Below are 72,089 nucleotides of genomic sequence, written 5' to 3'. Positions count from 1 at the left end.
GAAAGATATAATAAAGAATAGAGCAGTAATAAAATAGAATGGAAAAACAACAGAAAACAAATGAAGTTAGTTGGATTTTTGAAATGACTAACGAAGTTAACAAACCATTATCTCGACTAAGAAAAAGAAAGTTTATTTTTTCTTTTTAATTTTACTTATTTATTCATGAGAGAGAGAGGTAGAGACACAGGCAGAGGGAGAAGCAGGCTCCATGCAGGGAGCCTGACATGGGACTCCATCCCGGATCTCCAGGATCAGGCCCTGGGCTGAAGGTGGCGCTAAACCGCTGAGCCACTGGGGCTGCCCCCAAAAAAGTTTAAATAACAAAAATCAGAAATGAAAGAGGAGGCATTAGAATTGATACCATAGACATAAAAGGATCATAAGAGACTACAAACAACTATATGACGGAAGATTGGATAACATAGAAGAAATGGATAAATTTTTAGAAATCACAATCACCAAGACTGACCCATGAAGAAAGAAAAAAATCTGAACAGACTTATAAATGGTAAGGAAATTGAATTATAAATCAAAAGACTGAACAAAGAAAAGCCCAGGATCAAATGGCTCACTGGTGAATTCTATCAAATATTTAGAGATGAAGTAACACCAGTTCTTCTCAGTCTCTTCCAAAAACTTGAAGAGGACAGATCACTTCCTATCTCATTTTATGATACTGATTTTACCCCAATACCAAAATCAGACAAAACAGAACAAGAAAAGAAATAACACACAACAACCACATTGAAAAATAATATGTAATATTATCTCTGCTTGCATGATCTTGTAGGTAATAAATCCTAAGGACTGTACCACAAAACTGTTAGGATTAATAAATTCAGCAAATTTGGAGCATATAAAATCAGCAAAATACAAAAATCAGTTCTGCTTCTATGCACTACCTAAGAACAATCAAAAAGGAAATTAAGAAAACAACTCTGTTTACAATAGCATCTTAAAATAAAATACTTAGGAATAAACTTAAACAAGAAGGCAAAAGTCTTGTATGTTGAAAGCTACTTGACATTGCTGAAAAAATTAAAGACACAAATAAATGTATATGTGCTGCCAAAGCAAGCACAGACACAAACAAATGTAAAAATATCTCATATTCATAGATTATTAAAATATCTAAACTACCCAAAATGATCTACATAGACCTTGCAATTCCAGGCAAAATCCAATGGTACTTTTTTACAGTAGTAGGGAAAAAAACTGCTCAAATTTACAGAGTCTCAAAGAGCACTAAAGAGCCAAAACAATTTTGAGAATAAAAAAAAAAAAAGGTGTGGGCACTTCTCTTCCTTATTTCAAGACACATTTCAAAGCTACAGAATCAAAACAGTATGGTATTGGCATGAGGACAAACATATAGAACAATGGATCAGAATAGAGAGCTCAAAAATAAACCACGTTAATGGTTAAATGATTTGAAAAGGATGCCAGGGAAAAAGAAGAGTATCTTCAACAAATGAGATTGGAAAACTAGATATTCAAATGCAAAAGAATGAAACTGGACCCTTACTTTACTCCATATACAAAAATTAATTCAAAATTGGGTAGATACCTAAATGTAAGGAAATTAACATAGGGAAAAAGGCTTCATGCTACTGGATTTGGCATCAATTTCTTGGATACAACACCAAAAGTACGGACAACAAAAGAAAATAGACAAACGGTATTATTCAAATTAAAAACTTCACAGCAAAAGAAAAAAAAAATCAACAGGAAAAGACAACATACAGAATAGAAGAAAATACTTTTTAACTGTGTATCTAATGAGGTGTTAATATCCAGAATACCTACAACTCAACAACAAATAATATGGTTCAAAAACGGGCAGGGGAGGATCCCTGGGTGGCTCAGTGGTTTTGAGCCTGCCTTTGGCCCAGGGCATGATCCTGGAGTCCCGGGATCGAGTCACACGTCGAGTTCCCTGCATGGAGCCTGCTTCTCCCTCTGCCTGTCTCTCTGCCTCTCTCTCTCTCTCTCTGTGTCTCTTGTGAATAAATAAAATCTTTAAAAAATAAATAAATAAAATAAATAAATAAATAAAAATGGGCAGGGGACTTAAATAGACATTTCTCCAAAGAAGATATACAAATGACCAAAAAGCATATGCAAAAATAGTTAACATTATTAATCTTTAGGGAAATGCAAATCAAAACCACAATAGGATATTACCCCATACCCTTAGAATGGGATGGCTTCCATCAAAGAAACAGAAAATAAGTGTTGAGAAGAATGTGGTGGAATTGGAACTCTTGTGTACTACCAGTGGGATTTTAAAATGGCGCAACTGTTAAGATAAACAGTATGCTCTCATATGTTAAACAGTATGTTTTCATATGTTAAAACAATCCCATTTCTGGGTCCAGATTCAAAAGAATAAAAACAGTATCTTGAAAAGATATTTGCACACTTATGTTCATTACAGGACTCTTCGCAGTAACTATAATCTGGAAGCAAAATTATTGTCTGTCCATAGATGAATAGATAAAGAACATGTAGTATATGCATGGTATATTATTTAGCCTTAAAAACAAGGAAATCCTGTATATGCTACAACATAGATGAAGTTTGAGTACATTATGCTAAGTGAAATAACGCAATTGCAAAAAAGACAAATAGTACATTATTCCAGTTGTATGAAGTTCTTAGAGAAGTCAAATTCTTAGAAAGGGAAAATAAAATGGTAGTTGCCAGAGGATGGGGGAGGATAAAAGAAAAATTGTTTAATGTGTATAGAATTTCACTTTGGCAGGATGAAAAATTTCTAGGTATCTCTTGCACAACAGTGTGTATGCAGGTAACACTACTGTACTATCCCATTGAAAATTAAGATGGTATATTTTATATTGTATTTACCACAGTATATATTTTTAATAATCTTAACAACCTATAAGTGTTCGAATATGAAACATTGAAATAAAGATTTGATTATTTTGTCTTTAGAAAGATGGGGTATATAAGCAAACAAAGAAAAGATATGGTACACAGAAGCAAGGAAACAAGTGACCAAACATAGGAAGTAATAACAGAGAATGTCCTGCATGACAGTATTTATTATGAGCCAACAGACAAAGCTCAGTGCAAACTCTGGCCAGTGCGGACAAAATCAGTATGATCAGAAGACAGTCAGGTTATACAGCCAGCCTAGTGAACACTTAGTCCAGAAAGGAGAAAAGCCATCTCTAAGAGGAAAGTCTCCAAGAAAAAATAGGAAATGCTGGATTACATAGTAAGATTGACTTTATGGAAAATTGTACTGAAAGGTTTTCAAATATATAGGAGGAGTGCAAACAAAATAAAATAAATAGGAAGGCAAGTATTTGCTTTGGGAAAAATTAAAAAGTAAAAAAGGTAATATAATCAAATACACAACAAAGCTCGGTTTATGAATAATCTTCCACCACCTATATATATAAGGTGGCAAATGCCTTATTGTAAACACCACCTATATATATAAACAAAATATTTAATAATGATAATAGGACAATGGGAGAGGGGAAGCAGAAAGAATGGCAGTTCTAAGAGACACAAATTTACTTATACTTTAATAGGAATTCAAAAGGAAACTTCTAAAGTTCTGAATCAAATAAAGCAATGTAAGTACATTATTTTAAAAGAGCTTGCCTTTAGGGGGGGGATTATCAGGGTAGTAGGGAGAAATGGGTCAGAAAATAACTGCATTTTGTTATAACCCTAATGTTCATATGATTTACTAAATACAGTACATATATTAGTTTTTTTAATTAAAGATAATTTTAATATATAGCTTAATCTGAATTTATGTAACCATTTAAAGCATAAATTTAACATAGGGAAGTTATGTTAAAATTTAGAAGTTATAAAAGTTGCATGAAGTTATAAAATTTATATATAACAAAATTTGTCACGGTGTTTTTTTAAAGATTTTATTTATTTATTTATTCATGAGAGACAGAGACAGGCAGAGACACAGGCAGAGGGAGAGGCAGGCCCCATGCAGGAAGCTTGATGTTGGGACTTGATCCGGGACTCAAGGATCACACCCTGGGCCAAGGCAGGCGCTCAACCACTGAGCCACCCAGGCATCCTTGTCACAGTTTTATTTGTAGTAATGAATTCAAGAAATTCAAATTTTCTTTTCAAAATGTGAAAAATACTGAGGTTTGAAATGTTTGATATTCTACATTTTATTCTGTTCATATTTACATGATATAAATTTATTAATTAAAAAAAAAAATCAGGGCAGCCCCGGTGGCACAGCGGTTTAGCGCCCCCTGCAGCTCAGGGCGTGATTCTGGAGACCCTGGATCAAGTCCCACGTCAGGCTCTCTGCATGGAGCCTGCTTCTCCCTCTGCCTGTGTCTCTGCCTCTCTCTCTCTGTGTGTGTCTCTATGAATAAATAAATAAAAAATCTTAAAAAATAAAAATAAAAAATCAAGCTCCATGTGAATGCTCTCAAACTTTTAGAAGTTTTTTCAAATGTGTTGTACCAATATTATCATTTTTTTTCTATATGACATGATGTGAGCATGTTTGGGAAGCACATTTCTAAATTATCCTTCCTTCTAATTTTTATTATCATAAAATGAAATAAAGGAGTTAAAGTATTTGCTGCAGTTAATAAATGTTATTTTCTTAGTCCTTTCCTCTCCATCTGAAAGATTGCATGAGACTTGAAGGTTATGAAACCTGAGATGTTGAATAATTTTTCCAGACTAGTTTCCAAAGCCTATTTATTCCATTCTATATCTGAAAATTATAGAATGCTTTTGGTCTTAATGACTTCATATTTTTCTGGAGCCAGAGTTGATCTCTTATTTATCTTTATCCAACCTACCATTGTATCAGAAACAGAGTAAATGTTTAATAAATGTTTCCGCTAAAGAACCCATTTCGGCCACACTATAGGGTACATAAGCTTTTGTGAACTGGCCTGGAGGTTTAATTATTTCTTCAATCATTGACTTCTTTCTGTATGACTGGCATATATTTTACTGTTCTTTTTACTTCACTATTAATAGAATCAGATGAAACATATCTATCTTCAAGGGCTTAAGTTAACAGTCAAGTTATTTAACAGCCAGTACATTATGGACATAATCCAATTTGAATGGCTGCCCAGTTGATAAATATTAAATGATTAAAATATTTAAAAGATTAAAATAGTACAAGTAGCGCACATAGCCTAGACCAAGGTATATTATAGGCACTCAATCAATGCTAATTTTATTTCTCTTTCTTGGAGAAAATTGTCTTTTAATCTCTAAGCTATCACCTTATAAAAAATATTAGAGATAAAACTTATTCATAAGTCTGAGTTTTCTTGCATAAGAATATGAATTTCCTGTTCAAAAATGAATTCTTCCAAAGGACTTAGTCCCTCTGAACAAGTCATAGTTTTCTGAGCTACTGAATCAGCAAAATAAAGAGAGCACATTCAGTAGCATTAATGCAGTGTGTGATGTGTCTTATCACTGTTGAGTGAAGAGGCAGGAAATTACAGACCCAGATAAAATGATGGGGTGTTGGGAATTTTATCAAATTCTCTTATTCACTTTAGTGATGGCTGTAATCTTACTTCAGTGTCACTGTGCTCATCAGTTGTATATTCTTAACTGAATGCTGAATCTGTACTTCTATCATGCTATAATTACAGAGAGATAAATGACTCAAACACTTTCTTTGGTTCTGTACCTGGTTCCAGTTCAACTATATCAACACCTCTCCCAATTCTCCCTCACTAAAGTTCCACTCCAGTCTTAAATCAAATCATCCCCAACACAGCCACTTTCTTCATCTTCACTCTGGATTGTCCTACCACTATCACTCCATCATCAACACATTATCACATTTGTCCTCTACCACTCAGCTTTTACCACCACCATATTCTGTGGTAAAATAAGTACATGGCTAATGTGATGCAGGCCTGAGTTAACAGGAAGCACACTTCCAGACTATATTTATGAAAAGCCATAATGAAATGTTGACCTCCTACCCAGAAATGTTCCCTTTTGTCATCCACTAAATGGCATCCACTTTTGGTTCTATGCCACCTTTCTCTTTTCTTAAGATTTTATTTATTTATCTGAGAGAGAATATGGCAGGGGAGGGCAAAGGGGAAGCAGAATCCCTTCTGAGCATTGAGCCTGATGTGGGCTCTATCCCAGAACCCTGAGATCATGACCTGAGCTGAAGGCAGGCACTTAACTGAACCACCCACGCACCCCTCTTTGTTACCTTTCTTATGGGTAACCTTATATCTTAACTTTGTAAGGTCCCTGATTTAATTCTGATCTTTTCTAGTTCCAAACCTGATTTTAGTTTTACCATTTCCTTCCATGATGACAGCCTTTGTTAACTCAGGGTAATCCTCGTCATCATTGTTGCTATGATTATCTTCATTATCCATTGTTTGCATAACAATTTTAGTTTTCAAAGTGCTTTTATCTAAGGCACATTTTCTGGCCCCTAGTTATGCATTCATACACGGACTTTCCTCTCCCTACCCAATTCATTAAATTCTCTACTTTCTTCAATTTGGATACCTTTTCCACGAAACCATCTGTGTCAGGAAGGGTTCCAATAAGAAACAGATGGTCCATTTGAAATTGGATTGGGAAGAGTTTATTTTAAAAGGGGTTATATACAGAAGTTGAGTGTTGAAGAACTACAAAGGTACTATAGGACAAAAGATTTATCAACTCTAGGACTAAAGGAATAAGTGGAATATGTTGATACCAATATCCAGAAAGAGCACCTGTAGAATCATGTGCTTGGATAAATGCAGCTTGAAGGCAAAAAACCCTGGAGTAGATAACAATACGGGAAGAGTGGAGAATGGATCCTTAGAGCCAAATACAAGATGTTTGGTACTCTATTCTTATTTTAATGAGGAGTATCTACACATTCTTTTTTTCTTTTTCTCAGATAATGTGACTATTGATTTAACCATTGTTGACAATTCAGACCTGTTTGTGATAATGAGATGAAATTCAGTTATTTATACTTCCTGGGTTTCCTATCTTCCCTTATATTCCTGATAAATATGTAAGGAGTGCCAAAAATATCCTCTATGTCACTTTCTCCATAAAGATTTCTTTCTCGGAGATCCCTGGGTGGCTCAATGGTTTAGTGCCTGCCCTTGACCCAGGGCGTGATCCTGGAGTCCCGGGATCAAGTCCCACATCCGGTTCTCTGCATGGAGCCTGCTTCTCCTTCTGCCTGGAGTCCCACGTGGGACTCCCTGCGCGGAGCCTGCTTCTCCAACTCCCAGTGTCTCTGCCTCTCTCTCTGTGTCTCTCATGAATAAATAAATAGAATCTTTAAAAAAAAAATCTATTTCTCAAAAGCTTTCACCTAATTTGATCTTTTGTCCCTGAGAACTAACTTAATTCGCATCATTATTTCATGATACATTCATAGTGTCATAAATATAACTTTTGGTTTATTATTTCTCCTCTGACAGTAACATATTCAGCAAATCATTTAAAAAATAAAAATTTTGAAGGCAGAAAGATATGAATTAGATCCCAATCTCTTCCATTCATTATCTACCAGATCTTGAGAAAATTAGCCACTGATCTACTGTTAAATTTAGAGTTTTCTGAGGGTTGAATGGAAAAAAAACCCCATATAATATGGTTAAAACACTCCATGTACAGGGTAGTTATATATTCATTGACCTTTACTCATATATTAATCAAAAACAGTGTCATTGTCTATGACACTACCATAGGCACTATGATAGTAGGCACTATGTAGTGGGCACTACACAAGTGTCTCCCCGCACCCCCCCCCAAAAAAAAACCCAAACCAAAGTTGTGAAGTAAAAATGCTTTGATCTCAGTTCTTTGAAAATCGAGACAGTCCTCTTACTTTCTGCAGTAATCATAATTCCTTATGTTTTTCTTTTCTCAGGGCACTATCATTGACTCACATATCTTCAATTAAAAATATAAAATTAACTTGGGCTTGGCAATCTGATTTGTTGAATACCTACAGAGTTGAAGTTATATTGAAACTTACTTTCATACTATCCCCCAACTCTGTCCTATTTATTCCTAATTTTACCAGAATCATCTCACACAATGGTGTTATTTTCATTTTCTCATGAATAGCAAAAAAAGTAAAAATGAAAAAAAAGGGAAGATGACCACAGAGAAAATTGGAGATGGATTAACAATTATTTTTGTTTAATTTATTAACATTATTCATCATTGGAATGCAAATTATCTCAAATTGTCATATTGAATTTATTTTGCGGCTAAGTTTTTTTTCACTATAAAATAAGTGCTTTCTTAGTTTTTCCTTGTGAATTCCATAGCCCTGAAACTAAACAGTTCTAGAATGAAAGTGAAGATATTTTTTAAATATCGGCAAAATTAACAAGGGTCATTTTGAAGTGGGAAAATAGAAATGCCTTTCCTGGAGTGCCTGGGTGACTCATTCAGTTAAGCATCTACCCTGGGGATGGAGGGGATGCTCCCTGCTTAGTGGGGAGTCTGCTTCTCCCTCTGTCCCGCCCCCCTGCTTGTGCTTCTCTCTCTGCCTCAAATAAATAAATAAAATCTTAAAAATAAAGAAGTGACCCTTCCTAATACTTCCTAATAATGACCTAATAGTGACCCTTCCTAATAATCTCTGATAGTGTGCAGAATTCTTTGTAATTCACAATACATTTCTAGGTTCATGCATTATTTGATATTCCCAACAGTACTGGAAGGTTGGTGATATTATCCATATTTTTTAGGAAATAAAACTAAGTTCGAGAGAATCTTAACAACTTGCTTAATTAGTAAATGAGAGGCAGAATTGAAAACCTGGTATTTTGACAGATATTCATTTCCACTGCAACTTGCTGCCTAACACATATCCAAAGATACTTGCAAAAATTAAAACCTTATTTTCCTTTTGTTCCTTAAAAGTAATTAAATGGATTATATTTTTAAACTGCATTTCCTTGATGGATATAAACAAATAAGTCTTACTCTTCTATATTAAAAGTATTAGAGGGGATCCCTGGGTGGCTCAGTGGTTTAGTGCCTGCCTTCGGCCCAGGGCATGGTCCTGGAGTCCCAGGATCAAGTCCCACATCAGGTTCTCTTCATGGAGCCTGCTTCTCCTTCTGCATGCGTCTCTGCCTCTCACTCTCTCTCTGTGTCTCTCATGAATAAATAAATAAAATCTTTAAAAAAATAAAATAAAGTATTAGAGACTTGGAAGGGTGATAAGCTTGTGCACAAGGTTAAGTAACTATAAGTTTAAATATTTTGTAAGGAAAAATAGCACAATATTTTTAAGCAATCCCTTTGGAAACATTTGGAACTCTATTTCAATGCTAGTCAGTTATCATTGGCTTTGTGACCTGGCAGAGGTATTAATTTTCCTGAGTATCAATTTCATCACTAATAAACATATATGATAATGGCTCAGTGGTAGTTTGGGAGATTAAACAAAATTTTATATGTAAAGCATCTAATCTACTAAATCTACTATCTGATATATAAGTGCTAAGTATAATGTAACTGTTATTAAGTATATCATTTTTCCAAACCAGATTAATATACATGTATTTAGGTATATCCATATTTATTTTTCTGGAATGAAGGCCTTTATTCTCTCATAAACTGCATTGTAACATGTTAATCCTATTTGTCTTATAAAATACAGGTTGAAAAATATTTTTTCGGATGGAAATGTTTTTATTATTTTGTTTTTTAATTTTTCAGTTTTTCAGGTAAATTCGACATTACAAATTATAAACTTAAGATGCACAATGTGTCACTTTGATGCATCTTTGTTTTAATATGATTATACATTTACTGTGTCATTTTTTTTCATTTACTGTGTCATTAAAGCAATATATATCCCATTACATCTTTATAATACAATATTATTGATTATACATATATTATATGTATTAGAACTCTATGGCTTATTTACTACTCATTACAAGTTCATACTCTTAGACATTATCAATATTATCACCCCACCTCCATCCCTGGTAACCCACCATTTTGCTCTCTATTTTTTTTTTTTTGCAAATTTGACTTTTTTTTAGATTCCACATGTAAGTGATATCATGTAATAATACTGATCTGTCTGACTTGCTTAGCATAATGTGTACAAGTTCTGTCCATGTTGTCACAAATGGCAGGATACCTTCCTCTCTCATGGCTGAATAATACTCTGTTGTGTATATATACCACATCTTTTTTATCCATTAATCTGTTGATGGGCATTTGGGTAGCTTCTTGGCTACTGTGAATAATGTTAACAAACATGGGTATGCATATATTTTATTGAAATTCTGTTTTCATTTCCATTACATATATACTTAGAAGTAGAATTGCTGGGTTGTATGGAGACTAGACAAATCTATTTGTAATTTTTAAAGAACCACCAATATTGTTTTCCACAGTGGTTGAACTAATTTACATTTCCATCAGCAATATACAAGGATTCTCTTTTTGTCACATCCTCCCCAGCACCTGCTGTCTCTGTCTTCTTGGTAGTAGCCATTCCAACAGGTATAAGGTGATATTTCATTGTTGTTTTGATTTGCATTTCTGTAATGATTAGTAATGTTAGGCATCTTTTCTTCTGCCTATTGGCCATTTCGATGGCCTCTTTGGGAAATGTCTATTTAGTTCATCAGCACATTCTCTAGTTAGATTGTTTTCTGTCATTAAGATTTGTTATTTCTTTATATATTTTGAATATTGACTTCTTCTCCAGCATATGAATTTCAAACATTTTCTCCCATTCTATATGTTGCCATTTCATTTTGCTAATTGTTTCTTTTGCTGCACAGAAGCCTTTAAGTTTGATGTAGAAAAGTTTTATGTAGGTTTTTTTGTCTGGTTGATTTTTGTTTTTCTTGTTTGCACTTTTGTTGTCTTGTCCAAAAAAGTCACCTCTAAGAGCAGTATGAATAAGTTTCTTCCTGTTTTCTTCCGGGAATTTTTTGGCCTGGGTGTTGTGTTCAAATCTTTGAATCTTTGATCCATTTTGAATTAATTTGTGTGAGTGGTATGAAATATGCATCCACTTTCATTTTTCTGCATGTATTTTTTCCCGGTTTTCCCAGCACCTTTTGTTGAAGAGACTATCTTTATCCCATGGGGTGTCCTTGGCTCCCTTGATAAATATGATTTGACTGTAAATGCTAGGATTTAATTAGGGGATTTCTGTTTTGTTTCAATGCTTTATGTCTATTTTTTTTCCTTCTCCTTACCATACTGCTTTTATAACTGTGGTCTTGTAGTACAGTTTGAAACAAAGTGTGATATCTTCAATTTTGTTCTTTTTCTTCCTTAGTATTTCTTTGACTATTTGGGGTTTTGGTTTTTGGTTTTTGGTTTTTGTGGTTCTACATATATTTTTAGATTGTTCTTTCTATTTCTTTGAAGAATATCTTTGGTATTTTGATGAAGATTGCATGGAATTTGTAGGTGGCTTTGGGAGTATGACCATTTTAACATGTATCCTTCCAACACAGGATATCTTTCCATTTGTTTGTGTCTTCCATTTCTTTTAGCAAAGCCTTATAATTTTCTTTGTATAGATCTTTCACTTCCTTGGTTATATTTACTCCTAAGTATTTTATCATTTTTGATACTATGTGATTGGGATAGTTTTCTTCATTTCTTGTTCCAATGCTTTATCATTAGTGTAAAGGAATGTCACTAATTTCTATAAGTTGATTTTGTAACCCACCACTTTACTGAAATAATTGATCAATTCCAACAATTTTTTATTGACTTTTTGTAATTTTCTATATATATCATCATATCATCAGCAAATAGTGACAATTTCACTTCTTCCTTACTGATTTAGATGCCTTTATTTCTTTGTCTTATCTAATTGCTCTAGCTAGGACTTCCAGTACTATGTTGAATAGGAGTGTTAAGAGTGGGCAACCTTGTCTTGTACCTCATCTCAGAGGAAACCCTTTCAATTTTCACCATTGATCATAATGTTGGTAGTAGGTTTCTTGTGACCATTATTATATTGAAGTAAGTTCCTTCTATACCCAATATGTTAAGGGTTTTTATTATGAAAGGATGTTGTATTTTTTCAAATGTTTTTTTTTTCTGCAACTATTGAGATGATCATGTGATTTTTATTTTTTCATCTTATTGATGTGATGAATTACATTGATTAATTTGCATATGTTGAACCATTCTTGCATCCCACTTGGTCAGAGTATAATCTTTTTAATGCCTTCTTGAATTAGGTTTGCTAAAATATCATTGAGAATTTTTGCATCTCTCTATATAAGGGATATTGATCTACAGTTTTTTTTTTTTGGTGATATCTTTATCTCATTTTGGTATCGAGGTAATGATGACTTTGGAAAATGAGTTTGTTAAGTGTTCATTCTTCCTTGATGTTTTGGAAGAGTTTGGGAAGGACTGGTAGTCTTTAAATGTTTGATAGAATTCACCAGTGAAGCTGTCTAGCATGAGAGAATTCTGTCTTGGAAGTTTTTGTTTGTTCATTTGTTTTTTATTAATGACTCAATCTCTTAAGTCATTGGTTTCTTCAGATTTTCTGTTGCTTCCTGATCCAGTTTGGTAGGTTGTATGATTTTAGATATGTATCCATTTCTTCTGGGTTATTTAATTTCTTGGCATATAATTGTTCATAGTAAACTCATAGTTCTCTGTATTTTGTAGTATCAGATGTAATGTCTCCTCTTTCATTTCTAATTTTGAGTCTTCTCTGTTTCCTAGTCTAGCTAAGATATGTTAATTCTCTATATTTTCTGAAGAATCAGCTTTTAGCTTTGTTGATCCTTTGTGTTGTTTTTGTCTCTGTTTTATTTCCACTTTGCTATTAATTCTTTCCTTCTGCTAATTTTGGACATAATTTGTTTTCTTTTTTTTTTTAGTTCTTTGAGGTGTAAAGTTAGGTTGTTCATTTGATATCTTTCTAATTTCTTAATATATGTGTTTATTGCTGTAAACTTCCTCTCAAAACTGCCTTTGCTAAATCCCACAAAATTTAATATGTGTATTTTCATTTTAATTTATATTTATGATATTTTTTATTTCCATTTTGCTTTCATGTTTCATTAGTTATTTAGAAATGTGTTGTTTAGTTCCTACATATTTGAAGATGTACTCAATTTCCTCTTGTTGATTTCTAATTGCATGATATTATAGTCAAAGATGATAGTTGGTATGATTTCAGTTTTCTTGAATCTACTAAGATCAGTTTTGTGGCCCATCATATAATCTATTCTGGAGAATGTTCTATGTGCACTTAAGAATATGTATTCTACTCCTGTTGGCTGTAATGTTGTAGATATGCCTGTTAGGTCCATTTGTTCTACAGTGTGGTTCACTTCCAACATTTTCTTATTTTCTGTCTGTATGATATATCTAATGCTGATCATGTGATATGGAAGCCCCCCTAATATTATTATATTTTTGTCTATTTCTCCCTAAGGTTTGTTAGTATTTGCTTAAAATATTTTGGTACTTGAATACTGGGAACATATACATTTATGACTTTGTACCTTCTTGATATATTAACCCCCTTATTGTTATATAATGACTTTCGTTATCTCTTGTTATCATTTTTGGTTTCACACCTATTTTGTCTCATATAAAGATACTTGCTTTCTTTTGGTTACCATTTGCTTGGAGTATCATCTTCTGCTCCTTCACTTCAAGCTTTTGTTTGTCTTGAGTCAGCTAAAGGCTGCATATAATTGGATCTTGTTTTTTTAATCCATTCAGCCTTTTGAATGGTGAGATCAATCCATTTCCATTTAGGAATTAAAATAATTTATCTCACTGGAGGCTTGTTGACCTCTGATCTTACAGTGTCTGTCTTTTAACAAAAATTTAGAAGGCATGCAAGTAGGCAAGAAAAGACAATCACAGTCTTCAGGAAAGTGGAAAAAGGAGATTAATTTAAGCCTAAAGTGAACGAAGAAAAATAATAAAAGTTATAGCAGAAATTAATATAATTAAAAACAAAAGAAAATAAAAAAACAGTAAAGAAAATCAAAAGCCAAACTGATTTTAAACAGGTCAATAAAATGGATAAAACTCTAGTCAGGTTAATCAATAAGTAAAAAGAAAAGACATAAAATACTAATATCATAAATGAAGGAAGGGTATTTCTACTAACCCCAAGGACATTCATAAGATAATAAATGAACAACCCTCTACTATCAAGTTTCATTTTTGAATAAAAAGTATCAAACCCTTGAAAGACAAATTGCTAGAAGCTATATGAGGAAATATAGATAACCTGAATAACCCTAAATCTATGAAAGAAAATGAATAAAAACCTGATACTTCATAAAAAAAGAAAGCTATAGTTCCAAATGATTTCACCAATGAATTCTACCAAATATTTAAATAATAAATGATGGAAATTTTCCACTATATCTTCAAGAAAGTAGAAGCAGAGGGATAAATTAACAACTCATACTATGAGCTGAGTAGATCCCTCATACCCAAACCAGATAAAGAGATTACAAGAATTTTACAGACCAATATCTTTTGTGAACACAGAAGAAATACTCCTTGACAAAATATTAGAAAATCAAATAAAGGGATATATGAAAATATTATGTCTTGATGAAATAGTGTTCATTCCATGAATGTAAGACTAGACATTAAGTTCAATATAATTTATCCTATTAATGTATTGAATAAGAAAAACCACTGACTATATCAATAGATGTAAAAAAAAGTTTAAGAGGGATCCCTGGGTGGCGCAGCGGTTTGGCGCCTGCCTTTGGCCCAGGGCGCGATCCTGGAGACCCAGGATCGAATCCCACGTCGGGCTCCCAGTGCATGGAGTCTGTTTCTCCCTCTGCCTGTGTCTCTGCCTCTCTCTCTCTCTCTGTGACTATCATAAATAAATAAAAATTTAAAAAAAAAAAAAGAAAAAAGTTTAAGAAAACTAAAGACATATTCATAATGAAATGTCAAAAAAATAAGACAGGGAACTTTCTTAACCAAATGAAGAGTATATATGGAAAGTGTAAATTTAACATCATACATAAGGGTGAGAGACTAAATACTTTTCCAGTACAACTGGTGAAAGAAAAGAAGAAAGAAGAAAGAAAGAAAGAAAGAAAGAAAGAAAGAAAGAAAGAAAGAAAGAAAGAAAAGAAAGAAAAAGAAAGAAAGAAAGAAAGAAGAAAGAAAGAAAGAAAGAAAGAAAGAAAGAAAGAAAGAAAGAAAGAAAGAAGAAAGAAAGAAAGAACTCTAATCATTTATATTCAACATCTTACTGGAAAGTCTAAGTACTGCAAAAAGAAAACAAAACAGAGACAGCTGGGTGGCTCGTCAGTTTAGCATCTGCCTTTGGTTTAGAGCATGATCCTGGGTCCAGAGATCAAGTCTTGCATTGGGCTCCCTGTGAGGAGCCTCCTTCTCCCTCTGCCTGTGTCTCTGCCTCTCTCTTTGTGTCTCACATGAATAAACAAATAAAATATTTTTTTAAAAAAAGATACTCTGACCAAAAAAAAAAAAAAATCACAAAAGGAAACAGTAAAAGAGGAAAAATGAACAAAGAAATTACAAAAAACAAAACAAAACAAAACTGAAAACAGCTAGCAACATGACAATAGTAAGCCCTTACCCATCAATAACTAACTTTAAATGTAAATGGATTAAATTTACTAAAAAAACCAATAGTGTGACTGAATGTGGGGATGAGCAGTGGGTTGGGGGGAGATCCAATGACATGCTGACTACAAGAGACTCACTTTACTTATTTAATTTTCACGTGCTTTTTTAAAATTGTTTTTTGTTTTAATTCCAGTATATTTAACATACAGTGTTGTATTAGTTTCAGGGTTGCAATATGGTGATTCAATAATTCTATACATTATTCAGTCCTCATTATAAATGTTTCTTTAATCTCCATTACCTATTTCACTCAGCCCCCACCCACAATCCCTTTGGTAACCACCAGTTTGTTTTTTATAGGTAAGAGTCTGTTTCTTTGTGTATCTCTCTTTCTCTCTTTTTTAATCACCTTGCTCATTTGTATTGATTCTTAAATTCCACACAGAGTAAAATCACCTAGTATTCGTCTTTAACTTATTTTGCTTAGCATTATACTAAGTTCCATCCATGTTATTGCAAATGACAGGATTTCATTCTTTTTTTATGACTAATATTCCAATGTGTGTGTGTGTGTGTGTGTGTGTGTGTAGTTAGTTCTTTAGCCATTCCTCTAGCAGTGGACACTAGAGCTGCTTCCATATTTTGACTGTTATAAATAATTCTACAATAAATGTAGGGGTGCATGTATCTCTTTGAATTAATATTTTTGTATTTTGGTAAATACCCAGTAGTAAATTATTGGATCATGGAGTAGTTCTATTTTTAACTTTTTGAGGAACTCCATGTTGCCTATTTTTTTTAAAGATTTTATTTATTTATTCATGAAAGACACACAGAGAGAGAGAGAGGCAGAGACACAGGCAGAGGGAGAAGCAGGCTCCATGCAGGGAGCCCAACATGGGAATTTTTAAATATCCAATCACATATTTTTGCCAAATTTTCTATCATTTATCCTCAATTTATATATCAGTGATATTAGAACTTTACATGTGATGTTAGAAATATTTTCCACCCTCTCTGTCATCTTATGTTTTTTAATTTTATTTTTTAACCACAAAATTTTTTTTTAGCCCTTTCACGAAGATGGTGCTGAAGGCGAAGACGGAAGCTCTTACCCCTCCCAAAGCTGAAGCCAAAGCAAAGGCTTTGAAAGCTAAGAAAGCGGTGCTGAAAAGCGTGCACAGTCACAAAAAAAAAAAAAAAAAAAAAAAAAGAGGATCCATACCTCACCTACATTAGGACGACCCAAGACCCTGCATCTCTGAAAGCAGCCCAAATATCCTCGAAAGAGCACCCCCAGGAGAAACAAGCTTGATCACTATGCCATCATCAAGTTCCCCCTAACTACTGAGTCAGCCACGAAGAAAATAGAAGACAACACACTTGTGTTCACTGTGGATGTCAAGGCCAACAAGCACCAGATCAAACAGGCTGTGAAGAAGCTCTAGGATATTGATGTGACCAAGGTCAACACCTTGATCAGGCCTGATGGACAGAAGAAAGCATATGTTCGACTGGCTCCTGACTTGTGATGCTTTGGATGTTGCCAACAAAATTGGGATCATCTAAACTGAGTCCAGCCGGCTATAAATCTAAATATAAATTTTTTCACCAATAAATTTTTTTTATTTCTTTAATGTCAAATGTATTGATTTTTAATTTTATTTTATCTGGATTCTGAACCTCGTTTAGAAAGTCTTTACCCGCCTTCAGGAAAATGGTAATTTTTTACAATAATTTTAATTTTGAAGTATTGATAATTAGTATAGACACAAAACTGTGTTCTACAGCATTGATAAAAGTGGTTCTAGTCAATCTTTGAAAATATTTTGGTGTTTTCTGTGTAGATGGTTATGTAGTGTACAAATAAAAACAGTTTTGGGTCACCTGGGTGGCTCAGGGGATTGAGTGTTTGATTTTTGATTTTGGCTCTGGTCAGGATCTCAGTCAGGGTCCTGGGATCCATCCCCGTGCTGGGCTCCTTCCTCAGCAGGGAGAGTGCTTGAAGATTCCTTTCCCTCTCCCTATGTCCTTACTCCTGCTTGTGTGCTCACATGTTCTTTCTCTCAAATAAATAAATAAATAAATAAATAAATAAATAAATAAATCTAAAAAAAGAATAAAAATAACAACCAAAAAACAGTTTTACATATTTCTTTCCAGTCTGTATTTACTGCTTTTTTTTTTCTATGAGCCCCTGGGCAATGTTGAATAAACATTTGAGAGTGAATACCCTTACCTTATCCCTAATCTTGGCAGGAGGCAGTCTTTCCCCATGACATATGATGTAAAATGTAGGATTTTTGCAGATATTCCTTATCAGGTTGAGGAAGCTTGTGCTCCATATGAGAAAAGGATCACAGAAATTGGCAGTGTGATGTACTTGTGCACTTTGAGGAACACTTTCTCAATTTTTGAGCTCCACTGTCAGTCTTTTTAAGTCAGCATTTTGTGGACACTTCTATTGAGACATGTTGAGAAGATGCAGACACCATTCTGTCTGGGTCTCCAAGGATTCTAAACTATCACATTAGCCCATGATTGCCTTTTAAGAATTCATTTAATTTCAATTTTCTTCTTAATTCTTTTATGGCTGGCATCTTTTCCTCTCTTGTTCTACCATGTCTGGTTTCTCCTTAAGGAGGATTGTCATATATTAGAATTCAGTTCACCTGGTTGTTTTGTAATCTTAAATCTCTGATGACTTTAAAACAAGGCAATGATTTTTTAGTTGGCTTTTATAATTGCTACTTTGGAAGTAATGTTATTTAACACTTGGCTATATCCTAACTGGAAGAACTGGCATCAATTATCTATGCTACAAACATTTTTGAGTGCTTACCATGTGCCAAGTTCTATGCTGGGGTTTTGTGGGTCCAAATAGAATTAACTCTCCACTTGTAGTAAGAAGACTGAGGACTGATTACAACTCTGTATCTTACTTGTGTACTGCATCTTAGCTAGATATAAAACTATCTGTGTTCCCATTTTCTTTTTTTTTAACTCTTTTTTTTTTTTTTTTATGATAGTCACAGAGAAAGAGAGAGAGAGAAAGAGAGGCAGAGACACAGGCAGAGGGAGAAGCAGGCTCCATGCACCGGGAGCCCGATGTGGGATTCGATCCCGGGTCTCCAGGATTGCGCCCTGGGCCAAAGGCAGGCGCCAAACCACTGCACCACCCAGGGATCCCCATTTTCTTTTCTTTAGATAACTGGTTACTTTGTTTTAAGTATCAAATGTGATGTGAAAATATAAAATACTTTACTAAATAATTCATAATTTGGAAATATAATAAAATTATATTTGTTAATCTATCTTTCAGTGTAACTTTAGACTCCACAAAATTGCCAGTGTCTCATTATCACAACCTTACCTATAACAAACATTAAAAAGGGATTAAAGGTATTGAAGAATTATAAATTATTTTGAAATATGGTCCATTTGGTAACAAGCTTCACATTTTGGATTCCTATAAACGTTTTCAGAAACAGTGAAATTGGGATGAAATTGCCCTGTCATTGTGTATTATTTATACATTGGGTACAAATAGAAAAAGAACCCCACATATGAAACAAAGATAATAGAATTTTTCTCCTGACACAAATCCTCTCAAAAAAAAATCAAAATGAGTGGTATAAAGATTTATTGAGCTGAGTTGTTAGATTAGAAACATAATTTAAAAACAGAAGGAGACACTTTATTACAAAACTCATATTTTTATAGGTAAGAAATCAAAAGCCCAGAGAGGTTAAGTGATATGCTCAAGGTTACACAGAGAAATGACTGCATGATTGAAATGCCTATACAAGTCTCCTAACTCCTACCCCAGTGATCTTACCACTACCTTACATTGTAGTTCTGTAATAAGGCATGCTTCATTGTTTTATTATTTTAAATTAATGTTTATTTTTAAACTGTTTTAGATTTATGGAAAAATTCCAAATATCATAGAGTGAGGACTGTGCTCAGTTTCCTCATTATTAACATCTTACATCAACATGATATTTGTTAAAATTAAGTAACCAATATCAATACATTATTAGCTGAAGTCCATAATTTTTTAAGATTGATTGAGGTTCTACCTCACATCCTTTTGTTTCCCAATCCTAGCCAAGTCATCACATTACATTAAATTTAGTTGCTATGTCTCCTCTTAGCTATGACAATTTGTCAAACTTTCTTGTCTTTGATGACCTTGACAGTTTTGAGGTTGGATAGTTATGCAGATTATCCCTCAACTGAGACTTTTTTAAAAGATTGTATTTATTTAATAGAGATAGTGAGATCACAAGAGAGGGAGGACAACATAGGGAGAGGGAGGAGCAGACTCCCACTGAAGAGTGAGCTCAAGGCAGGACTCAATCCCAGGACCCTGGGATCAGGACCTGAGCCAAAGGCAGAAGCTTAACTAACTGAGCCATCCAGGTGCCCCCTCAGTTGAGACTTGTGTGATGTCTTTCCCATGATTAGAGTGCAGTGATAGGTTTCACAAAGATCACATAACTAAACCTCTATTTTCATCACATCATATCGAGGGTACATGCTATCCACCTGACTATCACCGTTGATGTGATCTTAATGCCTAATAGAAGCAGTGTTTGTCAGATTTCTTCACTGTAAAGTTATTATTTTCTTCTATATTGTTCATAATTTGGAGGGAAATTACTATGTATTGCCCACACGTAAGGAGGAAGTGATATCCTACTTCCTGGAGAATGGAGCATTCTAAATTATTTAGAATTCTTCTTGGAGGATTTGTCTTCTCCAATTTATTCAATCATTTATTTCTTCTGGTATCAACACATGGACACTTAATTTTTACTTTCTGTTATAATCCAACAAGACTTTGCTTTGTTATTCAAAGCATTTCAAATTTGCCTACTCAGTTCTTCAAGTTCTTCAGTTATTTTCCATTGTCTTAACATACCTTATATCATTTGTAAGTAGCACTTCCTAAATTTTTTCTACTACAAAATGATCTATGCCCATTTTGTATATTTCCTGCTAGCGTCCTAGAATCAGTCATTGTTCTAAGAATCCTTTCTATATGCAGATTGATGTTTGAAACCAAGATATCAGCACCGTGTGTGTTCATTGCTCCTGGCTATCATTGTTTCTAGGCCCTCTTAGCTGACAGAGTTCTTTATCCATTTACCCCTGAAGTACCTTTTACTTGCCTCCAATTTTTGGCAAGTATGAATAAAACTACTATAAACATTGTGTGACTATTGTTTTTGCATTTGGGCAAATGCCAAGGAGAATGATTTCCAAATCATATGGTAAAACTATGTTTTGTTTTGTAAAAATATACCAAACTGTCTTCTAACGTAGCTATAAAATTTTGCATTGCCATCAATAATGGATGAGAGCTCCTGTTGTTTGACATCATTACCAGAATTTGATTTTGTCAGGTTTTGGATTTTAGTACAGTCTAATAAATACATAGTGGTTTTCATTGTTCTTTTAGTTTGCGGTGTTGAATTATGTAGAGCTTTGTTTCCATATGTTTACTTGACATTTGTATATCTTCTTTGGTAAGATGACTATTCATATATTTTACCCAGTTTTAAATTAAGTTATAAGTCATCTTATGGTTATTTTTTAAAGATATTATGTATTTATTTGACAGGAGAGAGAGAGAGAACACAAGAAGGGGGGAGCTGCAGAGGTGGGAGAGGGAGAAGCAAGCTCATGGTTAAGCAGGGAGTCTATGTGGGGCTCCATCCCAGGACCCTGGGATCATGACCAAAGGCAGATGCTTAACTGACTGAGCCACCCAGATGCCCCTTATGGTTAAATTTCAAGAGTTCTTTGAATACAAGCCCTTTATCATATATATATTTTACTAAATGTAAGGTTTTGGTTTTTGTTTAATAATGTCAAACTTAATGTTCTCCTTTCAGGCATCATGCATTTGGTGTTGTATCTAAAATCCTGTCATCAGCCAAAGGTTTATCTAGATTTTCTCCTTCACCTTGTTTCCTTCAACAAGTTTAGTTTCTTACTTTATATTTAGATCTATGATGCATTTCACATTAATTTTTTTTCTGGCTATATTAGTTTTGTTTTGTTTTGGTATGTGGATGACCCATTCTTCCAGCACAGTTTATTGAAGAAACTATGCTTTCTCCATTGAATTTCTTTCTTTCTTTCTTTCTTTCTTTCTTTCTTTCTTTCTTTCTTTCTTTCTTTCTTTCTTTCTCTTTCTTTCTTTCTTTCTTTCTTCTTTCTTTCTTTCTTCTTTCTTTCTCTCTCTCTTTCTTTCTCTCTCTTTCTTTTCTTTCTTTCTTTCTTTCTTTCTTTCTTTCTTTCTTTCTTTCTTTCTTTCTTTCTTTCTTTCTCCTTCCTTCCTTCCTTCCTTCCTTCCTTCCTTCCTTCCTTCCTTTCTTTCTTTCTTTCTTTCTTTCTTTCTTTCTTTCTTTCTTTCTTTCTTCTTCTCCTTTTATAAAGTAGTTGCTATATTTGTGTGGGCCTGTTTCAGTACTCTGTATTCTGTCCCATTGATTTATATGTCTGTCCATTCACCAATACCTCATTGTGTTGATTGTTATAATTTTATAGTAAATAAATTCATTTTTATAGTAAATCTTGAAATCTAGTAATATAATTTCTCTATTTTTTTTCATCTCTGTATTGACTATTCTGTTTCCCTCTTTCCATATGAACTTTAGACTTGATTGCTAATGTTATAATAGCTATCTGGGATATTTAAGATTGTATTGAGTCTGTAAATCAAGTGGTGAAGAAATTACACTTAACGATATTGACTCTTTCAATCCATAGACCTGGAATATTTTATTTGGAATACTTTATCTTGCATCTTAGTGTAATTTTCTTCATCTAAAATTCATATATATTTTATTAAATTTAGAGTTGTGCATTTCTGGTGCTATTTAAATGGTATTTATTTTATTTTTATTTATTTATTTTTGAGATTGTAGAGTGAGGGGGCAGAGGGAGAGAGAGAATCTTACAGGCTCCATGCCTACCATGGAGCTTGAAGTAGGGCTTAATCTCACAATCCTCAGGTCATGATCTAAGCCACCCAGGCACTCCAAATGAAATTTATTTTAATTTTAATTTCAAAATATGTATTTTTAATTCTTTAGGATTTTCTACATAAAAAATCCTGACATTTATGAATACAGAGAGATTTATTTCTTCTTTTCCAGTCTGCACACCTTTTATTTTCTTTTATTGTATTATTATACTGAGTAAAATAATCAACATGATGCTGAATGGAAATGATGAGGGAGGACATTATCATTTTCTGGATGCTTGAGGAAAAGCATTTAGTTTTTTCTAGGAAGTGTGAGGTTAGCTATAGGTTTTTATAGATGTTCTTTTTCAAATGGGGTAATCTTACCTCTTTTTAATTTCTGAGAGCTTTTAAAAAATCATTAATGACACTTAATTTTGTCAAATACTTTTTATATTAATTGATATGGTCATATTATTTTTCTTCTTTATCCTGTTGATATGGTGGATTTCCCTAATGACTTTCAAATATTGAACAAACTTTACCTACCTACAATAAATCCCACTTTCTGTTGGTGTATAATTATTTTTTACCTATTTAGATATGCTATAATATTTTCTTGACCATTTTTGCATCATTGTCTATGAAAAATAATGGTCTGTACTTTTCCTTTCTTCAATGTGTCTATCAGATTTTAGTATTGCAGTAATATAGAACTGAGAATAAGATAGAAAGTATCCTCCTGTTTCTATTTTCTAGAAGAGATTGTAAAATTGATATCATTTCTTCCTAAATATGAGTAGAATTCACCAATGATACCATCTGGTTCTGGGCTTTCTTTTTTAGATGATTAATTATTGATTCACTTTATTTAATAGGTATAGGCCTATTTAAATTATATATTTCTCTTCGTGTGAGTTTTGGTAATCTGTGTCTTTCAATGATTTGGTCCATTTCTTTTACATTATCAATTTATGTTTACAGAGTTGTTCATGGGATTATATTGCTATTCTTTTAATGTGCATATAATCAGTAATGATGACCCCCCATTTAATTTCTGATATTGATAATATTTCTCTTTCTCTTTATTCCTGATTAACTTGGCTAGGTGTTTATAAAATTTATTGATTTTTCCCCCAAAGATGCAGCTTTTGATTTATGAATTTTTTCTTATTTTCCATTTTCAAAATAATTGATATTTGCTACAGTTCTTACTGTTTCTTTTCTTCTGCTTACCTTAAGTTTAAATTGTTCTTTCTGTAGTTTATTATGGTGGAATCTTATAATACTGATTTTAGATCTTTCTTCTTTTCTAAGATCTACATTTAAAGTACAAATTTCCCTCCAATTACTGCTTAGGTTGCATCCCTCAAATATTAGTAAGTTGTATTTTGTTTTCATTATTTAAAGTATTTTGTATTCTCTTGAATTTCTTGTCTTGTATTACTTACAAGTGTTTGTTTTTTAATCTCCAAATAGTTGGAGATTGATTTGGTTTCTTTATTGATTTCCAGTTTAATTCTATTGTGGAATAAGAATATAATTTGTATGATTTTTATACTCATGAAGTTGTTAAGAAGTTTTTAAGACAAAAAGTGTGGTCTGTCTTGGTGAATACTTCTTAGCATATTAAAAAATGTATATTATGCTATTTCGGATAGATTATCCTAAAAATGTCAAATTGATTGATACTTAAGTTGATTGAAAAAGGATGTCCTTAGTGATTATCAGTTAACTTGGCCTATTAATTAATGCCAAAGAAATGTTGAAATTTTTTACAATGATAGTGGATTTGTCCATTTCTTCTTTCAATTCTATTATATCTTGCCTCACCTATTTTTATATTCTGTTCTTCAGTACATAAACATTTAAGATGATTCTGCCTTCATGAAAAAATTGACCCTTTTATCAATGTGCAATGCTTTATTTTATTCCCCTGGTGATTTCCCTTGAAGTCAGCCTTATCTGAATTTAAGACAGTGACTTTCTCTTAGCACAGTATATTTTCTCCCTCCTTGGGCTTTAAAACTCTGAGTATTTATATTAAAAGTAGGTTTCAGAATCCTTGGGTGGCTCAGCGGTTTAGCACCTGCCATTGGCCCAGGGCATGATTCTGGAGTCACTGGATCAAGTCCCACATCGGGCTCCCTGCATGGAGCCTGCTTCTTCCTCTCCCTGTGTCTCTGCCTCTCTCTCTCTTTCTGTGTGTCTTTCATGAATAAACAAATAAAATCTTAATAAATAAATAAATGTAAGTTTCTTATATTAAATCTATAATGAGGTCTTTTTATTTCTTATCCCCTTTGACAATCTCTGTCTTTTAACAGTTTTAATTTAATAATATTAAAGTAATTATTAATGTAATTGAATTAATATCTACTATATTGTTAAGTATATTCTATTCATTGTATTTCTTTCTCTTATTTCTTTTATATCTTCTCTGGTCTTAATTGAATATTTTATGTAATTCCATTTTATCTGCTTTGTTAGCATATCAATTATATTTACATAACTTTTCAAATTCAATTTATGGAATTCTAGAATCTATAATATATATTTTAATAAATGTATGTACATTGCCTAATAATATTGCATGTGCAGTGTAATAGAGGTAGTGGAGGTAACTTACAACAGTTGCATTTCCAATTCCTTCTACCTTTACCTATGGAAGTGCTATTACTCATTTCACTGATTCATATGCTATAATCACCACAAATATTGTTACTATTACATTAAACATCAATTATGTCTAAATCTATTAAGAAGAAAAGAAGAAAACATTTTATTTTATCTTTATTTTTCCTCCAAGGCTCTTCCTTTCTTTATGTAGATCTGAATTTCTGAACTGTATCATTAATATTTCTTGCAGGACAGGTCTCTTGGTGATGATTTTGTTTTTCTGTTTGTGTGAGAAAGTTTTCAGTACTCCTTCACTTTGAAAGACAATTTTGCTGGATATAGAATTCAAGGATGATCAATTTTTAGTTTAAGCAATATTTATATGTCATTCTACTCTCTTGACTGCATGCTTTCCAATGAGAAATCCACTATAATTCTTTTACTAATTCCTATATGGTTTATATTTCTCTCCCCAGCTCTCCCTCTTTTTCTTTTTTTTTTTAAATTTATTTTTTATTGGTGTACAATTTACTAACATACAGAATAACCCCCAGTGCCCGTCACCCATTCACTCCCACCCCCCGCCCTCCTCCCCTTCTACCACCCCTAGTTCGTTTCCCAGAGTTAGCAGTCTTTACGTTCTGTCTCCCTTTCTGATATTTCCCACACATTTCTTCTCCCTTCCCTTATATTCCCTTTCACTATTATTTATATTCCCCAAATGAATGAGAACATATAATGTTTGTCCTTCTCCGACTGACTTACTTCACTCAGCATAATACCCTCCAGTTCCATCCACGTTGAAGGAAATGGTGGGTATTTGTCATTTCTAATAGCTGAGTAATATTCCATTGTATACATAAACCACATCTTCTTTATCCATTCATCTTTCGTTGGACACCGAGGCTCCTTCCACAGTTTGGCTATCGTGGCCATTGCTGCTATAAACATCGGGGTGCAGGTGTCCCGGCTTTTCATTGCATTTGTATCTTTGGGGTAAATCCCCAACAGTGCAATTCCTGGGTCGTAGGGCAGGTCTATGTTTAACTCTTTGAGGAACCTCCACACAGTTTTCCAGAGTGGCTGCACCAGTTCACATTCCCACCAACAGTGTAAGAGGGTTCCCTTTACTCCGCATCCTCTCCAACATTTGTGGTTTCCTGCCTTGTTAATTTTCCCCATTCTCACTGGTGTGAGGTTGTATCTCATTGTGGTTTTGATTTGTATTTCCCTGATGGCAAGTGATGCAGAGCATTTTCTCATATGCATGTTGGCCATGTCTATGTCTTCCTCTGTGAGATTTCTCTTCATGTCTATTGCCCATTTCATGATTGGATTGTTTGTTTCTTTGGTGTTGAGTTCAATAAGTTCTTTATAGATCTTGGAAACTAGCCCTTTATCTGATATGTCATTTGCAAATATCTTCTCCCATTCTGTAGGTGGTCTTTTAGTTTTGTTGACTGTATCCTTTGCTGTGCAAAAGCTTCTTATCTTGATGAAGTCCCAAGAGTTCATTTTTGCTCTTGTTTCTTTTGCCTTCGTGGATGTATCTTGCAAGAAGTTACTATGGCCGAGTTCAAAAAGGGTGTTGCCTGTGTTCTCCTCTAGGATTTTGATGGAATCTTGTCTCACATTTAGATCTTTCATCCATTTTGAGTTTATCATTGTGTATGGTGAAAGAGAGTGGTCTAGTTTCATTCTTCTGCATGTGGATGTCCAATTTTCCCAGCACCATTTATTGAAGAGACTGTCTTTCTTACAAGGATAGTCTTTCCTCCTTTATCGAATATTAGTTGGCCATAAAGTTCAGGGTCCACTTCTGGATTCTCTATTCTGTTCCACTGATCTATGTGTCTGTTTTTGTGCCAGTACCACACTGTCTTGATGACCACAGCTTTGTAGTACAGCCTGAAATCTGGCATTGTGATGCCCCCAGATATGGTTTTCTTTTTTAAATTCCCCTGGCTATTCGGGGTCTTTTCTGATTCCACACAAATCTTAAAATAATTTGTTCTAACTCTCTGAAGAAAGTCCATGGTATTTTGATAGGGATTGCATTAAACGTGTATATTGCCCTGGGTAACATTGACATTTTCACAATATTAATTCTGCCAATCCATGAGCATGGAATATTTTTCCATCTCTTTGTGTCTTCCTCAATTTCTTTCAGAAGTGTTCTATAGTTTTGAGGGTATAGATCCTTTACATCTTTGGTTAGGTTTATTCCTAGGTATCTTATGCTTTTGGGTGCAATTGTAAATGGGATTGACTCCTTAATTTCTCTTTCTTCAGTCTCATTGTTAGTGTATAGAAATGCCACTGATTTCTGGGCATTGATTTTGTATCCTGCCACGCTACCGAATTGCTGTATGAGTTCTAGCAATCTTGGGGTGGAGACTTTTGGGTTTTCTATGTAGAGTATCATGTCATCAGCGAAGAGGGAGAGTTTGACTTCTTCTTTGCCAATTTGAATGCCTTTAATGTCTTTTTGTTGTCTGATTGCTGAGGCTAGGACTTCCAGTACTATGTTGAACAGCAGTGGTGAGAGTGGACATCCCTGTCTTGTTCCTGATCTTAGGGGAAAGGCTCCCAGTGCTTCCCCATTGAGAATGATATTTGCTGTGGGCTTTTCATAGATGGCTTTTAAGATGTCGAGGAATGTTCCCTCTATCCCTACACTCTGAAGAGTTTTGATCAGGAATGGATGCTGTATTTTGTCAAATGCTTTCTCTGCATCTAATGAGAGGATCCTATGGTTCTTGGTTTTTCTCTTGCTGATATGATGAATCACATTGATTGTTTTACGGGTGTTGAACCAGCCTTGTGTCCCAGGGATAAATCCTACTTGGTCACGGTGAATGATTTTCTTAATGTACTGTTGGATCCTATTGGCCAGTATCTTGTTGAGAATTTTTGCATCCATGTTCATCAGGGATATTGGTATGTAATTCTCCTTTTTGGTGGGGTCTTTGTCTGGTTTTGGAATTAAGGTGATGCTGGCCTCATAGAACGAATTTGGAAGTACTCCATCTCTTTCTATCTTTCCAAACAGCTTTAGGAGAATAGGTATGGTTTCTTCTTTAAACATTTGATAGAATTCCCCTGGGAAGCCATCTGGTGCTGGACTCTTGTGTCTTGGGAGGTTTTTGATGACTGCTTCAATTTTCTTCCTGGTTATTGGCCTGTTCAGGTTTTCTATTTCTTCCTGTTCCAGTTTTGGTAGTTCGTGGCTTTCCAGGAATGCGTCCATTTCTTCTAGATTGCCTAATTTATTGGCGTATAGCTGTTCATAATATGTTTTTAAAATCGTTTGTATTTCCTTGGTGTTGGTAGTGATCTCTCCTTTCTCATTCATGATTTTATTAATTTGAGTCTCCTCTCTCTTCTTTTTAATAAGGCTGGCTAATGGTTTATCTATCTTATTAATTCTTTCAAAGAACCAACTCCTGGTTCTGTTGATCTATTCCACAGTTCTTCTGGTCTCGATTTCGTTGAGTTCTGCTCGAATCTTTATTAACTCCCTTCTTCTCTTGGGTGTAGGTTCTATTTGCTGTTTTTTCTCTAGCTCCTTTATGTGTAAGGTTAGCTTTTGTATTTGAGTTCTTTCCAGTTTTTGAATGGATGCTTGTATTGCGATGTATTTCCCCCTTAGGACTGCGTTTGCTGTATCCCAAAGATTTTGAACGGTTGTATCTTCATTCTCATTAGTTTCCATGAATCTTTTTAATTCTTCCTTAATTTCCTGGTTGACCCTTTCATCTTTTAGCAGGATGGTCCTTAACCTCCACGTGTTTGAGGTCCTTCCAAACTTCTTGTTGTGATTTAGTTCTAATTTCAAGGCATTATGGTCTGAGAATATGCAGGGGATGATCCCAATCTTTTGGTATCGGTTCAGACCCGATTTGTGACCCAATATGTGGTCTATTCTGGAGAAAGTTCCATGTGCACTTGAGAAGAATGTGTATTCAGTTGAGTTTGGATGTAAAGTTCTGTAGATATCTGTGAAATCCATCTGGTCCAGTGTATCATTTAAAGCTCTCGTTTCTTTGGAGATGTTGTGCTTAGAAGACCTATCGAGTATAGAAAGAGCTAGATTGAAGTCACCAAGTATAAGTGTATTATTATCTAGGTATTTCTTCACTTTGGTTAATAATTGATTTATATATTTGGCAGCTCCCACATTCGGGGCATATATATTGAGGATTGTTAAGTCCTCTTGTTGAATAGATCCTTTAAGTATGATATAGTGTCCCTCTTCATCTCTCACTACAATCTTTGGGGTAAATTTTAGTTTATCTGATATAGGGATGGCTACCCCTGCTTTCTTTTGAGAGCCATTTGAATGGTAAATGGTTCTCCAACCTTCTATTTTCAGGCTGTAGGTGTCCTTCTGTCTAAAATGAGTCTCTTGTAGACAGCAAATAGATGGGTCCTGCTTTTTTATCCAGTCTGAAACCTTGCGCCTTTTGATGGGGTCATTAAGCCCATTCACATTCAGAGTTACTATTGAGAGATATGAATTTAGTGTCATCATGATAACTATTCAGTCCTTGTTTTTGTGGAATATTCCACTGAACTTCTTCTTAAAGGGGAATTTTAAGAGTCCCCTTTAAAATTTCTTGCAGAGTTGGTTTGGAGGTCACATATTCTTTCAGTTCCTGCCTGTCTTGGAAGGTCTTTATCTCTCCTTCCATTCTGAATGAGAGCCTTGCTGGATAAAGTATTCTTGGTTGCATGTTCTTCTCATTGAGGACCCTGAATATATCCTGCCAGCCCTTTCTGGCCTGCCAGGTCTCTGTGGAGAGGTCTGCTGTTCCCCTAATACTCCTCCCCATAAAAGTCAGGGATTTCTTGTCTCTTGCTGCTTTAAGGATCTTCCCTTTATCTTTGGAATTTGCAAGCTTCACTATTAAATGTCGAGGTGTTGAACGGTTTTTATTGATTTTAGGGGGGGGATCTCTCTATTTCCTGGATCTGAATGCCTGTTTCCCTTCCCAGATTAGGAAAGTTTTCAGCTATGATTTGTTCAAATACATATTCTGGCCCTCTGTCCCTTTTGGCGCCCTCGGAACCCCAATTAAACATAGGTGTTTCTTCCTCAGGCTGTCGTTTATTTCCCTTAATCTATCCTCATGGTCTTTTAATTGTTTGTTTGTTTTTTCTGTTTCCCTCTTTGCCATCAACTTGTCTTTTATGTCACTCACTCGTTCTTCCACCTCGTTAACCCTCATCGTTAGGACTTCTAGCTTGGATTGCATCTCATTCAATTGATTTTTAATTTCTGCCTGATTAGCTCTAAATTCTGCAGTCATAAAGTCTCTTGAGTCCTTTATGCTTTTATTAGAGCCACCAGTAGCTTTATAATAGTGCTTCTGAATTGGCTTTCTGACATTGAATTGTAATCCAAATTTTGTAACTCTGTGGGAGAGAGGACTGTTTCTAATTCTTTCTTTTGAGGTGAGGTTTTCCTTCTAGTCATTTTGCTCAGTGCAGAGTGGCCAAAAGCAAGTTGTATTGGGAATAGGAGAAAAAGAGAGGAGAGAAAGAAGGAAAGAAAAGAGAAAAAGAAAAAGAAAAAGGGAAGAAAAAAAGAAAAAAGAGAAGAAAAAGACAAAGAAAAAGAAAGGAAGGGAAAAAAGGGTGGGGGAAGCAAACAGAAATCAAGAAGAAAAAAGAAAGAAAAGAAAAAGGAAAGAAAAGAAAAGAAAAAAGAAAGAAAAGAAAAGAAAAGAAAAGAAAAGAGAAAAGAAAAGAAAGAAAAGAAAAGAAAAGAAAGAAAAGAAAAAAGAAAAGAAAAGAAAGAAAAGAAAAGAAAAAAGAAAAGAAAAGAAAAGAAAAGAAAAGAAAAGAAAAGAAAAGAAAAGAAAAGAAAAGAAAAGAAAAGAAAAGAAGAAAAGAAAAGAAAAGGAAAGGAAAGAAAAGAAAAACCACGGGGGAGTATCTTCTGATTCTGTGTACTGTAAGTCCCTTGGCTTCCCCTGGAACTTGTCCGTCCAGCTGGTCTGGGGGCGGGGCCTGTTGTGCTGATTCTCAGGTGTTAGCAGTTGGGGGAGCTGCTGTGCCCCTGCCTGGTGCAGGGCTCAGTGGGGGTTGTTTACCCCGTGAGGCCGCAGGAGGAACAGCCCCAGTGGCGGGGCCAGCTCTGGAAACCTGGATTCAGCTCCGGCAGGAACTCCGTCTGCAGGGCCTGGAGGCTCCGGGGCGGGGCCGCTGATCTGCTCAGCTGGGGCAGGAGCGTCCTCGCTGTCCTGGGCCCTCCCGGCCTCTGCCTGTCCCGGGGGGAGGCCGGATCCTGGGCTGTGTCCCGGCGCCCTGTGCTCCGGGTCTGCGCTGTTGGATTCGCCTCCCGCCCCGCAGCCCCCTCCGTGTGGAGCCTCTTCCTCCGCCCGAGCCCCCCGAGCTGCTCCCCCCCGCAGCCCCCTCCGCGGAGCCGCCCCCGAGCCCCTCCGAGCTGCTCCGGGTCCTGCCGTGCGCGCTGCAGCCCTTAGGGAGCTCGGGGCACTCTCCCGGGGCGCAGGTGCTGTCAGTGTCCCCGGGAGCCCGAGGGCATCCCCGCCCTCCTGGGTCCCGCTCCACCTCCCTGCGAGCCCCTTTCCGCCCGGGAAGGTCGGTGCAGCTCCTGCTCCTCCGGGACGGGGCTCTCCTGTCCTGGGGACACTCGCCCCGACCTCAGCCCGGCTCCTCGCAGGGCCCCTCCCCCTTGGATGCCTTTTGTTTCTTTATTTCTTTTTCCCCGTCTTCCTACCTTGATAGAAGCGCGAACTCTTCTCACTGTAGCATTCCAGGTGTTCTCTCTTTAATTCTCAGGCCGAATTCTAGATTTTCAGGATGATTTGAAGGACATCTAGGTAATTTGGTGGGGACAGGTGATTTGGGGACCCTGCTCTTCCGCCGTCTTGCCCCTCCTCCTCTCCCTCTTTTTCTTTCAAGATTGCTTGTTTTCTTCTTTTTTTCAGTTGAAATATGATGTGTCAATTTTTTGTTATTTATTCTGCTTGATGTTTTCTGAAATATCTTAGTCTATGGCTTGGTGTCTATCATTAGTTTGGTAAAAATGTCAGCTATTTTTACCTCAAATATGTCTTCCTCTCTGTTTTTTTCTTTTTTTATCCTCTGGTTTTACATTTACCCATGCCATACCTTTGAAATTATCCCGTAGCTTTTGTATATTTTGTTTTGCTCTTGTTTTTATTTTTCTTCCATTCTTTTTTTATCTTCCCATTTCAGTTTGGGAGGTTTCTGCTAAATGTCTTCATGCTCACTGATTGTTAATTTGACTATGCAGAGTCTGTTAATGGTCCCATCAAACGGTAGTCTTCATTTATGTTAGTATACTAACATGCTTTTGATTTCTGTTTTCTTTTGATACTTTTTTTATAATTTTCATGTCTCTGATCATACTACTTATCTAGCTGGTATGCTGTTTCTAATTTTCCATCATAGCCCTTAACATGCAAGTTATAGTTGTTTTAAACTCTCTAATATCTTAAAGTCTATATCAATTCTGAGTCGTGTTGTGATATTTACTTTATCTTTTTAGAATATGTGGGTTTTTAAAATTTTTGCCTTTTCGAAGGCTTTGTAACTTTTTGTTGAAAGCCAGACATGATATATTGAATAATAGGTTTGAAGTAAATAAGCCTCTTGTGTGAGGTCATCTGTTAATCTGGCTATAAGTGGAGCTTTATTTAATATTCACCATAGCTCTAGGTGCCAAAGGCCTCAAATTCATCTAATGGTTTTGTTTTGTTTTGTTTTGGTCTTTTCTTTTGTCGTTGAGTTTCCCTTAGAACTGGGTGTTATTATGTTGACAAATCAAACTTAAATAAAAACAAATGTAAAAAAAACAAGAAAAAGAACTACTCCAAGTGGATTCTGCACCTTGCAATTATTTCAGCTGAAATCCAGTGTTTTTATACAGTAATCTTAAAATATGAGAGAGGGGAAGTGTTTTGTTGTTTTATGGTCTTTTTAGTTGTCAGGCTTTTAGTTGCCCTGTATAGCAGGACTGTGATCTTCACAAGTATTTCTCAATTATGCCTCCCTCCTTAGGTAAGCCAGAATCACTAGAGAGGGCTGGAATAAAAGGAATGCACTTTCTCTAATGGCTTGGGAAGAGTCTCTTGTAAAGTACTTCTCCTGGAATATACACCTTTTCTTACAGAGAATACTCTGGAGGTATTTTACAAGGATTGCTCTCCCTTTCTCCCTGACAAGTGGGATACTTTTATTGTAAGTATCTGGAGGGAATAGAAGGGAAGGGAGAAGAAATGGGTGGAAATATCAGAAAGGGAGACAGAACATAAAGACTCCTAACTCTGGGAAACGAACTAAGGGTGGTGGAAGGGGAGGAGAGCGGGTAATGGGGGTGAATGGGTGACGGGCACTGATGGGGGCACTTGACAGGATGAGCACTGGGTGTTATTCTGTATGCTGGCAAATTGAACACCAATAAAAAACAAATTTATTATAAAAAAAAGTAAGTATCTGGTGGGATTCAGAGAAATAAAAGCCATGAACGTATACGGTATCTTTAAGACTGAAGCCCTCCAAAAGTCTCTCATGTTAGTTCATACTCAGACTCCATCAATTTGTCAAATTTACCATTTATGTGTTTCTCTCAGTTTGTGACTCCAGTGATTTTCTCCAGGTTTTGGGGTGGTAGTTTTTACTGCAATCTGTTTTTTGAAGGATTCACAAAAAGTCATTTATCTTAAGTTTTTTTTTTTTTTTTTTTTGCTTTTACTGTTGTTTAATATTTGAGTGTTGGCTTCCAAGCTCTTTACATTGTAGAGATGGGACTGAATATCTATTTTTCACACTAAAAAAAATATTTTAGAAATATTTTCCATCAATAATAACATTTGTGCTTTTTATATATGTTTTATCATTTGATGGCATCAACTCATCGTACATTCTGCTTGGTGATTTCCATCATGACATTTTAAGGGCAGGATATTTGGTTAATGGCCTGCATGACTCCAAGTTAAATAGCCATATCTGTATTTTTTAAAATACTCTTCCTATTTTTGGCCCTTTATTTTATGCATTTCTTCTTCTTTTTTACTTTCACTCTCTACCAGGTAGATATTTTATTTCAGGTAAATCTAAGGAATCCTTCTCCACTGTTCCAGAGGCACAACAATTTTGCTTACCTACTAAAGCAAACTTGAAAAAAGGAAAGACAAGGACAATTTGAAAGACTAATATTTAATTAAGAGATTAAATTGTATAAAATATTTAAGCCTGATTTACAGGCAGATGAACTTTCAAGTAACAGATTTGGTAAGTCTAAGTCTATCCAGTGGCTGCAAACCTACAAGGAAGACTATACAAGAATAAGAGAATAAAAAATAATTATCTATTAAACTATAGAGTAAATAAATGTTAGTCTATCTTACAAGTTAAGTATTCCACACACACACACACACACACACATATCAAAAAAATGCCTTTTCAAGGATATTTATATCTCTTTTACATATTATATATTCATATTTCTAATTTTAAGGCAATGTTCATTAAAAGGAAATCTGAAATAGCTTTCTAGGGAAGTAAATAAATAGCTCTGACAGCTTTTAAACTGGTTTAACTATATTTAGTACCAGAAAGGTCCACAATATCACTGACAGAACATGATCATATGAGTAATGTATTATCAGATGCTTTGTGTTTAAAGCAATATTCCTTGATAAATGCAAATAGTTCCTTTATATATGGAAGAATCATGACCTTTAAAAGCAGCCACTCCCGGGATACTTGTTATTTGAAACTTTTTCCTATGTGGGCAGTGTCTTGGTGGGCAGTGAGAAGTTAAATCCTTGGTTTCTTTTTTGTTTTTGTTTTTTTTTTTTATGATTTATATTCTTTTTTTTAATTATTTTTATTTTTTTTTTATTTATTTATGATAGTCATACAGAGAGAGAGAGAGAGGCAGAGACATAGGCAGAGGGAGAAGCAGGCTCCATGCACCGGGAGCCTGACGTGGGACTCGATCCCGGGGCCTCCAGGATCGTGCCCTGGGCCAAAGGCAGGCGCCAAACCACTGCGCCACCCAGGGATCCCAAATCCTTGGTTTCTGTACCATAATCTTTTTTGTAACTATGAGCACGCAGTACATAAAATGGATTTTGCATATAAAGGCTAAGGCTTGAATTTTTAAAAAGACAATATCATTAGGCAAGTTTTACTTAAGGAAAAGAATACTGAGTTGGAATTTGGAGATCTATATTATAAAATAAGCTCTTATGGAACATGTGATGTGACCAGGAGCAGGCCATATTTTCCCTTGGCTTCATGTCCTCCACTCTATAGATTTGAACTATATAAAAGTTTATAATCATCAAGAGATTTCAGGTTAAAATATTAAGAATCTCAGGAATACATTACTCCTTTCTAACAAGAAAATGGCAAGTGGTCATATTTTTTAGAGTCTAATAAAAACATGAGATTCCAAGGTAATTTAGTGAGATACATCCAAAGAGTTGTAAATTCTGCAATATAAAGTAATGCACATGAACTGATTCCTCTTTGATGTAACAGTGACAGAATGTGGTAGCCAACATAGAAATGGTTAAGCAATTGGGCAATGAAAAGAAATAAAAGGCATCCGAATTGGCAAGGAAAAAGTAAAATTTACACTATTTGCAGATGATATGCTATTTTACATTAAAAAAAAAACAGGAAATTCCACCAAAAAGCAGGTAAAACAAATTCAGTAAAGTTATAGGATACAAATGAATATACAGAAATCTATTGCACTTCTATACACTAAATATGAAGCATCAGAAAGAGAAATTAAGGAATCAATCTCATTTACTATTACAGCAAAAATAAAATACCTAGGAATACCTAACCAAAGAGGTGAAAGACCTGTAATCTGAAAACTCTAAAGCAATGATAAAAGAAATTGAAGAAAGCACAAAGAAATGGAAGAACATTCCATGTTCATGGGTTGGAAGGACAAATGTTGTTAAAATATCTATATACACAAAGCAATCTATAGACTTAATGCAATCCCTATCAAAATATTAGTAGCATTTTTCACAGAACTGGAACAAATAATCCTGATATTATTTGGAGCCACAAACAACACTGAATAGCCAAAACAATCTTGAAAAAAATAAAAGAAACAAAGCTGGAGGTATCATAATTCCCAACTGCAAGTTATACTGCAAAGGTATAGTAATCAAATCAGTATGGTACTGGCAGAAAAAAAGGCACATAGATTAATAGAACAGTATGGCCCAGACACAAACTCATGATTATATCGTCAATTAATATTTGACAAAAGGAGCGAAAATATACAATTTTCAACAAATACTTTTGGGAAAAGTGAACAGCTACATGCAAAAGAGAGAAACTAGACCACTTTCTTTTTTTTTTAATTTTTATTTATTTATGATAGTCACACACACAGAGAGAGAGAGAGGCAGAGACATAGGCAGAGGGAGAAACAGGCTCCATGCACCGGGAGCCCGACATGGGATTTGATCCCGGGTCTCCAGGATCGCGCCCTGGGCCAAAGGCAGGCGCTAAACCGCTGCGCCACCCAGGGATCCCCTAGACCACTTTCTTAAACCATTCACAAAAATAAACTCAGAATGAATTAAAGACCTAAATATGAGACCTGAAACTATAAAAATCTTTGAAGAGAACACAGGTAGTAATTTCTCTGGCATCAGACAAAGCAACATTTTTCTAAGTATGTCTCTAGAGGCAAGGAAAATAAAAGCAAAAATAAACTACATCAAAATAAAATTTTTCTGCACAGCAATGGAAATAATCAACAAAATTAAGTGACAATCTACTGAATGGGAGAAGATATTTGTAAATAATATCCCATAAAGGGTTAGTGTGCAAAATATATAAAAATGTTGCATAGCTCAACACACACACACACACACACACACACACACACACACACACAAATAATCCAACTAAAAATGGGCAGAAGACATGAACAGACTTTTTTTTCCGAAGAAGACATCTGGAAGGTGAATAAACACATCAAAAGATGTTCAACATCTCTCATCATCAGGGAACTGCACATCAAAACTAGAAGATAATGGAATATTACTCAGCCATAAAAATGAATTAAATCTTGCCATTTGCAACAACATGGATGTATTAGAGAATATAATGCTAAGTGAAATTACTGAGTCAGAGGAAGATAAATATCAAATGATTTCACTCATATGTGGAACTTAAGAAATAATACAAATGAACAAATAAAAAATAGAAGAGAGAGAGAGACCAAGAAACAGACTCTTATATAGAGAACAAAGAGATGGTTACCATAGTGGAGGTGGGGGATGGATGAAACAGGGGATGGGAATTAAAGAGTTTACAATTATCATCATTACCATTTTATTCACAAGTTCCAAGGAGTAGGTTTTAGATATTTTTAGGCTGGCTTTATTCTGCCTACCACAGAAGGTATAAGCACTTTGCAAAACTCATTGTCATTTTCTTAAAAATTTAAGTCTACATCTGCCTCTTTACCTAGAAATTCTGCTTCTGAGTATATACCCAAAGAAAGAAAAGCATGTCTACAAGAAAAGTTATACAAAATGTGTACAAATTTTATTCATATTAGTTCTAACATTGAAAGATCTCGAATGTCCATCAACATGAGAATGGAGAAAAAATGGTGGATGGTGGATATTCATTCATAAAAAGGTACAGACATTTGATACATAACAAAACGTGGATGTATCTTTAAACTATTTTACTTGGTGAAATAGGACACAGCATACACATGCTGTATTTTCCATTAATATGAAACTGAAGAATAGGCAAAATTAGCCTATGCTGAAGGTGATCACATCTTTGGTTTTCTAGAAGCAGGATTGTCTAGGAAGAGGCATGAGAAATGTTACATGTCCTCATATCATTCATCAAACCTGATTAAATGTTGCACTTAAGATCTGAGCTTTCAGTATATCTAAAATATGCTTCAAAAAATAAGATCTGTCAAGGTCTAAGATGCTCTGGTTCTACAAAAGATAAATTTTTATTTTACTTGTATTTTTAAAAAATGATATTTAGATTCTAAAAATGAAATATATTATTTCTAAATTATTTTAGGTATTTAGAAAGTATTTATCTTTTCAAGCAAGATTACCTGAAAAATTTTAATTTCCTGTCCAGACACAATAAACAATATTTTTGAGCTTTATTTCTTTAGTTCTATCCTTTTAAGAGCCAAGATAATAACTAGTGAATGTCTGAGGGACAAAAATACTCATTTAAAAATGGGAGATTTAGTATTAAAAAGAGTTCAGATCAAGAAGTTAGATTTCATTTTGCAGAAGACAATTCATCAATAACTTTCAGTATTGCTAGCCAATCTCAACATTGATATGATTCAGAAGGATGTTTTTGATTTTAATATTATTTCTTGTTCTATAATCTTGTTCCAAAGCTGTTAAAAACAACACAGCAGATGGTGGTGACCAATTGGAGGACAGAGGAAAGTAAGGAGTAAGAATACAGTTTTCTTTCTGCAAACATTTTTCATTGTGGAATATGACTTACAGAAAGACAGTTCATAGTTTAGAAACCTTCTCCACATGGATAACACATTTGGAGATGGCTAAAAGAATAAGTCTTCTCTGAGGCATAATGAGTTTGGGCAGCAATTTCCTCAAACAAAACTAATTAATTACATGGAGGACCTCTTATTCACTGCAGTCAAATAGAGTACAAACTGAATAGATGAAGAATTATACAATACATAACACAGATGTTTTAAATTAAAATGTATAAATGCACATTTATTCACACATTGAATATGGGTCATACAATTGGAGTTTGGTCTATTTTCTTCTATAGATCTTGTTTAGTTTCATTTTAACTATTTAAAAAGATGCTACAATATAAAATAAATCTAAATGCAGAAACTTCAACATTTTTAATATCGTCACAACTTATTCCCTAGCATTTGTAGTTGTTTAATTTTATTTACTCTCTCCAAATCATTTATTTATATTGAACAAATTTTCTATTTCTCCACCAATATTTTAATGTATTACTTAATAGTGAATAAATAGTGATAGAAGTAAGGGTGGCTAGGTGGCTCAGTTGGTTGGGAAACTGACTGTTGATTTCAGCTCAGGTCATGATCTCAGGGTTCTGGGACTGAGCTCCACACTCAGCAGGGAGTCTGAGGATTTATCTCCTTCTCCCTCTCCCACTCTCCCTGCTCATGCTCTCTCTCTCTCTCTCTCTCTCACACACACACACACACACACACACACACACACACACACACAAATAAATCTTAAAAAATAAGTGGCAAGAGTGGGGCTGGGAACAAATACAACTTCTTACTCTCACCTGAAGTTGCTTATTTGGCTCACCTAGTAGGAGACACATGGGGGTGTCCTGGAGAGTAATCTGTTAGTTACATATAGCCAGTGTATGCAACTAACAGATGAGTATTTTTAAGTGTTTTGTAGAGAAAGTGGTTATTTTTGATGAACTTGTTAAAGGAGGCTGATTAAGAAAACCTCTTTTGAAGTAATAATTGACATAGTGCTGCAAGTCTGGACTGTCATTATCTGTAAACTCTACTTCCTTTCCTGACTCTTTATATGATATTTAATGATGGCTCTGTCTTTTCAGGAGCCCAATCATACACATAGAAACCATACATGATTTTTGTATTTTCTCATTTCTGATAATCAATCATATTTATCAACTAGAATTATAGCCTCTATATGCCTACCTAAGCTAGTTTCTGACTAGTATTCTTCCTGCAAAATAACAAATGCACACATACACATACACATAAACATGCACACAATGCATGTTTCATGGATTATTGCTATTTGCTATTATTGCTAAAATAGAGAATAACTCACAAGTCAAAACTACATTAGAGGGTAAACTAAATTGCCCCAAACATCTTGGAATTCATGGCCATTTAAGAAAATTCACACATATCCACAAACATTCTCACTTTTAGTACCTCCTGTAGGTTAGCATATTATATTTGGGGTCATGGGAATAAACTGCTTATGCTGTAGATTCTATCCCCATTACCATCTGTACGGCTAATACTAAAAACTGAATAGTCATCAAGAGACGATCTCAGACATTTAAATAGCAAAGCTGCTTTTCTTAAGCCCTTCAGCTTATACCTCAACCCTAGCGTTATGCCTCTCACATCTTCTCATTTATTCTTTCACATTCACATCTGAATAAAAATTGGCCCCTGCTATTCATACTTGCCCTTTGAAGAAAGATCTAACCTCCTACTTCAAACACTTGCTTTGAAATAGAGCACCATTTCAGTAGTGGGATATTCTGTACATTTGTCCTGATAGGTATGAACAGATGTGCACCCTTCCCCAGAAAAAATACTCAGAAAAGGAATATCCTCCAGCCCTAATGTGACAGGAAACTATTGCTTTTTGTGAAGCAGTTATATCCGATTTAGGATTAGATTTGGTAATATAGTAGTAGGAAAGTGGTAACTAGAGAAAGTTGCCGATAATGGGAAATTCTTGGGGAAGGAATAGAGACAAAGAATTAGTAGCAGCTGGTAATAGAAGAAAATAATGACATTATAATTCATGTCCAGCATTTAAAGTTACAATAACTCTTAACATCCCTTGCATCTCTCTCCCATTAAAATGATAGTGAATACTTCCAGTAGTGGAGGTAGGAGAAGAAAAATTTTTAACAACACTGGAGTCTATTAACTCCTTATCAGACAGATGGTTTGCAAACATGTTTTCTGCATTCTGAAGAATGCCCTTTAATTTGTTGATTGAACTACAGCTCACCAGCAATTTATATATTTGAAAATGGATAAAGGAAGGTGATGAGCATAAAGACCATGATGAGCACTGAGTAATGTACAGAATTATTGAATCACTATAGCATACATGTGAAAATAATATAATACTGTATATTAACTACTGGAATTAAAATTTAAACATAAAATGTAAATTTTAAAAATTAGCAAAGTACTTGAATAGATAATTCTCTAAAGAATATCTACACTTACAATATATAAATGGCCAACAGGTATATGTTAAAAGTTGCTCAATATCATTCATCATCAAGGAAATACAAATCAAAACAACCATGAGATATAGTTTCAAACCTGCTATGATAGCTATTATCAAAAAACAAAAATGAAAACAAAACAAAACAACAAAAGGTAAAACTTTCAGAGAGGATGTTAAAAAGTTTATGCCCTTGTATACTGTTGGTAGAAATGTAAAATAATACAGAAACTATGGAAAATGTCATGGAATTTCCCCCAAAAAAGTTAAAAATAGAATTAGCATATCATTCAAGAGTCCCACTTCTGGATACATATCCAAAATAATTGAAATCAGAATCTCAAAGAAAGATTTACATTTTCATTTCTTTGCAGTGTTATTCACAATAGACAAAATATGGAAACTATCCAAGTGTTTATCAATAGATGAATGAATAAAGATGTGTGGTATATACATACATTTGAATATTATTCAGTCTTTAAAAAGAAGAAAATTCTGTCATTTCTGATAACTTGGATGAGCTTAAATGACTTTATGTGAAATGAAATAAACCTGTCATAGGGAACAAATGCTGAATGAGTACCCCTAAATGAGGAATCAAATTCATAAAATCAGAGAGTAGAATGGTGGTTGCCAGGGACTGGTGGGTGGGGGTAAATGAATTGTTCAATGGGTATAATGTTCCTGTAATGCCAAAATGAGCAGTGTATATACCTGTTCAGTATAGTTGTATATACTATACAATATAGTAAATGAATTGTTCAATGGGTGTAAAGTTCCTGTAATGCAAATGAATAAGTGTATATACTTGTTCAATATACTATACAATATAGTCCTTTTAATAATGCAGTATTGTGTACTTCAAAATTTAAGAGTGTAAACATCATGCTGTATTCTTAACATTAATTAATTAATTAAAATAAATACCATATATAAAAATGGTAAGATAGCACTTTCTAGTGGATTTGGGAAGAAAAATGCTGTTTCTCAAAAATTCTACATAACTAAAATTCTTTCAAATGTGACAACTAAAATTCTTTCAAATATGTAAAATTATAAAAAAATGTGTCACTGATTTACAATTGTGGGAAAAAAACATTGAATACATATTTAAGCTTGACAAAATATAGATTGAAATTAATAAAAATCATGGCTATATCTCTATGAAAGAATATCAGATTGTGAACATGTTAAACATAAAGCACTAAATTAAAACCAGTACTGTAAGTAATTCTCATAAAATTGAGTATAAATATAATAACATAAAATACAATATGAATGCTAATAAGAAAGAACATTCCATGAATAAGAATTGATTTTGCAAGGGCACATTGGTTGGACTTGGATCAAGAAAATAACAAAAGGATTATTGGTTTTTATTTTATCTTAGAAAATAAGTCAAATATTATTTTGAAAAGTATAAAAACCCACTAGTAGAATTAAAAAAGGGTAACTACTTTTCATATCAACTTTCAAAGTAAGCATATAGACTCTACATGCAAATGACAAGACATAAAGGCAACAAAAAAGAAATATAAAAAACAAAATTGAGAACATAAAACAAAGTGACAGAATTAAGGCAACACATAACAGTAATAACAGTATAGGAAATTGCTTTAAACTCTTCTGCTATTAGGAAGGAAACATTCTCAGGAAGAATGACAAAACTAAATCGAATTTTAAAACATCTAATGAAAATGGCATGGAAATACTTCAAGTAAAAGAATGGGTAAAAGTTCATCATGCATGGACAAACAGAAAGGAATTTGACATGGAAATGAAAAATAGCAAACCAAGAAGAATTTAAGGCAAAGAGTATTAGCTTAAATGAATGGGATTGCTTTATAATTCTAACATTAGCACTCAATGGTGCAAACTAAATGGTATTAAATCCTCGCGCATCGGGATCCCTGGGTAGCGCAGCAGTTTGGTTCCTGCCTTTGGCCCGGGGGGTGATCCTGGAGACCTGGGATCGGATCCCACGGCGGGCTCCCTGCATGGAGCCTGCTCCTTCCTCTGCCTGTGTCTCTGCCTCTCTCTCTCTCTCTCTCTCTGTGACTATCATAAATAAATCAATAAAATCTTAAAAAAAAAAATCCTTGCGCATCAAGTTAATGTAATATCAAAATATATAAAGTGAAAGCTAGGAAATAATTCAAATTCATAATAGGAAATTACATGGATAAAATATACATATAACATTGCATAAGTCACTTAAATATCTAAACTAACATGTACCAATCAAAGCTTTTACTCTTTATTGTAAATACCTACATGATATGTGAGGGAAAAATTATCCCCACTTGTCCAAAAAGACTCAGAAATTTTAAAATATGAAAATAATTTTGACCTTATTCTTTGACTACAGAAAATAGGAATTATTAACAATGTTTATACTGAAATACACCAATATTAAAATTTAAAAACAAAATGGAAAATAAATATAAAGACGATAGTGTTAAAAAAGTGAATATAGGAGCAGATTATGCTGATAATCTAATAAGTAAAAGGTTTTATTTTTAGGGAGAAATTATTTTATTATTTCATATATATATATATATATATATACATATTTTTTATTGGAGTTTGATTTGCCAACGTATAGTGGGCCAAAGGCAGGCGCCAAACCATTGAGCCACCCAGGGATCCCCTAGGGAGAAATAATTTAAAGAAATAAATTAAGTATAAGGCTTCAAATGATTTTCTTTAACCAACAGAGAAGTCCTAGGAAAAGTACAAAGAATTAGGTGATTCACATGAAGACAAGATAAATATATATAAATATATATACATATATATATACATCAAAAGGAAGACAGTATGAAATGTTATAAAACTCTGAAAACTTATTCTAAAAATAATAAATAAATCAAAACAGTACAAACAAAAATAGAAGAACACAGTGTTTTTGTTCCCTTTTACCCCAACATCAAATTATTTTGCAGAGGGGCCCCTGGTAACCACAAGCCAATGCATACTGTATGTGTATATAAAATAAGACTTTGTTGGGCCCTAGGTAAAAAGGAGCAGTTCAGGGTTTTTAGTACTGAAGGCCAAGCAAGTGATAGAAAATTAGCATCATAACAGCAAATCATGAAATGAAACTATACTTAAAAAACAAAACAGTGAAGTCCTAAAGGATTAAAATCTATCATCAGACTTGCATTATTGCCAGAAATTGTGATTCTCCAAAGAAAAGAAAGAATTGAACTGAGCACATTAAATATCACTGGCTTTGTGGGGAAAAAAAAACAAAACATGAAAAGCCTTGAGAGTAGAGATCATGGGAACTGCAGCAGGACCCTGGCAACTTTGCTGCTCCTGTACCATAAATGCATGACCCAGGTGCACCTGGGTGGCTGGTCAGTTGAGTGTCTGCCTTTGGTTCAGGTGTGATCCCAGGGTCCTGGGGTGGAACCATGCATCTGACTGCCTGCTCAGCAGGGAGTCCTTTTTTTCCTCTGCCTGTACCCCTCCCCCTGTTCATGCTCTCTCTCTAGCTCTCTCAAATAAATAAATAAAATATTTAATAAATAAGTAAATAAATGCATGACCCCTGACCCCAAGCCAGCCTTCACTTTCTGAAAGATCCCAGCCCTAATGGCACACCCATCACGTCACCCCACCAACAAAGGAGCCAACAAAGAAAACCTGCACCCATTGAAAGGTAAACACCATGCAGAAGGAGGAAGAATGACTTGATTAGAATATATGTTCAGTGTAATAAACCTGTTGAGATAGAGATATAAAGTTAATTTTATCTTTTTTAAAAGTTATATTTTAAAAAAGATAAACAGTTGTTAATATACATGTAAAATAGTCACTGTATCTCTAGGCACTAATTTTAGGGTGCTCTAATTATTTGAAGAGAAGTTAGAGTATAAAATGTTAAACAATATGGAGAACTGACGATTGCCATCCAATTTATATGAAATTATGTTGTGACATAAAAGTCCAAGAAAGCACCAAAAAATTCTCAAATAAATTTAGAATATATTTCAGCTCTAAAAAGAAGAATGAATGGTAAATATGAGGCTCTCTATTAACATAATAGCTCATATTAATACATCAAAAATAAACTATAGGGATGCCACTACTATTATTGCTTTAATCCCTGGCAGAAGAAATCCTTTTAGGAATAAGGTTACTTTTATTAAAAGGTATTGAAAGTTGGAAGGTGATTCTTCTGGTGCATAGAAGGACATTGATGTTAAGCAAGTCTTCTAAGGATGGGAGAAACCAATTTTGATTATAGGCTTTTATTTGTGTAGTCTCCAGGACCAATTAGAGAAGGAGAGAATAAGAAATAAATGAGAAAGAAATGTAAGGAACAAAAAGAAATGGTGGAAAAGCTGTTTTCTCTGTGAACTTAACATCCTTTAATTACAATGTGTGAGTAAGATTTCTCATGGAAATAAGCAACGGGTAGTGAGTTTTGCACATGGGTAATCACAGATCTAAATTAAGACACTATGAGGAAAAACTGGAGCAAGGAGGGAGCTAGAAGCATAGAGGAGTAAACTGAAAGCACAGATTTGGATCAATGGCCAAGTTTAATCACATGTCCTCAAGTCAGGGGAACCTACCTGATATCTGGGTGTCATATAGAAAACTATTTTATCATTTCTACAACAGCAAAGAAAGTCACCAAATTGAGTTCAATAAAAGTTTTGATACTGCTTAAATCAAGGTTCTACAGACAAATAGAACCATATTTCCACTAGGGTGAAGAGGCTGCTCCCCCGGCAAAGAAGACTCATCAGAAATCAGAGGATGAGTTACTCCAGATACATTTAGATCTTTCCACATGTCCTCATTCAAACTTGCAGGTCCTATTCCCTCCCAAACAATGTTCTCACTTTAACATAGACACTTGGCAAGGCGGGGAGTTCAACTTGCATTGTAATTCAGCTAGTCACAGGATGAGAACCTCAGTTTGATTTTTAGTGGTCTTACTTGTTTGACTATAGGACACAGAGTTTCCTTCAAGACAAACATAGAAGCTTTCAGGTAATTTATGCATTGCTTGAGGGAATTCAAATGCCTGAGCTTACCCTTTATTTGTCCCACTTTATCCAGCAACTTTGGGAACAACTCACCAATATCATTCTATTCAGCATTTCAACTAGATGTCCAAAAGTATCACACAGTCACTGGGTTCCTTGCTTTATATAAAACGCTGTTTGTAGGGATCCCTGGGTGGTGCAGCGGTTTAGCGCCTGCCTTTGGCCCAGGGCGCGATCCTAGAGACCCGGGATCGAATCCCACATCGGGCTCCCGGTGCATGGAGCCTGCTTCTCCCTCTGCCTATGTCTCTGCCTCTCTCTCTCTCTCTCTCTCTCTCTCTCTCTGTGACTATCATAAATAAAATTAAAAAAAAAAAAGCTGTTTGTAATATTTACATATTCGTATGGGCAGATTGCTCCATGGACAATCAGGGCTCTCTTTACTACTGGAAAAAAGAATGATTAATGTCTTTAAATCTAAACAGATTTGAGAGTCAGTTCCAGACACCTCAGAACCAATTCAGAAAACTCATCTTAAAATTCTGGATAACAGAAAAATCAGCAGAATCTATAAAACAACTCTTGGTACTAAATCTGTATTAGGGTTCTCCAGATAAACAGAGCCAATAGACTCATAATAGTGCATAGTAATTATTGCCCTTTATTATTAAGGTCACTGCTGAGTTATTTAATTCCAAGTTCCTCCACTCTACAGTACTCCTCCTTCTCCTAAAGATAAAAGCCTATTTAATATTATTTATCAGAAAAATTTACTTTAGGGATCCCTGGATGGCGCACCGGTTTGGCGCCTGCCTTTGGCCCAGGGCACGATCCTGGAGACCCGGGATCAAATCCCACGTCGGGCTCCCGGTGCATGGAGCCTGCTTCTCCCTCTGCCTATGTCTCTGCCTCTCTCTCTCTCTCACTGTGTGCCTATCATAAATAAATAAAAATTAAAAAAAAAATAGAAAAGAAAAATTTACTTTAAAAAAAACATAATCACTCCTTTTTGATTAGGAAAGCTCATTTCCACAAACTTTTCACATTGCATTTACCCTCACTTTTTACTAGATATAGAGAAAACTAAGTGAAAATTTTTAAAATGTCTCAGTTTACTATTTTATTCAACTTTTATTTGACAGATTTTTCACAGCTAGAATATTTTAAAAGAAGTTAAATTTTCTACCTTTACTTGATTTTACCAATTAATATAATTCCATACTTGCCACATGTTTTCTCTTCCTTTCTCCTCCCTCTTTTCCTCATTCCTTCCTCCCTTCTTTCCGCCTTCCCTCCTCCACTTTCTCCTATGAATCATTGGGATTTCTAACTTCATAATACTTCATCCCTATTTCATAAATATTTAAGGATGTATTTTCTAACAATAAAGACATTTTCCTACATTGCTACAATAAGACCTAAGAAAATTAAAGAGTTTATATTTTGTAAATACAATCCATTTTCAAAACTTTCTACCAGTTTTCCCAAAGATATCTTCTTATGGACTTTTTTTCCCCATTCTATAATCTAATCGATGTTTGCTAGTTGCATTTGATTATTATGTCTCTAAATTCTATTTATCTTAACTTTTAAAGAGTTCATATTAGTTATCTTGGAGTATGTTCCACAATCTAGATTTGTCAGATGTTTATTCCTGAATCAATTCAAGGATAAATATTTTGGCAGGAATCCTGCATAGGTGATTATACTTCTACTACTTTATGCCAGGAGACATTATTGAATGATATTGTAACTGTGGTGTGAGACAAACTCTGTAATATGGATTAAAACTTTTCTTTCTAAACACTACACTTTACAGTGTCACATTTTGTATCATATTATTCCATGATTCTTCCATAAAGGCTTACCTCATACTTCATTTTTACACCTGAGAAAGCATATCATTTAGAGTAGGAGTCTGTAGCCTTCTATTAATATAACCTGGAAAGAACCTCTGCTTTCCTAATCATATTTTTTTACTAAAATCTAACTTTTAAATGTCACTTTGAACAGGGAAGCCAAATTCATGCACTTTTTAAAGTAATAAGCAGGTTCTCTTGCAATCTCTTTTCTTTTTTAATCAGGATGACCAATGTCATAAATTTTCCTCTAAAATATCCCTCCAACCTCATCTGCAATATCCATGACCTCAGGAATACTTTTTTTATTCAAATACTTAGTTATGTGTTTGTTCTCTGTGTTGTTAACAATATTGAAAAATGCAGAACAGTTACAACCCAGCAGGACAGAAAAACCTTGTTAATTGGATTAGAGCAAAATTATTAAATTATAAGTTTACAATAATGAACAGGTCTAATATTTTCTTACCTAATATCTCATATAAAATTATACCAATTCTCCCATGTCAAATTATTATCAAACTTAACATCTATTTTCCGTTACAAAATTAAAAACTGTACATAGTATAAGCACACAAAAGATGATGTTATAGATAACTGTGAAGTGTAATAACTATAGCAAGTGTGGTAAATAATAATAGGTCATAATCTGTTCCTGTTTTATGACCTAACAGGTAATTGAACTTAAATCAACTCCTTTCTTTTCTTTTTCCATCTTTGCCTTGAGTTAAATTATTTGATTCACATAAACTGAAGAATTCTGTTCGACTTCTGATAAAAACCACTGCAATCTCGCTTTTCTACATATTTTTTACAAATTACACAAATACAAATCCTGGATATTGAGTCTTTTAAAACCTAAAATTTATTTATCTTAGTATCATTTTATCTGCTTCCCATAATGGGTTTTTCCTAAGGGTTTTTGTTTTGTTTTTAGAAAAAGTTTTCTACTTAAGAAAAATTTTACAAACCACTGATACAACCAATAGAAAGCCATTAAGTGAATTATTTCTAACTGGGGAAGCATTGGATTTGCATTATAAAAGATACTTTAATGATTGGGTATGTATATATCAGATGCATCGTTAATTTCTTTCCTTTTAATGTGGGCCTCATTTTAGAAGTTATAACAATAACCAAAGAGGAGACATTGAAGTTCTCAATTATGGCAAAAGTAGTGGAGTTATAGAAGAAGGTGTAGTTGAGATAGATGTTAAAGAGACATACTTATGTTTTTTTGGTCACTAACCATATATATGGAACATAAGAGATATAAAGGAATCTAGAGTGACTCTCTCTATATACATATGCTGTCTTTACATAAGACTAAGAATTAAATAGAAGTTCATATATTTAGGGAAAAACAGTGAGCTACATTTTGAGAATTGTGAGTTTGTGATGTTAAGATAACATTCAATGGGATGTTTCTAGTATGTTATCTAGTATGTAAGTCTGGATCTAAGGGGAGATATCTGGTCTGAAGATATAAATTTTAAATCAACATAATTGTATCAGCTTGCTAAGGAGAGCATCAAGTGAGAAAACTAAAAAAAAGATGTGCTGGGAAAATACCAACATTTATAAGAATGGTAAGGGAACATGATCTCATTAAATGTTCTTCCCTGGTTCTTCTGTTCATTTGGTACAACTTTGTAAGACTCATGTGTTTAGTTATACCAACTGTGGCTCCTTCTCTAGGCTAGTCATTCTTGGTCAAGCCTTCCCATATTCTTGCAGAATATTTAACCTATTTGTTTTCTAAAAACACTTCTTGCCAATTAGATGATCCTTATATAAAGAAATACTTAAAATTCAAAGTGCCTGAGTCAGATAGTGCTGAGATAGAAAGATAGAGGAAGAGAAGCACGTAGATAACTATCAAAGATAAAATTTATTCAAGGAAAAAGTTAAAATGGAAAATGAGTGTATAGTATGGATTAGAGAGAGAGTAATGCAGTGAGGACCCACAGCTGAGTCAAGATCTCCCGTAGTCTCTTGATAGAATTCAGTTGTGTACCCATACCTAACCATAAGAGATGTGTGGTCTGACATTGAACTCGGATAAAAGAGTTGTTTTTACAGTCTTTAACATCTTTGCATCTTTAACATCTTTGCAAGACTCAACAAAACTAGAAAACAGAGAAACGACAAGACACGGTGTACTATACACACAATTTATATACAAATAAGGTAAAAATCATATTTTTCCCAAAGATCTTGAAATTTTATTTATTTTTTATTTTTTGTTCTGCTTTTTTTTTTTTTTTATTGGAGTTCAATTTGCCAACATATAGCAAATCACCCAGTGCTCATCCCGTCAAGGGCCTCCCTCAGTGCCCATCACCCAGTCATCCCAACCCCCGCCCACCAACCTTTCCACTACCTCTTGTTCATTTCCCAGAGTTAGGAGTCTCTCATGTTCTGTAATCCTCACTGATATTTTCACTCATTTTCTCTCCTTTCCCCTTTATTCCCTTTCACTATTTTTTATATTCCCCAAGTGAATAAAACCATATAATGTTCATCCTTCTCCACTTGACTTATTTCATTCAGCATAATACCATCCAGTTGCATCCATGTCGAAGCAAATGGGGGGTATTTGCCATTTCTAATGGCTGAGTAATATTCCATTGTATACATAGACCACAGCTTCTTTACCCATCCATCTTTCGATGGACACTGACGCTCCTTCCACAGTTTGACTATTGTGGCCACTGCTGCTATAAACATTGGAGTGCAGGTGTCCTGGCATTTCACTGCATCTGTATCTTTGGGGTAAATCAGTGCAGTGCAATTGCTGGGTCTTAGGGCAGTTCTATTTTTAACTCTTTGAGGAACCTCCACACAGTTTTCCAGAGTGGCTGCACCAGTTCACATTCCCACCAACAGTGCAAGAGGGTTCCCCTTTCTCCACATCCTCTCCAACATTTGTGGTTTCCTGCCTTGTTAATTTTCCCCATTCTCACTGGTGTGAGGTGGTATCTCATTGTGGTTTTGATTTGTATTTCCCTGATGGCAAGTGATGCAGAGCATTTTCTCATGTGCATGTTGGCCATGTCTATGTCTTCCTCTGTGAGATTTCATGTCTTTTGCCCATTTCATGATTGGATTGTTTGTTTCTTTGGTGTTGAGTTTAAGAAGTTCTTTATAGATCTTGGAAACTAGCCCTTTATCTGATACGTCATTTGTAAATATCTTCTCCCATTCTGTAGGTTGTCTTTTAGTTTTGTTGACTGTATCCTTTGCTGTGCAGAAGCTTTTTATCTTGATGAAGTCCCAGTTATTCATTTTTGCTTTTGTTTCCTTTGCCTTCATGGATGTATCTTAAAAGAAGTTGCTGTGGCCACATTCAAAAAGGGTGTTGCCTGTGTTCTCCTCTAGGATTTTGATGGACTCTTGTCCCACATTGAGATCTTTCATCCATTTTGAGTTTATCTTTGTGTATGGTGTAAGAGAATGGTCTAGATTCATTCTTCTGCATGTTGCTGTCCAAATTTCCCAGCACCATTTATTGAAGAAACTGTCTTTTTTCCAGTGGAGAGTCTTTCCTGCTTTGTCGAATATTAGTTGACCATAAACTTCAGGGACCATTTCTGGGTTCTCTATTCTGTTCCATTGATCTATGTGTCTGTCTTTGTGCAATTACCACACTGTCTTGATGACCACAGCTTTGTAGTACAACCTGAAATCTGGCATTGTGATGCCCCTGGATCTAGTTTTCATTTTCAATATTTCCCTGGCTATACAGGGTCTTTTCTGATTCCACACAAATCTTAAGATGATTTGTTCCAACTCTCTGAAGAAAGTCCATGGTATTTTGATAGGGATTGCATTAAACGTGTAAATTGCCCTGGGTAACATTGACATTTTCACAATATTAATTCTTCCAATCCATGAGCATGGAATAGTTTTCCATCTCTTTGTGTCTTCCTCAATTTCTTTCAGAAATGTCCTGTAGTTTTTAGGGTATAGATCCTTTACCTCTTTGGTTAGGTTTATTCCTAGGTATCTTATGCTTTTGGGTGCAATTATACATGGGATTGATTCCTTAATTTCTCTTTCTTTAGTCTCATTGTTAGTGTATAGAAATGCCACTGATTTCTGGGCATTGACTTTGTATCCTGCCATACTGCCGAAGTCCTGTATGAGTTCTAGCAATCTAGGGGTGGAGGCTTTTGGGTTTTCTATGTACAGCATCATGTCATCTGCAAAGAGGGAGAGTTTGACTTCTTCTTTGCCAATTTGAATGCCTTTTATTTATTTTTGTTGCCTGATTGCGGAGGCTAGGACTTCTAGTACTATGTTGAATAGCAGTGATGAGAGTGGACATCCCTGTCATGTTCCTGATCTTAGGGGAAAGACTCCCAGTGTTTCCCATTTGAGAATGATATTTACCGTGGGCTTTTCATAGATGGCTTTTAAGATGCTGAGGAATGTTCCCTCTATCACTACATTCTGAAGAGTTTTGATCAGGAATGGATGCTGTATTTTGTCAAATGCTTTCTCTGCATCTATTGAGAGGATCTATGGTTCTTGTTTTTTCTGTTGTTGATATAATCTATCACATTGATTGCTTTACGAGTGTTGAACCAGCCTTGCATCCCAGGGATAAATCCCACTTGGTCATGGTGAATAATCTTCTTAATTTACTGTTGGATCCTATTGGCTAGTATCTTGTTGAGAATTTTTCCATCTGTGTTCATCAGGGATATTGGTCTATAATTCTCCTTTTTTGTGGAGTCATTGTCTGGTTTTTGAATTAAGGTGATGCTGGCCTCATAAAATGAGTTTGGAAGTATTCCATCCCTTTCTATGTTTCAGAACAGGTATGGTTTCTTCTTTAAACATTTGATAGAATTCTCCTGGGAAGCCTGGACTTGTGTCTTGGGAGGTTTTTGATGACTGCTTCAATTTTCTTCCTGGTATTGGCCTGTTCAGGTTTTGTATTTCTTCCTGTTCCAGTTTTGGTAGTTTGTGGTTTTCCAGAAATGCGTCCATTTCTTCTAGATTGCCTAATTTATTGGCATTTAGCTGCTCATAATAAATTTTTATAATTGTTTGTATTTCCTTGGTATTGGTGGTGATCTCTCCTTTTTCATTCGTGATTTTATTAATTTGAGTCTTTTCTCTTTTGTTTTTAATAAAGCTGGCTAATGGCTTATCTATCTTATTAATTCTTTCCAAGAAGCAACTCTTGGTTTTGTTAGTCTGTTCCACAGTTCTTCTGGTCTCTATTTCATTGAGTTCTGCTCGAATCTTTATTTACTCTCTTCTTCTGCTGGGTGTAGGTTTTATTTGCTGTTCTTTCTCCAGTTCCTTCAGGTGCAATTTTAGCTTGTGTATTTGAGTTCTTTCCAGTTTTTTCAGGGATGCTTGTATTGCAATGTATTTCCCTCTCAGGACTGCATCTACTGTATCCCAAAGATTTTGAACAGTTGTATCTTCATTCTCATTAGTTTACATGAATCTTTTTAATTCTTCTCTAATTTCCTGGTTGACCCTTTCACCTTTTAGCAGGATGGTCTTTAACCTCCACGTGTCTGAATTCCTTCCAAATTTCTTCTTGTGATTTAGTTCTATTTTCAAAGCATTATGGTCTGAAAATATGCAGGGGACAATCCCAATCTTTTAGTATCTGCTGAGATTTGATTTGTGACCCAGTATGGAGAAAGCTCCATGTGCACTGGAGAAGAATGTGTATTCAGTTGTGTTTGGATGTAAAGTTCTGTAAATATCTGTGAAATCCATCTGGTCCAGTGTATTATTTAATGCTCTTGTTTCTTTGGAGATGTTGTGCTTAGAATATCTGTCCTTTACAGAAAGCACCATGTTCAAGTCTCCCAGTATTGGTGTATTATTATCTAAGTATATCTTTACTTTGGTTATTAATTGATTGATACACTTGGTGGCTCCCACTGTAGGGGCATAAATATTCATGATTGTTAGTTCCTCTTGTTGGATAGACCCTTTAAGTATGATATAGTGTCCCTCTTCATCTCTTAGGACAGTCTTTGGGATAAACTTTAATTTATCTGATATAAGGATGGCTACTCCTGCTTTCTTTTGAGGACCATTTGAATGGTAAATGGTTCTCCAGCCTTTCATTTGCAGGTTGTAGGTGTCGTTAGATCTAAAACAAGTCTCTTGTAGGCAGAAAATTGATAGGTCTTGCTTTTTTATCCTGTCTGAAACTCTGCATCTTTTGATGAGATCAGTATCCCCATTCACATTCAGGGTTACTATTGAAAGATGTTAATTTAATGTCATCGTAATACCTATTCAGTCCCTGTTTTTGTAGATTATTTCTTTGGGCTTCCTCTTTGTTTTACAGGGTCCCCCTTAATATTTCTTGCAGAGCTGGTTTGGTGGTCACACATTCTTTCAATTTCTGCCTATCTTGGAAGCTCTTGATCTCTCCTTCTATTCCAAATGAGAGCCTTGGTGGGTAAAGTATTCTTGGCTGCAGGTTCTTCTCATTTAGGACCCTGAATATATTGTGCCAGCCCTTTCTGGCCTGCCAGGTCTCTGTGGAGAGGTCTGTTGTTAATCTAATATTTCTCCCCATATAAGTTAGGGATCTCTTGTCTCTTGCTGCTTTAAGGATCTTCTCTTTATCTTTGGAATTTGCAAGTTTCACTATTAAATGTCGGGTTTTGAATGATTTTTATTGATTTTTTTGGGGTGGATCTCTCTATCTCCTGGACCTGAATGCCTGTTTCCCTTCCCAAGTTGAGGAAGTTCTCAGCTATGATTTGTTCAAATACACTTTCTGGTCCTCTGTCCCTTTTGGCGCCCTTTGGAACCCCAATTAAGTGTGGATTTTTCCTTCTGAGGCTGTCATTCATTTCCCTTAACCTTTCCTCATTGTCTTTTAATTGTTTTTCTCTTTTCTCCTCAGCTTCCTTCCTTGCCATCAACTTGTCTTCTATGTCATCACTCATTCTTCTACATCATTAACCCTCATCGTTAGGACCTCCAGTTTGGATTGTATGTCATTTAATTGATTTTTAATTTCTTCTTGATTAGATCTAAATTCTTTTTTTTTTTTTTTTTTTTATTTTTTATTTATTTTTATTGGTGTTCAATTTACTAACATACAGAATAACACCCAGTGCCCGTCACCCATTCACTCCCACCCCCCGCCCTCCTCCCCTTCTACCACCCCTAGTTCATTTCCCAGAGTTAGCAGTCTTTACGTTCTGTCTCCCTTTCTGATATTTCCCACACATTTCTTCTCCCTTCCCTTATTTTCCCTTTCACTATTATTTATATTCCCCAAATGAATGAGAACATATAATGTTTGTCCTTCTCCGACTGACTTACTTCACTCAGCATAATACCCTCCAGTTCCATCCACGTTGAAGCAAATGGTGGGTATTTGTCATTTCTAATAGCTGAGTAATATTCCATTGTATACATAAACCACATCTTCTTTATCCATTCATCTTTCGTTGGACACCGAGGCTCCTTCCACAGTTTGGCTATAGTGGCCATTGCTGCTAGAAACATCGGGGTGCAGGTGTCCCGGCGTTTCATTGCATTTGTATCTTTGGGGTAAATCCCCAACAGTGCAATTGCTGGGTCGTAGGGCAGGTATATTTTTAACTGTTTGAGGAACCTCCACACAGTTTTCCAGAGTGGCTGCACCAGTTCACATTCCCACCAACAGTGTAAGAGGGTTCCCTTTTCTCCGCATCCTCTCCAACATTTGTTGTTTCCTGCCTTGTTAATTTTCCCCATTCTCACTGGTGTGAGGTGGTATCTCATTGTAGTTTTGATTTGTATTTCCCTGATGGCAAGTGATGCTGAGCATTTTCTCATATGCATGTTGGCCATGTCTATGTCTTCCTCTGTGAGATTTCTGTTCATGTCTTTTGCCCATTTCATGATTGGATTGTTTGTTTCTTTGGTGTTGAGTTTAAGGAGTTCTTTATAGATCTTGGAAACTAGCCCTTTATCTGATATGTCATTTGCAAATATCTTCTCCCATTCTGTAGGTTGTCTTTGAGTTTTGTTGACTGTATCCTTTGCTGTGCAAAAGCTTCTTATCTTGATGAAGTCCCAATAGTTCATTTTTGCTTTTGTTTCTTTTGCCTTTGTGGATGTATCTTGCAAGAAGTTACTATGGCCGAGTTCAAAAAGGGTGTTGCCTGTGTTGTCCTCTAGGATTTTGATGGAATCTTGTCTCACATTTAGATCTTTCATCCATTTTGAGTTTAGCTTTGTGTATGGTGAAAGAGAGTGGTCTAGTTTCATTCTTCTGCATGTGGATGTCCAATTTTCCCAGCACCATTTATTGAAGAGACTGTCTTTCTTCCAATGGATAGTCTTTCCTCCTTTATCGAATATTAGTTGCCCATAAAGTTCAGGGTCCACTTCTGGATTCTCTATTCTGTTCCACTGATCTATGTGTCTGTTTTTGTGCCAGTACCACACTGTCTTGATGACCACAGCTTTGTAGTACAACCTGAAATCTGACATTGTGATGCCCCCAGATATGGTTTTCTTTTTTAAAATTCCCCTGGCTATTCGGGGTCTTTTCTGATTCCACACAAATCTTAAAATAATTTGTTCTAACTCTCTGAAGAAAGTCCATGGTATTTTGATAGGGATTGCATTAAACGTGTATATTGCCCTGGGTAACATTGACATTTTCACAATATTAATTCTGCCAATCCATGAGCATGGAATATTTTTCCATCTCTTTGTGTCTTCCTCAATTTCTTTCAGAAGTGTTCTATAGTTTTGAGGGTATAGATCCTTTACATCTTTGGTGAGGTTTATTCCTAGGTATCTTATGCTTTTGGGTGCAATTGTAAATGGGATTGACTCCTTAATTTCTCTTTCTTCAGTCTCATTGTTAGTGTATAGAAATGCCACTGACTTCTGGGCATTGATTTTGTATCCTGCCACGCTACCGAATTGCTGTATGAGTTCTAGCAATCTTGGGGTGGAGACTTTTGGGTTTTCTATGTAGAGTATCATGTCATCGGCGAAGAGGGAGAGTTTGACTTCTTCTTTGCCAATTTGAATGCCTTTAATGTCTTTTTGTTGTCTGATTGCTGAGGCTAGGACTTCCAGTACTATGTTGAATAGCAGTGGTGAGAGTGGACATCCCTGTCTTGTTCCTGATCTTAGGGGAAAGGCTCCCAGTGCTTCCCCATTGAGAATGATATTTGCTGTAGGCTTTTCATAGATGGCTTTTAAGATGTCGAGGAATGTTCCCTCTATCCCTACACTCTGAAGAGTTTTGATCAGGAATGGATGCTGTATTTTGTCAAATGCTTTCTCTGCATCCAATGAGAGGATCATATGGTTCTTGGTTTTTCTCTTACTGATATGATGAATCACATTGATTGTTTTACGGGTGTTGAACCAGCCTTGTGTCCCAGGGATAAATCCTACTTGGTCATGGTGAATAATTTTCTTAATGTATTGTTGGATCCTATTGGCCAGTATCTTGTTGAGAATTTTTGCATCCATGTTCATCAGGGATATTGGTCTGTAATTCTCCTTTTTGGCGGGGTCTTTGTCTGGCTTTGGAATTAAGGTGATGCTGGCTTCATAGAACGAATTTGGAAGTACTCCATCTCTTTCTATCTTTCCAAACAGCTTTAGGAGAATAGGTATGATTTCTTCTTTAAACGTTTGATAAAATTCTCCTGGGAAGCCATCTGGCCCTGGACTCTTGTGTCTTGGGAGGTTTTTGATGACTGTTTCAATTTCCTCCCTGGTTATTGGCCTGTTCAGGTTTTCTATTTCTTCCTGTTCCAGTTTTGGTAGTTTGTGGCTTTCCAGGAATGCGTCCATTTCTTCTAGATTGCCTAATTTATTGGCGTATAGCTGTTCATAATATGTTTTTAAAATCGTTTGTATTTCCTTGGTGTTGGTAGTGATCTCTCCTTTCTCATTCATGATTTTATTAATTTGAGTCTTCTCTCTCTTCTTTTTAATAAGGCTGGCTAATGGTTTATCTATCTTATTAATTCTTTCAAAGAACCAACTCCTGGTTCTGTTGATCTGTTCCACAGTTCTTCTGGTCTCGATTTCGTTGAGTTCTGCTCGAATCTTTATTAACTCCCTTCTTCTCTTGGGTGTAGGATCTATTTGCTGTTTTTTCTCTAGCTCCTTTATGTGTAAGGTTAGCTTTTGTATTTGAGTTCTTTCCAGTTTTTGAATGGATGCTTGTATTGCAATGTATTTCCCCCTTAGGACTGCTTTTGCTGCATCCCAAAGATTTTGAACGGTTGTATCTTCATTCTCATTAGTTTCCATGAATCTTTTTAATTCTTCCTTAATTTCCTGGTTGACCCTTTTATCTTTTAGCAGGATGGTCCTTAACCTCCATGTGTTTGAGGTCCTTCCAAACTTCTTGTTGTGATTTAGCTCTAATTTCAAGGCATTATGGTCCGAGAATATGCAGGGGACAATCCCAATCTTTTGGTATCGGTTCAGACCCGATTTGTGACCCAATATGTGGTCTATTCTGGAGAAAGTTCCATGTGCGCTTGAGAAGAATGTGTATTCAGTTGAGTTTGGATGTAAAGTTCTGTAGATATCTGTGAAATCCATCTGGTCCAGTGTATCATTTAAAGCTCTCGTTTCTTTGGAGATGTTTTGCTTGGAAGACCTATCGAGTATAGAAAGAGCTAGATTGAAGTCACCAAGTATAAGTGTATTATTATCTAAGTATTTCTTCACTTTGGTTAATAATTGATTTATATATTTGGCAGCTCCCACATTCGGAGCATATATATTGAGGATTGTTAAGTCTTCTTGTTGAATCGATCCTTTAAGTATGATATAGTGTCCCTCTTCATCTCTCACTACAGTCTTTGGGGTAAATTTTAGTTTATCTGATATAAGGATGGCTACCCCTGCTTTCTTTTGAGGACCATTCGAATGGTAAATGGTTCTCCAACCTTTTATTTTCAGGCTGTAGGTGTCCTTCTGTCTAAAATGAGTCTCTTGTAGACAGCAAATAGATGGGTCCTGCTTTTTTATCCAGTCTGAAACCCTGCGCCTTTTGATGGGGTCATTAAGCCCGTTCACGTTCAGAGTTACTATTGAGAGATATGAGTTTAGTGTCATCATGATATCTATTCAGTCTTTGTTTTTGTGGACTGTTCCACTGAACTTCTTCTTAAAGGGGAATTTTAAGAGGCCCCCTTAAAATTTCTTGCAGAGCTGGTTTGGAGGTCACATATTCTTTTAGTTGCTGCCTGTCTTGGAAGCTCTTTATCTCTCCTTCCATTTTGAATGAGAGCCTTGCTGGATAAAGTATTCTTGGTTGCATGTTCTTCTCATTTAGGACCCTGAATATATCCTGCCAGCCCTTTCTGGCCTGCCAGGTCTCTGTGGAGAGGTCTGCTGTTACCCTAATACTCCTCCCCATAAAAGTCAGGGATTTCTTGTCTCTTGCTGCTTTAAGGATCTTCTCTTTATCTTTGGAATTTGCAAGCTTCACAATTAAATGTCGAGGTGTTGAACGGTTTTTATTGATTTTAGGGGGGGATCTCTCTATTTCCTGGATCTGAATGCCTGTTTCCCTTCCCAGATTAGGAAAGTTTTCAGCTAGAATTTGTTCAAATACATATTCTGGCCCTCTGTCCCTTTCGGCGCCCTCGGGAACCCCAATTAAACGTAGGTTTTTCTTCCTCAGGCTGTCGTTTATTTCCCTTAATCTATCTTCATGGTCTTTTAATTGTTTGTCTCTTTTTTCCTCAGTTTCCCTCTTTGCTATCAACTTGTCTTCTAGGTCACTCACTCGTTCTTCCACCTCGTTAACCCTCGTCGTTAGGACTTCTAGTTTGGATTGCATCTCATTCAATTGATTTTTAATTTCTGCCTGATTAGCTCTAAATTCTGCAGTCATGAAGTCTCTTGAGTCCTTTATACTTTTTTCTAGAGCCACCAGTAGCTGTATAATAGTGCTTCTGAATTGGCTTTCTGACATTGAATTGTAATCCAGATTTTGTAACTCTGTGGGAGAGAGGACTGTTTCTGATTCTTTCTTTTGAGGTGAGGTTTTCCTTCTAGTCATTTTGCTCAGTGCAGAGTGGCCAAAAGCAAGTTGTATTGGGAAAAAGAGAAAAAGAGAGGAGAGAAAGAAGGAAAGAAAAGAGAAAGAGAAAAAAAAAGGGAAGAAAAAGAAAAAAAAAACAAAAAAAAAAAAAAAAGAAGAAAAAGAGAAAGAAAAAGAAAGGAGAAAAAAAAGGGGGTAGGGGAAGGAAACAAATCAAAAAGCAAAACAAAACAAAAACAAAACAAAAACAAAAACAAACAAACAAAAAAAGAACCACCGGGGAGTATCTTCTGATTCTGTGTACTTTAAGTCCCTTGGCTTCTCCTGGAAGTCGTCCGTCTAGCTGGTGTTCTGGGGGAGGGGCCTGTTGTGCTGATTTTCAGGTGTTAGCAGTTGGGGGAGCTGCTGTGCCCCTGCCTGGTGCAGGGCTCGGTGGGGGTTGTTTGCCCCGTGAGGCCGCAGGAGGAACAGCCCCAGTGGCGGGGCAGCTCTGGAAACCTGGATTCAGCTCCGGCAGGAACTCCGTCTGCAGGGCCTGGAGGCTCCGGGGCGGGGCCGCTGATCTGCTCAGCTGGGGCAGGAGCGTCCTCGCTGTCCTGGGCCCTCCCGGCCTCTGCCTGTCCCGGGGGAGGCGGGATCCTGGGCTGTGTCCCGGCGCCCTGTGCTCCGGAGCCTGCGCTGGTGGATTCGCGCTCCCGGGCCGCGCAGCCCCCTCCGCGGAGCCGCCGCCCAAGTCCCTCCGAGCTGCTCCTGGAACCGCGCAGCCCCCTCCGCACGGAGCCTCTTCCTCTGCCCGAGCCCCTCCGAGCTGCTCCCGGGGCCGCGCAGCCCCCTCCGCGGAGCCGCCGCCCGAGCCCCTTCAGCTGCTCCGGGTCCCGCCGGGTCCCGCCGTGCGCGCTGCAGCCCTTAGGGAGCTCGGCGCACTCTCCTGGGCGCGCAGTTGCTGTTAGTGTCCCCGGGAGCCCGAGGGCATCCCCGCCCTCCTGGGTCCTGCTCCACCTCCCCGCGAGCCCCTTTCCGCCCGGGAAGGTCGGTGCAGCTCCTGCTCCTCCGGGACGGGGCTCTCCTGTCCTGGGGACACTCGCCCCGGCCTCAGCCCGGCTCCTCGCGGGGCCCCTCCCCCTTGGAGGCCTTTGTTTCTTTATTTCTTTTTCCCCGTCTTCCTACCTTGATAGAAGCGCGAACTCTCCTCACTGTTGCATTCCAGCTGGTCTCTCTTTAAATCTCAGGCCGAATTCATAGATTTTCAGGATAATTTGAAGGTTTTCTAGGTAGTTTGGTGGAGACAGGTGATTTGGAGACCCTACTCTTCCGCCATCTTGCTCCTCCCCTAGATCTAAATTCTGCAGTCATGAAGTCTCTTGACTACTTTATGCTTTTTTCCAGAGCCACCAGTAGCTTCATAATTGTGCTTATGAATTGGCTTTCTGACATCGAATTATAATCCAAATTCTGTAACTCTGTTGGAGAGAGTACTATTTCTGATTCTTTTGTGGTGAGTTCTTCTTTCTAGTCATTTTGCTCAGTGAAGAGTGGCTAAAAACAGGTTGTACTGGAAAAAGGAAGGAAAAAAAGAGGAAAAAAGGGGGAAAACAAACAACGAAGAAAAAACAAAAACAAAAAACCAAAACAATAAAAAAACCAAAAAACAAAACAAACAAACAAAACAAGGCAAGGAGGGGTATCCTCTGATTCTATATACTGTAAGTCCTTCAACTTTCCCTGGAGCTTTCCAGCTCTGCTTGGTCAAGAACTTGCTCTTCCCCTGTCCTTCCAGCTGGTCTTCTGGGGGAGGGGCCTGCTGTGCTGATTCTCAGGTGTGTGCACCTGGGGGAGCTGCCCAGCCCCCTGCCAGGTGTACAGCTCAGTGGCAGCTGTTTATCCTGTGAGGTCCCTGTTCCCCGGTGGCTCCACTCTGTCCCAGGCACAAGGTGACACAGGGAGGAAGAACAAGACTGGCAGCGCCCAGCTCTCGAGCTCTGGAGTCAGCTCTAGCAGTCATTCTCGCGGCTCCCAGTCTACTGCCCTGGATGCTCCAGGGGTGGGGGGCACTGATCTGCACAGCTCGGGGCTTCCAGGGGGGCAGGACCATCCTCGCTGCCCTGTGCCTTCCCCGCCTCCACCTGTCCCGAGGGGAGCGCAGGATCCCAGGTTGTGTCCCCGGCGCCCTGGGCTCCGGGGGCTGCGCAGCCCCCTCCTTGCGGACCCGCTGCTTGAGCCGCCACTGGAGCTGCTCCTGGGGCCCCACCAGGCCTGCACTCCATCCTTTTACCCCGCTCTGCCCACGGTGTGTGGCGCCTCTCCCCCGGGGCGCACCTCCTCTGTTAGTGACCCCGGGGACCTGGGGGCTCCACTGCCCCTCCTGGGATCCTGCCCCAGCTCCCTGCAAGCGCCTTTCCCCGGGAAGATTGGTAAAGTTCCTGCTTCTCCCGGCCTGGGCTTTCCTGTCCGGGGGCTTTTAGCCCGGCTCCTCGCGGGGCCCCTCCCCTACCGGATGCTTTTTTATTTTTCTTTTTTCCATCTTCCTACCTTGATAGAAATTTGAATTCTTCTCACTGTAGTGTCCCAGCTCTTCTCTCTTTAAATCTCAGGCTGAATTCGTAGGTTTTCAGGATGATTTGAAAGTTATCTAGGTAAGTTGGTGGGGATGGTGACTTGGAGTCCCTGCTCTTCTGCGATCTTGCCCCACCCTCCCTCCTTGAAATTTTATTTAAAGGATCAAAGAACACATGACTTGACTGCAATAGCAGTTTTGTATAGATGAATGTGGTAAAAGGCATAATAATACTAGAGATTAGAAGAGTAGGGAGTTAGTATGAATTTTTATTGACTGGGTAAAATTTTGGAAAAGCAAATGTCTTCAGTTAGGCTTCTTACATAGCTGGTATTTTTTTTCTTTTTTTATTTTTAATTTTTTATTTATTTATGATAAATAGATAAATAAATAGTCACAGAGAGAGAAAGAGAGGCAGAGACACAGGCAGAGAGAGAAGCAGGCTCCATGCACCGGGAGCCCGATGTGGGATTCGATCCCGGGTCTCCGGAATCGCGCCCTGGGCCAAAGGCAGGCGCCAAACCGCTGCGCCACCCAGGGATCCCACATAGCTGGTATTTCAACATGTAGAATAGAGAAGGGTCAATATACACTAACTTCTCACGTACCCTCCTATTCCCAGTTTTGTCCTCCAGGTAGCTAATCCCATCTGTTTATATAAGTATTGTCTATGGACACCAAGTTAATTGGATAGCTTTCCTTTCCCTTTATCTTCTTGAAGTTGGGTGAGAGGAGCTGTCTGAGGATCATAAATCTCCATCAGTTCTGGTGCTGTGCTGGCTCTTCAGCTCCAAGTAGTCAGTTTATGAGTTGTGATGATTTATAGTTTTAATCTTTTCTACAAATGAGTATGGAGGCTATGCAACAGGCCCCTATTTACAAAGAAAACAGATAAGTAAATAGATTAATAGATAGATGGATAGATAAATAGATAATCATAATAACCTTAATATTAAGATATAATGTTATAAAATCAAAGAAGATTAAATAAATATATTTTTAATACTTTCTTCTGGAATGGTTAGCAAACTGTTATTTTCTCTACCTACAAATGTTTATGGATGAGTAATTGAAAATATTTGGAGCTATTTTATTGTATCCACAGTAGTAATGCATTAGGGTATACCTATTATCTCATTGTTCATGACATTAATACCTAATTTATCTGACATGCTTTGAATAAAGGCTTCTATATCAGTACATTTTCTAAAATGTACAACATGAGTATAGAAAATTAGAAATGGAAAACATTATTTTTTCTTTTTATTGAATGTATTTGACATATAACATTGTGTAACTTTAAGGTGAATAAATGTGAATTTGATGCATTTATAAATTGTAATATGATTGCCATTGTAGCAAAACTAGCACTTCTGTCACATTACATCATTTTTTTTTTAGTGGTCAGAACAATTAAGTCATAGATGTTGCTTAGGAGTACAAACTGCGAACAAGTTGTCAATAATCCATAGAGATTTAATGTACACTTTAATGAATATAGACAATAATGTTGTTCACTAGTCATCAGATTTGCCAGGAAGGCACTCTCAAGCAAGTCTAAACCAAAACTGTCAAAATATTCTTGGCAAAAGTTCTAGTAATAGTTGTTGGCAGAGATGAGAGTATAACCCAATACTTAATTTTTCACTCTTTCACCAATATAACATACTCTCTGTGTTAACACAAACTGTGTTAAGATTCAATGTTAAAATAATTAGCTAATTTAAAGATAGATCTTTGTTCTTCTCGAATCATATCTTTAAAAACTAAGTGTCCAAAATATATTTTAGAATATTCTTGAAAGACTCACAGTGAACAGTATGCATATTCATTAGTTTATTGTGATAACCTCATCCCTGAAGTAATTGAAGATCTTTACTTTATATATTGTGGTGCTTTATAAATTTTGCAACTACATTTTCTTTCTTTCTATGAGGTTGCTGTCTTTATTTTCTGCTGCTATTAGAATAATTACTCCAGTCCAAAACTCTTACTAATGAGCATTCATTTAATCCATCAGGTCCATAGGTAAGTGTTATAATCCAGTTTGTTATGTCAACCTTAAGAATAAAACAGTTATTTTACTAGCAAAATGACTTTTTGAAGAAAAGCAGAAAAATTGAAATTTGAGATAAGTAAACCATGCTAACCCATAGACAAGTCTGAAGAGAAAAAGGGAAGGTCAGCTTTTCTTTAGTTTTAGGAGGAAATTTGTTCATTTGAACAAAAGTTTACTGAAGAACAAAAATTTGAGTTTGTGGAGGTTTCTCTTGGCTAGTGTGTTGTTGCTGAGGCAGGAAGAGATCTTTCTTCTTTGACTCAAAAGCAAGAGAAAAATTCCTACATAAAAAGTGTCTTTCCTTGTTAAGAGGGGAATTATCTTCTCTCTGTTGGTATGCATTCTGTGTGAGAGATCCCCTTTTTGGGCTTCCTGACTCCACTGTACATACATACGTATGTGTGTATGTATGTATGTATATATTCATTCATTCATTCATTCACTCACCCATTCTTTCAGTTTTTTCCTGTTGACTTTGTTTTTTAATAATTTTCTTTGAGTGTAGTTGACACATGATGAAATGAGGCCTTTATTCATTTTCATAGCAAATAAGCATTGAAAGCTGTTTGAAAAGAGTATTTAAAGGTTATGGCATGGACTTCATGGTATACTTTTTAATTTAATGTGTCTGTTATTAATTTTGTACTACATAGGTAAAATTGTAAGGTTCCTAGGCTTAAGGTCAGTAAATGATGTAGGAAAATTTTGCATCAATATAGAACTGTCAGAATTTCCATCATCAAGTCCCTAGATGAATTACATCTTGAGTCTAAACCTGATTCTACCTCTTATCTGCATAACCTTGATGAATTACAAAGACCAATCCTCATTTTTTAAAAATGGGAATAACAATAGAACTTGCAGAGTTTTTTTTTTTTTTTTTAATAAAGCTTACATTTTTGAAATTGTAACTAAAGTATGTGTCATGATGCCTAGCACATAGTAAGATAGTGGTTGTAGCAGTTGTCATAGTGGTGGCAAAAATAGTTGCAGAGGAGTATTAGTAAAAGAATAGGATAGTAGTATAATAGTGGTGCATTGGTAGTAACACCTCATGTTTCCCTAATAACAACCTTGTTGTATAAATGATGGACGAGAGGCCTTCAATTTAACAGAATTAGTTTGTTTTTTTTTTTTTTTTAAGATTTATTTATTTATTTATGATAGACATAGAGAGAGAGAGAGGCAGAGACACAGGAGGAGGGAGAAGCAGGCTCCATGCCGGGAACCCGACGCGGGACTCGGTCCCGGGACTCCAGGATCGCGCCCTGGGCCAAAGGCAGGCGCCAAACCGCTGCGTCACCCAGGGATCCCCCAGAATTAGTTTTAAATTGTCTCTGTTTCTCAGCAACAAAACAGGAATAACGAGAATGCTCTGAAAACAAAATAAAATCTCATTGTTTTTTTCAGAACTAAATATACATGTAAACACTTAGAACAGTGCCTAACTCAATAAATAGCCAATTACTATTTTATATAATACTATGATGTTCTTGTGTATTACATCATTGAACTGGAAAATATTGTTAAGACTTAAAAATCTATGTCTATAGCCAAAAATTATACTTAACCCAACACTAAGTTGTCTCCAAAATCAGCATGTGCTTATTATAGATAGCAATTAACATACTGACTAATGAAGTTGAATTTATTTCTCCATCTCAGAAGGAAGAATGTCATATAATTTGTTTTAAAAGTGAATTCTTGGGGCACCTGGGTGCCTCAGTCTGTTAAATGTCTGCCTCAGCTCAGGTCGTGATCTCGGAGTCCTGGGATTGGGCTCCCTGCTCAGCAGGGAGTTTGCTTTTCTCTCTGCCTCTCTACCCCACTCATGATCTCTTTCTTTTACTCTCCCTGTCTCTCAAATAAATAAAATCTTTAAAAAATCCACTTCCTAACCTAGGAAATAGTTGACTATCTTTTGTTAGGCATATTTAATATTTAATATATAACCTGGGTTCCTTTTCAGGGATGACCCCAAAAGACTGTTCTCAGTCTATGTTACATTTTCCAGTGTTTTTCAGCATCCACTGGGTTTTTCTCGTGTCTGTTTCTCCAAACCTTTGAGTAATTCTTTCTCCTTAAAATAGTGGCTTCTGATATATTTTCCTGTCTCTTCCCTCATTTTGATATTGTTATTTCCAGATTGCAGCACTGAATTTTTTATGGCATTGTATGGGGCCAATAATAGATTTGTAAGTACCATTTGATTGTCTTAAACTTTGATAATGACCTCACTCAAATATCAGATTGCAGTAGCCCATTTACATCACTATTTGAATGTGATGTGCTTGAGTATGTGTCTTCTTTGTTTCTTTATTTATCCTTTTTAAATTTTATCAAGCTTTTTTGCATCTGGATGTTGATGCCCTTCTTGAAATTCAGGAAATTTGGGTCCTTTTTTCTAATTTTTTTTTCCTATTGTTTTTCAGGGCTTTCCTTCTGGGACTGTAATTATATTTATGTTAATTAACCTGATTTCCTCCTCAGGGTTTCTAAGATGCTGTTAGTTATTTCTTTAGATTTTTTCTCTCTGTGTTCCACAGATTTATTAATTTCTATGGGTTTATCTAACTATATCAACTCTCTTCTGTCTTCTACGTTCTATCAACCTTCATCTAATGATTTGTTTTTCAGTGGTTGTACCTTCCAGTTCTAGATTTTCTATTTGTCTCTTCATAGTTTGTGTTTTTGTGCTGATATTTTCTATCACTTAGTCCACTATGATCAGTTTTTCTTTAAAATTATGAACATATTTATCATATCTTTTTTAAAGATTTTATTTATTTATTCATGAGAGACACCGAGAGAGAGGCAGAGACATAGACAGGGAGAATCAAGCTCCTCACAGGGAGCCCAATACAGGACTCAGTCCTGGACCAAGATCATACTCTGAGCCTAAGGCAGATGCTTAACTGCTGAGCCACCCATGTATCCCTTATCATATCTATTTGAAATACCTATATATTATTGTAATATTTGGGTTATCTTGGGTTTGGTTACTCTTGATTACTATTGCTATTAGTATTTTTTTTTTGTTTTTCACATATCTAGTGATTTTCATGGGAATATAGATGCTATGGATGATATGTTGCAGAAGATCTGGATTCTCTGATAGTTTCTACAAAGACTCTTCTATTTGAATGAGCAATTAATGTGGCTACAGTCAAATCTGAACTCTGTCTTCCTTGCAGAAGGAAGCATCTGAAATATCCTTCTCTCCAGTTCCAGATGGTGCCTTCTTGCTGAGACATTTGAGATCGGGTTTGATTGTATGTGGTATAGTGACCAGCAAGCAGTTGGGTAAATTTACACACAAATGTTGGAGCTTTCCTCTTTCTAGAAGCACTCTTCCCCTTATGCCATTAATTATGTGGCCATTCTACCACCTCTGAAGTCTGCTACCTGACATCTCAAGACAGGAAAATGATGACTTTTCTGTCAGGCAAATTTTGAGGAAAAATGGTGGTTTTCTGCCACCAAATTTTGAGGAATATAAAATACCATTGGTCAATAGAATGCAAAATCAACAATCATGCATGCTATACTTTGTCTTTTAAGGCAAATTTTACAAATTACAGAGCTTTTTCAAATCTAAGATGATTTTGATAATTGCACTATTCTTTTTAAATCTTTTCTCCAACAGTAAAAATATAAGATTGTAAGATTGAAAAGTTGTCTTCAATTTGAATAAACAAATATACTTTCACACCCAAACTTAGTAAAGAACAAAGTTTAACACAATATTAATTAAGAAGTTAAAGTATTTTTTTATTTAAAATTATAAAGACTTTTAGTAGCATCATATAATTAATGTGATTAGGAAAGACATGTTTTATTTTTTATTGGTATTAAGTAGAGTTATATAATACTTAGAGACTGTAACTCTTCTATCATAAAATATTATTTCCCTCACATAAGTATATTTTTTAATTATTTTCAGATTAATTATAAATATGATATTAGCTATTGGCTTGATTGTTTAGGTCTGCAAAGAAATAAAAATATGTATCAGTTTAGTAAAATAATATTTTTAGTTTCTAGATTGCAATCAGCATTTGGATAATTTACTGTTGGGTTTTCCATTTTCTTGCATGCCTAGAAAGAAGACAGTTGTTTTCAAAAGATGGCCCTTCCAGAACCATCATGACCTCCTTCTTTTGTTTTACAATGTTTTAAAAATTTTGGATTCATTCTAAATTCTCCATGTATCTTTTAGTATATGGGTCTTAATCTTTTTCCTTAGGTCTGAATAATTCTTTGAGTGTGACTCTGACTTCTTACTACATTCTCTTTTCCCCATTATTTTGATGCAAGAGTCTTTCTTCAAATTTTAAACTATACACTGCATGTTCAAGATTAACTTGTATGTGCTGGTCTCTACAGTGTTCAGGCATACAGATATATGGAATACCTGAAAAGGCAGGAAAATATTACTAAGGTACTTTTTTCCTGTGCATTGGGTAATAAAAGACTTGTCTGTGATGAGAAGCTGGCTAGAATTTGGTTGGCAGTTCAAAATTGTAAGGAGGATTTTCAGATAGGGAAAGTCATTAATTTTCTCATGTATTTGTAGAACTCATAAGATCTGTAGGGATCCCTGGGTGGTGCAGCGGTTTGGCGCCTGCCTTTGGCCCAGGGTGCGATCCTGGAGACCCGGGATCGAATCCCACATCGGGCTCCCGGTGCATGGAGCCTGCTTCTCCCTCTGCCTGTGTCTCTGCCTCTCTCTCTCTCTGTAACTATCATAAATAAATAAAAATTTAAAAAATATATTAAAAAAAAAAAGATCTGCAAGAAAATAGGCACTTTTATCTACATTGGGCAGGAAGAGCTAGTTGACAAGTCCTCCAGTACAGCACTACTATACTTTCTTTTTTTTTTTTTTTGTATATTTTTTTATTGGAATTCAATTTGCCAATATATAGCATATTACGCAGTGCTCATCCTGTCAAGTCCCCCCTCAGTGCCCCTCACCCAGTCACCCCATCCCCTCGCCCACCTCCTTTTCTACCACGTTCATTTCCCAGAGTTAGGAGTCTCTCATGTTCTGTCACCTTCTCTGATATTTTCCCCTCATTTTCTCTCCTTTCCCCTTTATTCCCTTTCACTATTTTTTATATTCCCTGAATAAAACCATATAATGATTGTCCTTCTCTGATTGACTTACTTCACTCAGCATAATACCCTCCAGTTCCATCCACGTTGAAGCAAATGGTGGGTATTCGTCGTTTCTAATGGCTGAGTAATATTACATTGTCTACATAGACCACAGCTTCTTTATCCATTCATCTTTCAATGGACACCGAGGCTCCCTCCACAGTTTGGCTATTGTGGACATTACTGCTATAAACATCAGGGTGCAGGTGTTCTGGTGTTTCACTGCATCTGTATCTTTGGGGTAAATCCCCAGCAGTGCAATTGCTGGTTCATAGGGTAGTTCTATTTTTAACTCTTTGAGGAACCTCCACACAGTTTTCCAGAGTGGCTGCACCAGTTCACATTTCCACCAACAGTGCAAGAGGGTTCCCCTTTCTCCACATCCTCTCCAACAGTTGTCTTGTTAATTTTCCGATTCTCACTGGTGTAAGGTGGTATCTCCTTGTGGTTTTGATTTGTATTTCCCTGATGGCAAGTGATGTGGAGCATTTTCTCATGTGCTTGTTGGCCATGTCTATGTATTTTTTGGTGAAATTTCTGTTCCTGTCTTTTGCCCATTTCACGATTGGATTGTTGTTTCTTTGATGTTGAGTTTAATACGTTCTCTATAGATCTTGGATACTGGCCCTTTATCTGATATGTCATTTGCAAATATCTTCTCCCATTCTGTAGGTTGCAGACTACTATACTTCAAATCTCATTGTTTTGAATAAAGAACAGGTTCTTATGAAAGTGGTCAGTGATGGAGCCAGAAATTCCACTGTATCAAAACAGTGCTTGAATGATGGTTCTGAAGAAGATACTTACTGAAAGAGAAACAATTATGTAGAAATAACATTCCTAGGAAAGTGTAAAACAGAGAATGAATTTATAATCCCAATTTAGAGCTTCATTAATTTTTTTTAATTAGAGGATAAAGAGGAAAAGACATCTGTTGAAAATAATGAATTGACGGTCTTGAAAATGAAAGTAGGAGGAAAAAAATATTTATGCATTTCTTTAGAGCATCCTCACAAAGAACATGCCTACTTCCTGGTTTCATGTGATATGGAAACAATAGAGATTTCTTGCAAACAGATGTCAGAAGTGAACTGTATATGCCTTCCAATTTGGGGAGAGGATTCTTGGTGATTTGCTTTGTAGATATGAAATTTCAGGTTCAGCATACTGCCTGCTAAAAACACCATGGATTGCTTCTAATTCTTCCTCACTTACCTCCATTTCCTATTTTATGTAATCCTCCTAAAACCCAACTGAGAAATCCATGTTCTAAATGCAGAGTTCTGTCAGGTTGTTCACTACATCAAGGATCTTATTAGTGCATTCAGAATCCTGTATCCTAAACCAATTTCTTCTCTGAGCACAGGTCCAGCATTTACTTCCTCTACACTCAACTTATCACTAAACAATTTTAGTCAGCTATCTCACTGGTACTTACTTCAGTCTCAGCATTTTCTAATCAGAACTCATAGCCTCTATTCCACAAACCTTCTTGCTTTGATTTTTTTTTTTTTTTTTGTCTTCCCAGCATTTACTCCCTCTGTATCATATACCCTTCACTCCCACTAAAGGTTTGGCCATTCAACCAATGCAGTACTATTTATAATTGGTCTTCAGTCAGAAATATGTTCAAAGGACACGCATATGACAAAGGCTGATTTAATCAGAAACTGGAAGAGGAAAATTCTTTCTTCTTGAGTCATTGAAGGAAATATATATGAACTTAAGGGGCTAAGAGGCATCTTTTCAATCAGATTTTTAAAAATCATAATCAGTAGGAGCTAATAAAGCAGGAATCAAGATGAGATGATGATATCTGAATCCCAAGTTTTAGTCTCTGAAGTATTTTGAGCTACCATTCTTCCCCATAACTTTTCTTTTTGTTTTGTGGGAAGACTTAAGCACATTTCCAATGTATAATCTTATTTATTTTTGTAAGGTAATTTAAAGGGGAATTTCTGTAATGTGCAACTAAATATTCTAATTGATTCTTCCTCTTCTATATTGCCTTGTTTTGTGGTATCATCCCTGCCAAGGCTTCTAAAGTAGCAATTTGGAGAAAGTAATTTGGCTCCCTTTCATTCACCTTTGTTAAAGTTAGTGAAATAGTGACTGTTAACAACTCTTTTAACATCTTAACAACTCTAAAGTCTCCCAGCCTTTCTTCATCTTTACTGCTACTACCACATTGAAACCATTTGCATTGGTGTCC

The sequence above is a fragment of the Canis lupus genome, chromosome 23 (genome assembly GCF_048164855.1).
Source record: "Canis lupus baileyi chromosome 23, mCanLup2.hap1, whole genome shotgun sequence".
Taxonomy (NCBI): domain Eukaryota; kingdom Metazoa; phylum Chordata; class Mammalia; order Carnivora; family Canidae; genus Canis; species Canis lupus.
Note: the sequence above shows the minus strand (reverse complement) of the source record.